Genomic DNA, 72089 nt, shown 5'->3' with positions numbered 1-72089 from the left:
ATTACGATACATAGTAATAATACGAAATGGGTATAATATGAGCTATTATAAGTTCATAAGTATGATTAAAAGTTGGGAAAATCGCCAATTTAGTTCTTAAACTTTTTTTTTCCGTCGATTTAGTCCCTATATATTATTTATAGCCAATTGGATCCCTAAACTTATATTTCGGTTCCAACCAAGGATCTTAGCGGCGGCGCCACCGCATAATTTCCATTAGGTTCCTAATCAAGCAACCCAACAGGGGTATTTTAGGGACTTCCATTCTAGCGCCTTTACCGAAAAGAGTAAATCGATGGAAAACCCCAATTACTTGACCTACGGTTCTTTGAAAAAAGAGAGATCTGGCCAATTTTTGCAGACCCGCGTAGAAAAAGCACTGCAATTCAATGCATTCGAGAAAGAATTGGGACAAAGCATGCTCCAGCTCAGCTAGCGATCGAATTGTTAACTCCATCATTGGATCAAATGGTTCAGAAACCTTGAGTATTTCAGCCTGAGTTCATTGTCAGCCTTGAGTATTTCAGAAACCATCATCCTGAGGGAGAAGCTACTTTCACTTTTCCAACTCTAATGCCTGAGTTCAGAAACCTTGAGTATTTCAGAAACCATCATCCTGAGGAGTTCATTGTCAGCCTTGAGTATTTCGACTTGTCTCTTCAAAACCTCATAGTCTTTTTCCATTTGCTTAGTCTTCCATCTAGCTCTCCTGTTCTGGAACCATATGGCGACCTGCCTCGGTTGCAACTCCAGAGCCCTGGCTAGCTGCATTTTCCTCTCTGGCTCAAGCTTGCTACCCAACTCGAAACTTTTCTCGAGCACCTTCACTTGCTCCAAGTTGAGCCGCTTCTTCTTCTCCCCAAGTGGCGCAGCGCCGTCGTCTGACATGTCATCTTCTAGACGCAGCGCTTCTTCAGACATGTCAACCCCAGAAAACAACATGGATCTCCTCATCAGGGCACTAGAAATGGCTGCACCACCACCACCACCACCACCACCACCAAAGTAATCATAAATTAAAACAAACTACTAGTAATTAGAAAGGAAAGATTGAGAAAATTTTAATGAAATACTACCAGGGAAGTCACGATGTGCCGCGCAAGGGGCAGAGGGATTATTGCTGGAAGGAAGGCGGTCATGATCTTGATGGTTTTGAAACATGGAGTTGACCGGGAAAAAGGTTTCCATATTACCATGAATCATGAGAAACAAAATCCCCAAGGTCTAATTCTTTCTGGTACGGGGAGGGTCTGGATTAGGAGTAGTTCAACACGATTTGCTTCGATTTTATTTAGCAGATCATCGACTTAAGCCCTGGATTTTGTCCAAGAAATTTTTTTGTTTTCATTTTGGGTTTTTGGTGGGTATTTCTCAGTAGACTTGTTTGGTTAATTTTTAATTGGTAAAGGCGTCATAATGGAAATTCATAAAATACCCCTTTTGGGTTGTTCAATTAGGAACCTAATGGAAATTATGCAGTGGCGCCACCGCTAAGATCCTTGATTGGAATCGAAATATAAGTTTAGGGATTCAATTGGTTATAAATAATATATAGGGACTAAATCGATGTAAAAAAAAAGTTTAGGGACTAAATTGGCGATTTTTCCTTAAAAGTTCAGTATAAAAGTATGTGCTCGGCGACATCACGTATATCAATCCATACGTGAATAGTATTGGTTAAACTTATATACGCTAATAATATATATGCTATCACTATTGGATACATATCGAATTTAACTCTTTTCTTTGTATATAAGACATTAAATGTATTGAAACTTTTTCACCTTAGTGCTTTTATTTGTATAAATCTACAAGAATTATATTATATGTTGCTATTATTTAGTTTATAATTAGGAAAATAAGTCATTTACCTTATTCGAATTTTTAAATTTTTTCAAAAATTGAAGTATAATTCATGAAGTAAATTTTATTATGTATTTTATAAAGTTTATTGAAAAGTACAACTATTTTTCAAAGCATTTTTAAAATGTATAAAAGATAAAAATTTTTTAAATTATGCATATGATTGCATATTGTACGAGTATAAAACAAGCATTTACGGACTCGGTTAGGACACAATTGGTTTGTTTAATTTTGTGTCCCCCATGGAGGAACTTTATCGAGTTCCTGTATCCTTTTCTCTCTGGGCTATTAAATCCCTCAAATCTTGGAGCTTTAGCTCAACGTGTACCGTCTTGAACTCGGCTAATCACAACCAAAATCATTTATTAATGTGTGAAGTACAAGTAATGAATTGGATGATATCTGTTCAATTTCATGCTCATTGTTTCGTACAAATCCGATCTCCATCAGCTCACCGTTGTTGAAATTTTCAACAAGTGTGTAAGTGTGTCTGCATCAAGATTGCTGGAGGAAATTGCAAGTTGCATTTTGACTTTAATTTCCTTTCAACAACACCACTTGAGGGATTGCTGTTGCGTAAATCCCTTGTTGACATGCAGGAATTTGCCAAGAAATCGTGCTACTGTTCCACCTTATCTCCTTACACTGAAGGAATAGATAAAGTTTGCGTGGAGCAATTGTCTTATTTTTGATAAAAAAAAAAAAAGAAGATAATTTCAGTCTAATATCTGTGTTAATGGCACTAAAATATATTGAATATGACACCGATACATAGATCTAATAATCAATGATATAACATATCAAAAAAATAAAATTGATCATGATATTGAAATTTCAAGTGTCTTCTATGATGAATACCACTGCAACCCGATAAATCTAAATGCATGTCCTCCACAGTGAGATCTGAAAAATAGGCACAAGAATCAATGATTAATTGCAAGTTCAGTATCGGTGGACAGTTATAATGTCAGATCCTAAACAAAGGGAAGACAAATTGGTGGATGCTTCAAGTCAAGTAGAATTAGAAAACCTCTTTCTTAATCTAGCTCACTGTGAACTTAGTAATTTACCAAGTATATTAACATTCCCCAGTTTAAGGTTGTCTGAGTCTTATTTCTCATGTTTTAGTACCCTGAAAAGCTAAGAATTTGGACTTAACATCAAATACTACCTTTTGGCAGGATTTCCAAGTTTTGATTGATGAAAATTGCATGTACCATTTAGAAAGCAGATATGGGAACCTATCATGTCTTTGCAGGTATGTGAGTCCTCTATACCAGAATACTGTTTCTTTGCAGGATTTCCACTCCCTGTTGGAACTTTATACCAAGCAATTGCTTTGTTTCATATGGTGGCTCTCGCAGGTGAAAGAGAAGGTGCAAGAACAACTGTTCATGTTAGAAAATGGGATGGTTGGTGGTATACTTGGGACAACCAAAGCAAGTTTACTATAAGAAAGGCTTTTTTTTTTTTTTCAATTGCCATCATCTACTCTATTTCTTTCTTTTACTCCTACTTTTACTCTAACTTATTTTAAGGACAGCCCAACTAGGCCAATTGGAATATCTAATAATTAGTTCAACCACTTGATAGTGAGTGTGCACGTTGCTCCTTGTGTTCTATCTTTGGTCCTTTATTTGTCAATTATCATCCTTGTTCACAATTGCAAAGGTTATTGTCATGCTTATTGGGATACTCAATTTTGAGCTTGGACAATTAATCAGGTGTTGTCCTTGTTGAAATTTTTTTTCTTTTACACTAATAGGATGAGATTATGGCACATAATATGAATTCAAATTTGAAATTCAATATATGTGGAATACATTCACAACTATTAGTGTAAAAAAATCGTTACACTGTCAATACACAAAAAGTTAATCTATTTCGTAATATGAAGTTTTCAAGAATAAATTCAACTATGCAAAGTACAAAAACCAAGTCGGCGTTTAATTCAACAAATATGGATTATCTACTGCTGCATGTGATTTGTTTTATGCAACTCTCCTGTCCCTTGGGCTCACTTTCCTATCCATTTCAAATCCGCAATAAATAAAGACAGCTACTTAACAAGGACAGCATATTTTTTGTGTATTAGAGAAACATAAAAAGGGAAAACACATTAAAAAAAAAAAAACAGTACACCAATTCAACAGATTATCAAAACTATCTTCAAACAGACAGTAAACCTGTTGAATGGAACATAGAAGACAGTAAAATAGGAGGAGAAAAATCTTGGTCAATTTTTTGGGGAAGGGGGCGGGGGGAAAAAGTATACAATTACTTGGGAACGTGGAAATAACGCGTTGCATTTGCCTTAAAGGTTAAAGAACCCCAAACCGATGTATTATGTAAAGACTTTTCCTAAGTAACAATTTGTCCTATATTTATTGAGAGAAACGTTAAATTATTTAGAATATCATATGGTCATGAATTTCACTAAAATTTTCTAACACAAGTTGCATGCTCATAATCAGATACAATACATATCCAGTCTCCATCAGCTGGCCATTGTTGACCTTGTCAACTAACAAGCCTGGCTGTCATGTAATTCAAAAAATTGGAAACTGGCAAGAAATTGTCTTGCTGAAGATTCTAATTAGTTAGAGATGAGCCAAATGGCAGCTGAAAGTTCTGCAGATGCTCTGAAGGAACCCCCTGAATTCACCACAACTTCCTTATGCACTTTGCCTATTGACAACAATAAAGAAATTAGCAAAACTGAATGTGGACTCCGAACATGACCAAACGAGACTCTATCATCTTATCTGGAAACAAAGGCATTTTTAATTTTGATCAAATTGAATATGTTCTCAAGCACGTTATCCGATTGCACTTAACTTAAACTTATTATAAATATCATAATATTTTTTTCTAATAACACAAGTATATTAAGAAGGATGTATAAACAACAATGCACATATGGATATAAATAAATAAATGTGTGCTTTAATGGTTATTTTTTGGAAGTATTTTTTTAAATATTTTTTACTGCAAATATTTATCTAAAAGCCATTTCCAAATGTTTGTTCATAGAAAAACATCAAAGCCAATAAAATTTCACAAAATTTATACTCCAAATTCAGTTTTCCTCCAATACCATAATTCCAATGTTTTGATTGGTAAAAAAAAATGCTTGAAAAATGAGAAAACAAATTGTGAACAGTGAAAACATGAAACGTGGGACCATAGGGTTAGGAAAGGGCAAACTGTGGTCGAGGCGAAATTTTAGCTATAGAATGGGAGGAATAATGTAAAATAATCGAAGAAAAGAGTGATAGAATAAGAGATGAATAAAACTATGATAATGTGTAGGAAAGGAGGCTATTAGGCTGTCAAGGATAAAAAAAGGTCAGATTTACAAGGTGGAAAGGATTGTTATAGTGAAGGTTGGGCTACTGAGTACTGGATGAAGAAATGGTGGTATAAGAGGCGATTATAAGTAGTATCATAGGATGGAGAAAATGGTAAGAATGGGGAGAAGTTAGAGAGATGAGATTATATATTTGTTTAGTATGCTTTAACCTTGGGTATTTCTTAAGGTACTTTTGTGCATTTTTGAGAATATTTCAATCTGTTTTGGATTTTTAACACAAGATATTTTGGAAGAAATTTACATTAATATGAAACTCTTTTATTCATTTTAAAATTTTCTTTTCATATAACTTTTTTAATAAAATAATATTATTATTTTACTTTCAAAATGTTAACCCATGCTATGCACGGGTCAAATGCTAGTTACACAAAAGATATATTACTAGTTTATACTGGAAGAAATTGGATGAAACCTCAAATGGAGAGGCCTTGGCTAGATGGACAAGGGGTGCAACCATTTGTACCGGTTGTATTCATTTTTCACTGTACGTAACTTCCATTGCATACGATGTAACTTACTTTGCACACGACGTAATTCTACAACACTTTTTTATGGGCCCTACACATGACATGAAAATCGAGTTACATGCTGTAATCTGAGCCGCACAAATTTTTGAGGATGTGAGCCTTCGGGACCGTTCCTGCCCCATTTCCTGGCTAGATTAGTAGACAACATATTGCAGCTCACTCTGGCCAACGAGGGAATAACGCGTGGATGCATAGATTTAATATTTCAGCCGCGCTTTCTTGTTGAAGGACGCGATATTATTCTGACCCAAAAATCCAACCAATTCCAGCAAAGCAAAGCGTTCGGTAAAACAACTCTCCAGGCTTACTACTAGTAGTAGTATCTTTTGGCAAGGAAACGGAGACTTGCCTAGTAGCACTAGCAGTTATAATTTTTCTGTAGCAATTTTAGATGTCTGGCACGGACGCTGGATATTTGATAAGTCTCTTAATAGTCTAATTCAATTCGATCAATTTGCTGGATTTTATACTCGTGAGGCGGCTGGTAGGGAGGTGCAAGGAGAAGCTCTTGCTGTTGGCCACAGCTTCTACACTCAGTCTCTGCCCTTAAAGTGCATAAAAGATTGCTCGTCAAACAGGTATGTGCTATTATCATTCTGTGTTTCTTTATCTGTTCACAATCATTCATGGTTTGTGCTATTGTGATTTGGCAAATCATTATATTTATCCAATATTGAAGGGAAAAAAAATGCTATTTATGAAAGGAGAAAGAATTTTGGTTTATAATATAGAGAAAGCTGAAAGGATTTTGGTTTATATGCATTGAATGGACTTCAGGATGTAGAATGGAAGGATTTCATCGTGTGTGGTGATCCACAGGTTGTATGAACTCTCCGAGCATTTGCTCAGCCCAAACTTTTGATGTAATTATCATTTTTATTAATACAAGTAGCCGTTTTGACAAAAGTTCATGTGAATTTCTTTAAAAATTATCCTCTGCTTTTCTTGCAGGTTATTCAGGAGTTTGGAACGAGGTTATTAATCATTTCCTCGGACTACCTATGGAATTCCGTCAATTAGTCTCAGCGCTCAGCAATGAGTGGTTCTTCGATATGGATATTGAGGAGTTGCACCGGATATTAAACAGATACGCACTGGTATTGCCACTGCCAGATATTGGAGACAACAGCACTTATTCCATCGTCAAGGGCCTGAGGGATTATGTTAAATTGAGAGCAAGACTTGATCAAGATATAAGTTACCTAACTGAAGACCTTCTACAGAAGCTAATGTTCTCAAAGAATCTACTTCACATTGCCACAATGCAAGGTGTTGACAGGATGCAACTGATAGATCTCTTGACTCATTATACATTGCTGGCCGTAAATGCAGAATGCCTGAGAAAAATTTATTGGTCTGTTTATATTGATGGAATGGTGTTCAATAACACCCAAATTAGAATTTCTAAACTGCAACGCAAGCTTGAGCTTGTTGATCCCCAATTTCATGCAACTTCTGCACGCATCATGAAAACTTTGCTGAAAGCTACAAAAGTACTATCAAGGTCACCACTCACTTATGCTATGAATGCTTTGCTGAAAGCTTCAAAAGTAATATCAAGGTCACCACCCACTTTTGTTATGAATGCTCTGCAGAAAGCTTCAAAAGTACCATCAAGGTCACCACTCAATTTTTCGCTGGAGATGAACAAGTATATAGTGGAGGAATTTGTTGATTCTCTCCTTGCTGCTCTTAGACAGATACTAGAACGTCATGCCACTTTTACGGTCCCTGTGCGGGATCATATGCTGAAACTCTACGAGGGAGTCAAGTCAATCAGTATCCTTCTCCATGTGAAGCAAGAGAATTTATATGCGCTACCTGACAAAATGAAGGATCATATTGGCGTTGTGATCATTGATTTAGGAATTGTAATTTGCTCCTTTTCAGTGAATGAAATAAAACATGGCTTGGCAGAGGGAACAAATCGTGCAATTTCTCATTTGGTGAAAGAGCTCCAAATTGTGATTCAAGAAGTTGCACAAACTCATCCACCACCATCATCATCACTAAGTTTCCCTAGGACCAACGAGCTAGGCTCGCTTGATTTCTTCTTAGAGAATCTCCGAGAACTAGCAACTTCTGAGGCTGGTTCAATTGCTTTCCCAGTGGATCAAATCCAAGGAATCCAAGAAGATATTATATTTCTAAGATCTCTCCTAAGGAAAATTGTGAAGCAGCGCAACCAGCATGGAAAAATCCAAGCTCTTTGGGACCGTGCTATGGAGGTGGCCTACAAGGCAGAGTTAATCATCGACTCTATTGCGCTTGGGGATAGACTTGAATGTTTAGATACCGTAGCTGGAGATATCAAGCATATGAAGATTGAGGCCCTTAAAATCACTGATAGCATTAAGAATGATGATGAAGTTCAGAGAATTGCCAGCAACTCTATTCACTTCAAATCACAATTCATTACCCCAACACTGAATGAAGTTCTGGTGGGTCTTGATGAAGCGGTAAAGACAATTACAGATAAACTTACTAGGGGTTCAAAGCAGCTGGATATTGTTTCAATTGTGGGTATGGCTGGACTTGGTAAGACAACATTAGCAAACGCAGTTTACCATCACAGTTCAATTTTAGGCCACTTCCATATTCGTGCTTGGTGTACTGTTTCCCAAGTATATTGCAAGCACAATTTGTTAGTTCAGATTTTGTCTAGTATTGGTGGTAGAAGTCCTGACCAATGTCTGGAGGAGGATGAAGATGATTTGGCTGAAGAGCTAAAGAAGATTTTGTTGAGAAATATATATCTCATTGTTATGGATGATGTGTGGGACATTGATGCATGGAATTTGCTGAAAACTTCACTACCAGATAATGCCAATGGAAGTAGGATTCTCTTCACCAGCAGGCTTCAGAATTTGTCTTGGCAATTTAAACCTAATAGTGAGCCATATCATCTCCGCCAACTTACCGATGTAGAGTGTTTTGAGTTGCTTCATAGGAAGATATTTGGCAAAGGAGATTGTCCTCCAGCAATAATCAAAGTTTTAATGCAAGTCGCAAATAAGTGCAAGGGTCTACCTCACACAGTTCTCATTTTTGCTGGAATTCTTTCAAGAATTGAGCCTGATTGCTGGCAAGAATTTGTGAACAGCCTCAGTTCCGGCACTTCTAATAACACTGGACCATTGGAGCTGAGTTACATCCATTTACCCGAAAATTTGAAACCATGCCTTCTTTACTTCGGCACATTCCGAGAAGACCAAGATATTCCTATCCGAAGGTTGTCATGGCTTTGGATTTCTGAAGGATTTATCCAAAAGACAGAAGGGAAGAGTTTAGAGGATGTGGCAGAAGGCTTCTTGAAGGATTTGATTGGTAGAAGTTTAGTCATGGTTACCAAACAAAGCAGTCTAGCTGGTGCCAAAACTTGCCGACTTCATGATTTGGTGCATGAGTTTTGTGTGGCAAAGGCCAAAGAAGAAAGTTTTCTACAGATTTTACCTGGAGGTAATGACTTCTCTACTTTTACTGGACCGTGCCCCCACCGACTGTGCGTATATTTGACAAAGTCACAGGAGCTTAAGAAATCAAGGGTAGTTTTTCCCGAATTGCGCAGTTTGCTCTTCTTTCGCTCTGCTTCTTGGAGTTTAAAAGAGCCGCGTGAAGGGTCCGATTTGTTTCCTAAATCAAAACTTCTTAGAGTTTTAGATTTTGGGGACATATATTTTGATGGCAATTTTCCAATGGAATTATTATTGCTTGTTCACTTAAGATACTTGGCGGTTAACTTGTTCAAGATTGTATCCATCCCATCTGCAATAGACAACCTCTCAAGGTTACAGACATTTCTGGTGAAAGGAGACTGTCATCATGTTGCGTTGCCTAATACTATCTGGAACGTTAAGACACTAAGACATCTAGAGATAACAGGGTACTTGCAGCTTGGTTTTATTTTACCCACTGTCGACGTTGAAGACTCCCCGGATCTAGATCATTTAGACACTTTCAGCCTCGCAATTGACAGTTATGGTGGACGCTTGCAGAATAAACTACAAAAATTACCAAGCATCCGCAAGCTGAAATGCGTGAACACTTTATGTCTTGGAAATCGCAGTCAGATTCTCAAGCTGGACAGTTTGAGTCGACTAGAAACACTTAAACTGCATCTCTTTGGCGGCTGCAAGTTTGAATTCCCAACGAACTTGAAAAAGCTCACTCTCTCAGGCAATGAATGTCCGTCGAGTGAAATTTCAAGAATTGGAAAGCTGCCCAATCTTGAAGTGCTTAAATTATCCTATCGATCCTTCGAGGAGGCAAAATGGGAAATGCATGACGGGGAATTCTCTAACCTGCGATTCCTGAAATTGTCAATCGCGAGTCTTCGCAGTTGGACTGCCTATAATTCTGATAATTTTTCTCGTCTTGAGAAATTGGTTTTGTTTAAGTGTTGGCGGCTAGAAGAGGTTCCTCTTTGTTTAGGGGAAAGTCCTGCCATTGAAATGATTGAGGTGCAATTTTGCCCTTTCATCATAAGTTCTGTGAGACAAATTCAGCAAGTGCAGATGGACATGGGAAACCAAGATCTAAAGATCGTTATCTGATTGACCATAAAACGAACCCGTCGGGGCTATAAATTAATATTTCCTGCAGGTAAATAAAATTTCTTGAGCATAAATTACTTGTCTTCCGGTATATATTCCTGCAAATTTTCCATTTTCTCTTTCCCTTCCTCCCTCCTTTCATTGCCTCTTCCATTTTTCCTCTCAAAACCCTGCCTCTTTCTCTTCTTACAATCGAAAGAGCTCAATCTATCTCCCAATTCAATTGTGTTTCTCCCCCGTTATCTCTGCTTTTGCGGAAAAACAAAGAAGGCTTGATTTAATCTCTATCTATGGTTTAATCTCAAATTCCTCCATCATTTATCAATTCCGATTAATAATGGCATCGATTTTGAAGATTTTAATGTCAATCTATCTTCATTTTCAGGTCTTTGTGCATAAATTGAAGGGTCCAGACATCACCGAGCTAGTTTCAATTCTCCAAGTAATTCTTAATTTCTAATCATTGCCCAGGAATCTTCATAATTCTACATGATTCTATGCAGAATTATGTATACCTTTCTAGGTTTTGAACGCAAATCTTGTGTGTTCTTCTGGCTGTTTTTTGTTTAAAGCAAAAAGGTTTTGATTTGAATAGTCGTTAGAAATTGTTGGCAGTTGTAAATAATTTTTCCCAACCTATACAGGCAGAGAAACTCTTCTAATTCATTGACATATTCATTACTAGTTCCTTTTTTTTTACCTTTGGCTGGTATCCTTTTTAGAGTTTTTTTTTTTTTTTGTGAAGAAATTTGTAGTTGAAAGTGAACCTCTTTAGATTCTTTATTTTTCTCTGCTGATTCTTGCAATTTTGGGGGGTTATGGATTGGTGGCAATTGGAAAGTTTTTGGAAATTTGAACTGTTGAAAAGGAAATCCGTGTAGGTGCTTTCCTGTAGCAATTGAGAATCTATATAGCAAGTATGGCAGGTGGTTTTTTTTTTTTTTTTTTGTTCTCCTTTTTGCGGGCATTATTGAGATAGTTTTCTTTGATGTTTACGAGTGTGACTTTGAAGCCGGAATTTTTAGACTGAAAATAAACTTCTTTGCAACTGTTAAAATGTATATGGTGCTGCTTAGCTAACACGAGTCCTATAGAATTTAACAAATTATGTTGAGAAGTAGACTTTATCTTGATAGTCAGGAAATTATGCATCTTTGTTTTTTTGGATAAAATACAGTCAACTCTCCTATGATTTATCTATTGTATATAAAATCTCTTCATTATTTAAAAACTCCCACAGCCTCCCTATACATTGGATTTCTTTGAAACTTTGATGAAAAGCATCCAAAATAACGGAGTTTGAGATACATTCGTGTTTTAAGAAAGTTTCAAGTGACATTGTTAAGACAATTCAGTATTTGGCAGTTTTTTGTCATTTCCTTTTTTATTTCCTTTCCTTTTTTTTTTTTGTTTATTTTCCTTCTCCATTTCTTCCCTGCTCACAACCAAACTGGTCAACAATACCAAAATGGTCAATGACACTGGTGAACACCAATCATAATCATTATCGCCACCGATCGCCAGTAGCTCCATCATCGCCACCAATCACCAGCAACTCTACCACCAATCATCACTGATTTCAATGCTCAATGATCCCAAATAACTCCAAAAAATTTCCAATTAGATAGAGCGCAAAATAACAACAAAAATTCTCAATCTAATAGTCTCAAAATATTAACAAAAAATTCTCAATCAATGATCCCAACCTAACACCAAAAGCCTCCAATATATCAATCCCATAGTGGCTCTATTATCAACTTCAAATTAATCCCAAATTCAATAGAAACATGAATAGCAAAATTAGATATGACGATGGCCATTTGTCGGTGGTGTTAGTTGAAGGACGGAAGGAAGGAAAGGAAAAGGGAAGCAAAAAAGGGAAAAATCAACCGGTGGGCAAGAAAGAGAAATCGAGGTCCACTGCCTTCATGTAATTGGAGCGTGAAGACCCTCTTGGCTTGCTTGGAATACTGAGAGGATAGAGCCTCCTAATCAACTGCAATTGGGCCAAGACCTTCCAACGATTGGTGATGAAAATGCAGGGGAAACAGCCCGTTTTGTTGCCTAAGAAAACTAATGATTCAGAGGAGAAAGAGACTAAGCAACCCAAGTCTCCAAAGAAAGCTGCTGCTTAGATTTGGGTTACTATCAAAACTAATGGGTTTTGATTAATTTCCTATCTCATTTATGTATCTAAACGGGGAAAAAACTCATTGCTATTGCATCACATACTATCAATCTGATAGTAAGGGGTTACTAAGTAATTAATACCGCTCTTATGCTTTATACAAGACTGTCTATTTCTTTCTCCTAGATTCTAAATCTAGCATAATTGATAGCAAGTAGTTATTCGAAATTTTCTTGGTAACCAAGTCTAATCATCTTATAACACAAATTTCGAGGTCCATAAATCTCTTGAAATCAAATGAGAAGGTTGGATTGAGTTTACAGAAAAATCATTTGTTAGTTCACGTTCTTTTCTAGAGCTGAGCCAAAATTCTTCCCACAGCATCGTCTCTGAGTTGCTATACTTTAAATTTTACTTTTGTATCAGGACACTTAAAAACGTGAAAGGCTTTCCAATATAGCTCTCGTAAATGCTATTGATTATGGGGACTATTGCTTTAAATTGACTGACCTCCTTGATCAGCATAGCATGGTTATATCATCAATGGAGGTAAAGATCACATGCATAAATCAAGTTTACTTTTACTCATCCCTGTTAATTAGCTAGTTTAAGACAAATTTCACAACATGGAGGCTGATCCTATTAATTTTTTTCTAAATAGTTATCAAGTAAGCAACTTCTTACACGCCAAACATTGTCGGAGAAAGAAGGCCTCAGGCAAATACAGTTGCATCATTCCAAGGCATCACAAAGCATTGCCTCAAGCGAAATACTTGTGGTCTGTCACTTTTTCTTAGCTGAATTTTCAGTGGTTTTATAGTTTGTTCTTTTTCTTCCTTGAATTTGTAGTGCTTTTCCAGTTTGCTTCGAATTTGTTCCAGGCATTAGCTTTTAAAAAAGACAATGGACATTTCAAGGTTAGGCAAATTCATGCTTAGTAAATGAAAGTCCATTTGAGTGATAGCTTTCATTTGCCAGCACATTGCATTGACATGGTTGGATTGTATGATTCTAGGACAAAGGCTGCAATGCAAAAATTTGAAACCATGATTGTGAATATGATGAAAGCGGAGTGGTTATATGTGTCTCAGAGTGTTAAAAATGATTCTATATTAGGTTCTCATTGACATGGGTTTAATACATGTCTAGTTTCATTTGTTTTGGTATCTGGTATCTACATGGTTTGAAAAATGAGAAAGAGAAAGAGAAATAAAAGGGGTTGGCTTTTGGCAATGATTTTGCAGTTGCTGAATGAATGTGGGGCTATAAAATGAATTAGGTGCATCTGGTTGAATTTATGTGGATTGTGTGACCACCCCACCTCTCCCTAAGGCGAATCAAAGGATTCGGCGGACCACCTGCTCAGCTCTCGTTGGGGCTCACTCACTTATCACTTCAGAGCAAGTAAAGCTATGCTAATCAAATTTAACATATATACAATCATTAATATAGATATTCAATCCTCAAGGTTAAGTACAAAAGTTCAGGATCCAACCAAACTACTAATACTATCACTATTACACAACAAAAGTTCTAGTGAAAAGTTTAGTCTTCCACTAAGCACTCGTCCTTACTCTCAAACCCTATAAAGAAAACAAATTTAACGAAATAGAAGGGTGAGCTAAAGCTCAGTGAGGTTTCTATACACATAACCAAGCAATTGAAACTAGGATATTATTTATTTAACAACAATCAATCGAGAAAACATTCACAATATAAAATAATGAAAACACACTCATTAAAAGGATACATGCTCACGTGGAGCCATTCGTTCATTCCGCAGTCATTCTCCTTCATTCAATCATTCATTTCTTTCCTTCTAACTTCAACATTTCAATTTATTCATTTCATTTCCCGCCACTAGCCAATTCACTGGCCAGTTCTCCACCAACTTTCGTAGTCATACTCGAGTATACCAAACATTGTCTCAGGGTCACCAGCTACCCGACCGAGTCCACTTCTGGCTCAAGTTGATTGGCAACGAAGGGCAAGGGCCCAGTTCAACCAAAAGGTTTACATTCATGCACAAGTAGTATTCAATCATTGAAAATTCACTTTTGCTTGGGTCGAGTGCGATAAAGTACACACTCGTCCGTCGAAAATTCATTTAACAATCATTGAAAAACATTTAACATTTAAGCAAACATTCACAAATAGTCACATAGTCATTTATTATACAAACACACAAGGAACACTCACCCTAAACAAGTCACGTTTTATCAAAATTCAGTTCAGGGCCGGCACCTTGCCACTCTCGAAATTTGCAATCAAATATTGTCCACAAAAAGGCAATCACACACAAGTGCAAGCTGCATAACTTATATTTCTATATCAAAGGAAAAAAGTATGAAAAGTATAGTAAGTTATATAGGCATGGTACACGCAATATTTGTAACAAAAAATGATAAAAAACGGTTAAGTTCAAAGCCAATATGTGCAACTAAAAACCATGTTTTGAATACTCGTTTAGAATGTTAGAAATCAGGTTTAGAACACTTGAGAAGTACATGTTAAGTCGGGCCAAGGAAACGGAAAACAAGAGAAAGGCAACGAGAAACAATGAAGATGGCAACTCTGCCATCCTTTGGTTTTTTTATCACAACTGAAGCTACACTTATCGGATTGAGATGAATCTTATGGACTTTCGAAACTAAGATATAGGCCTACATTTATTATGAAGACCTTCAAAGTCAAATCATGCATTTTCATGGTCAAAAATTGAAATCTCAGACAAAACAGAAAACTGTCGGTTAAACAGGGTATTTGGGCAATCAGGGGTGCTCTGGCCAAATCATAAGCTAAAATGATCTAATTAATCTGAAATTTTGCAGGTAGAAATTTAACTCAAACCCTTATAACTTTTATGTTTTGTCTCAAAGCTGATTCAATCCATAAGTCAGTCAAATTCGAGTCTCAAGTTGTTACTTCATCCAGTAAAAGACAGAACAAGTATGCAACTTCGGTCAACTTTGAAAAATCACAGATATTCATGGGAATTGAGAAAAGGCTGACATTTTCATAGTTGATAGTATTCTGACTCTAGTTTCAAACACAATAAACGGAAATAAATTCTGACTTTTCTACAACAAGATATAGCAGATTTCCTAAGATTGTCCAAGGGTTCCTGCAGACAAATTTTCAGCAGCATCTCCTCTTAATTTCTTTACTTTTCCATCCTACAATCAATACCAAAGTTCACCCAAAATAGCCTCAATTGCACATACAAATCATAAGCTATTAAACACACTTAATTAGGGTCACAACACCCTTTAATTTTAGCGGCTCCAAAACCAACCACAATCAATCCCAAATTGGAAACCCTAAACTAAAATTTATGCACATAAGCTGGAAATTTCTTTAGGCAAGTTAAACTAGCCTATAAAACCTCAATATTTCACATAGCAAACCTATCAAAACATGGACAACCCTCAAGCATCATATGTGGGCAGAAAATTACCATAAAAAATGAAAATTACCACAACACTACTTTAACCATGAAACTTTCTCATAAAACTACCAAAATTACAACCTTAAGCCATTAGTTTACACATATAGGAAGTAGAGGAAAGTTGCTAGCCAAAGTTACCTTGTAACCTCAAGAAAGATGGAAACTTAGGGCTTCTTCCTCCAAAATCACTCCACCAGCACCTTAAAATCTATCTTAGCACTTTTATGGAGTAGTTTGCACAAACTATGGTTGGAGTTCAAAATTCAAGCAAAAAAGTTGGGATTGAAGATGAAGTTTCTCTTCCTTGTTTTTCCTCTCAAGAAACTTTCTCATAAAACTACCAAAATTACAACCTTAAGCCATTAGTTTACACATATAGGAAGTAGAGGAAAGTTGCTAGCCAAAGTTACCTTGTAACCTCAAGAAAGATGGAAACTTAGGGCTTCTTCCTCCAAAATCACTCCACCAGCACCTTAAAATCTACCTTAGCACTTTTATGGAGTAGTTTGCACAAACTATGGTTGGAGTTCAAAATTCAAGCAAAAAAGTTGGGATTGAAGATGAAGTTTCTCTTCCTTGTTTTTCCTCTCAAGAATTTCGGCCAAGACTAAGAAAATGGGAAGAAATGAGGAAATTTTGCCAATGTTTGGTTTTAGTAAAGTTAAAAAACCTTGGTCAAAATCCAACTCTCAATAGTCTCGCGACAAAGGCACCTTAAGGTTTTGTTATAATTTTCTTGTCTTCCAAAACTAATCTATCTAGCTAACTTCTAATTATCCTTTAGCACCTTGTAAAATAATATCCCTTTATGCAAAACTTCACCTAATAGTCAAAATTTTATGGCACTAACCGTATTAGCGGGTCCCACATCCATAATGTACTTCAAACTTGACATGTACTAACTTATACCACGAAAATGATTTAAAAGCTTGACTCACTTATAAAAATGATCGAGGAAATTAAGGCAATAATTTAAAGTAAAAAAAATGCATTCAAAGAAATAAAATAAATACAACCTAATTTTTTTCGGATTCTCATAGATTGGGTCTCATGCAAGTAAGATGATCCGATCCTGTCCTGAGTGCCACTATTTTTAGCCATATGTTAATCTTCTATTACTTGTCATGCTCTTATTTCATTCTTGGTGGCTTTCATGGTATGTACTCCCCTGCTTTAGCTTTCCTATACACTAGTGTCCTGTCCATTTTCTGGCCCGGACTAGCGATTGAATTGTTGTAGCCCATAGAGATAGGTTTCTTTCTTCTCAATCCTATTGGTCAAACTTGTCTCAATAAAAATAGTCTTTGAATCCCTATTTCCTGGAAATCGAATATACTCATTTAGTAGTTTGGGTTCTTTTATTTAGTAAACTAATAGTTTTATCCTTACCGGTTACTACTGCTCTTCGCAATCTTGGTTTACTTTTTTATTAGAGTTCATGTATTTAATGTGTGTGTTATATTCGCCCTGATTATACATGCAACGGCTTCTGTTTAGACTACTACTCCCGGAAAAGGCCTATGCTTGGACTAGTTGGTAAATTATTGCATATGTTTTCCTAGATGGTTTTAAAAAATTCTTGAAAGTTTTGTAACAGGAAAATCACTCTGTTTTATCTCTTTTTTTGCAGATTTACTGAGTTGAAGGTCCAATTCCTTACTGGCTAGCTGAAGATTTACTTAGCTTTTTGTCTTGCAAAATGGTAGCAGAAGGAAGCAGGTACAAAGAGCAAGTTTACAAGGAAAGGATAGTGAGGGCATGCAAACGATTCATTTGAGGTAGTTAAAATGCTCCGCGAAATCTTTTTCAAATTCACCATCTCTGTTCTTGTTTGTTCATTGGTAGTGAAATATATTTCTGTACTGTTGCAGGAGCATGATTGAGATGTGAAGATATTCTTGAGGGATGCAAATGTAAAATATGTACTTTTGAAACCCAAGCATTTGGATAGAAGAATTTTTTGCAAAGGAAGTGAATTTTTAGTTTGATTTTAGCAGATAGTATTTCCTTTATTGGATGACAATAAGGAAGCCTATGGAGCTGATTTTGCAGAGGGGGATTCCACTCATTAGGATAGTTTTAGAGTGCTATTCGTATGTGTTCCTTGAATTGAATATTTGTAGGTTCAGAATTCTCTTGTGATTGCAGTGACAAGCATGGTCATGACATTGTCTATCACATGCTGTTTCTTCTAGTATGCTCTCCATGTTTTTTTTTCCCCTGTTTGGAGTTGATCTGGAATAATCTTGATGAGAATAATCTATATATCATCCGAATTTCTGAAATCTTCTGTGACGCTCATCAGTTCCATCTATGTATTTTAGTCAGAGCAATATAGAAAATTGAAGATAGCTGCTACTTGTACCATAGACCCTTGGAATATGTTTCTCACGTTTGGTTGCAGACTTGCAGGGGTAAAGCACCAGGGAAAAGGAATCAAGGAGTTTGGTGAGGGATTTGGAAGTGTAGTGTGAGGAAACGAAGGAATTGGTACTGTTTTTTATAGGTTGCAATTTTATCATTTATTTTATAATTAATTTTCTCTATTACCTGATCCGATGTGGATTAATTGTTGGATTCTACTCACTTTTAGTATTTTGCATTTATTTCAGAGAGTAGAACGAAAATATCATAATAAGTATCAATTTGGCAGTTATCAGGAAAGAGTTCAAGTAACAGGCATCCAGGAACATTTTTGGAATATCAAACCGTGACCCTTCTTGGTAACTGAGCCGAAGATAACATTCAAAAAAGAAGCACAAAAGGCTGGAGTCATTTCTCTCCCGGTGAGCCGCCGCACATGAGAGCCAAGCATTAAAATAGATTAGTAATTCAATAGGTACGGGGAGTAGCAGAAGACTTCTCTTGGGCTTTGGACAATTTCGTCCTTTTGTGGTTTTGAGTCCACGTATGTTACACTTAGGATAAAAATAAGGGATCATCATCTTTTTGACCAGGTAGTCTTTTTTTCCATTATTCGGTTTTCCACCGTTTCTTCCTCCCTAATTGGGAGAATGTACGTCGCAACTATTTATGCAGTTTTGTATGGGATTTTTTCATCAATAAGGAGTTAAACCCCTTTTTCTAGTCAAGGAGCAACGGATGCTTTGTTCGCCTAAAATTGTGAGATCGATTTAATTTTACATTTTTCTTTTATTTATTGGTATTCGTATATTCCCTAGTTACAGTGCTTATGATTGTTTAATTAATTGATTGTCTTGAATCCGGATAATTAGTTAATTTGATAATCTATTGTCAATTGGGACGTTAAATCCGTAATTGTTTAATTGTCTCAAAATAGTGATAACTGGCATGATTGGGTTTGGGTTAGGGGAATACGCGGGCTAACCTAAAATAACCCTGGTAGTGTATTATTTGGTTAGAATAGGGCTCCTCTAATACGCAAGGTAATTGGGGAATTAAATCTTACAGGCGTAACTAAGATTATTTCTCAATTAGAGTAGTGATTAACGAGCGTACCTTAATCACCGACACAGTAAGGAGGGGTTGACTGTCATCGCTTGTTTGGCAGTTATAACCTATTTATTAGTAAATAATTGGAATTGCCTTTGTTTCAATGATCAATTAGGTGAACCATTGCTAAAGTTATTCCTTGGCCAGATCCTTAATTATCACTCATTTGATTTTAGTAAATTGTTATTTAATTTCTAGTTGACTATTTTATTTTTATTATTTTACTTTTAGTTAAATTGCTTAAATTGTCACCCCTGATATAAAACACTCCCCTTGTCACTATGAATTTGAAAAGAAACAATTACTCCCAACCCCTGTGGATTCGACCCTGCTCACCGCTATCTACAGAAATTACTTTTAGTTTGAGCAGGTTTTATTATTGCACAGGCCGACAACCTGTCTATTTTGCAGGTCGAAGCGCGGATCTTATTTCGAATGATATAGGACTTCCACTAAGATTTGGCAGTTTGGGATTTGTTTCTGTGCAAGAAGCAACTGAGGAGGCATCCTGGATTCTTTCTTTGGTCTGAAATGTGAAGCATTCGGCATTTCCCATCATGAAAGTACAAGTGCATCTAGAGGATGTATCTGTGTATTCATAAATGACTCATAAAATCGAAGCTTGATTCGAAAAAAGTCACCGAAACATATTGTGCAGAAAAACTAAGTTGAGGAATCGAAGTTTTCATTCATTGTCCAGTTGAAAAAAATACAACTGAATTGATGAAATGGCAGCAAACCTGAATGTAATAGGAAGATGCTACATCTATATTGCATATTACCATCTAAAGCTTTTTGAGTTAAAGCTGCATGGAATGGACTAAGTCAACATGAAGCTTTTGTTCTGATCCCCCTCTTGTCAAAAGAAATTATTGATCAATGGAGAGAAAAAAAAAAAAAGGACTTTTTCTTTGAGAAGAAACATGCACGTTTAGTACTTGATATCACTGATGGCTTCTGAGAATTGGTTGTTTCTTGGACAGCCGTTCCTAGACGAAATGAAAATTGGGAGTTGCTCATGGAGTTGGGCTTTCCCCAATGGTAACTGAAGCAGGTCCAGATGTGGCAGTATGAATGGCGGGCTCTTTTGGTTTTGTTGTCTTTCTATCAATGTCTAGTAGCCTAGTTCTTTGGTGTAATACTGATCAGATGCTATAGTTTGGATAGCTGGTACTGTTGAGCTATTGTGCTCTCTGCTGGTAAATTCCCTACTTCTCAGTCACTAAAATTTTTACTTTTTGCCGGGAAAAAGTGATATTAACCTATCCCCCTTCCAGGAAAAGGAGTAGCCACATTTTGTTGTTATGAAAACATGGTTCTCAGCATGAATTATGTGATCAGATTCTTGATCATTTATTTCTTCTTGTATTGTACCATGTGTACCGATCAATCCAGGCAATGCCGAGTACTATGATTGTAATTCTTTGCAATTGCAAATCAAAATCAAAATCATGAAATTTTTTGCATAATATTTAGTTCAAATTTTTGTATTTTTATAGTTCAATTTATCACGTAGAAATTGATATTGTAACATATTAAGCGGGATAAAATTGTAATTGGACTTGATGGGTATTAATGTATTATTGATTAATATTCAAAAATAGGAATTGGGTCAAAACTCGAAGGGTGCTATAAATTGATAATTGAGTTTATAAATAAATTTAGATAAGTTTGTAAAAAATTAAAAAAAAGGGGCATAGATGCTTGGGTTACCTGGATCATTTTTGACTTATTTATTTGTATTGGTACAGATAGGTGAATCCAATTATATCAATTACTTAATTTCTACGCAAACCCGTTCTTGTCACCTAAATTGTCACCTTGCAATGTTGCAACTTGATAAGCTACGTACCTTATTGACCATTGACTATGTATAATTTTGCATTTTCTATGCTTCTTGATCTCAAGGTGAAAAGTTTTTCGAAAATTTGTGAAGTGATCAAATGGAAACAAAGAAATTTTGTTTGAAGCAATTATAAAAAGAAAAGGATAAAAAACTATGTAGCACTTGAATTACTAACCAGTATTTTCCAACTTACTTTTTCTTTACATATTTTGTTAACTTCACTCCTTTTTTTTCCCTAATTTCCTTTTTTTGGTGCATTTGGTGGTTAATCAGTCAAAAATGGTAAAATATTTGTAGTTATGACCCAATGACTCAAATTCCCAACATTCTATGAACTCTAATTATCAAATATTTTAAAAAAAATACCAAATTCTTGAACTTTCAATGTAATTGGTAATTATTTAGTCGAATTGCACTTTCTTTTTTAATTTTGTTTTCATTTCTATTTTCTTTTACAAACCCATAATCCAAATAGAGGATTTAATTTGAAGCAACTCTGCCTCATGTAAAAGCGCAAATCTAGTCAACGAGAAGCATATTCTTCACTTTAAATATTATTAATCAGTAAAACTCCCCCTAAAGTATAGCCATTCTTGCGCTTTATCTTTTTTTTTTTTTTTTTTTTGCCGTAACGGCACATCTAGTCCTTTTTTTGTGCTTTATCTCCCAACATTTTTTTTCCTCACTTTATCTCCTAACTCATTAATTAACTATAATATTGTGTAATGATAATGTCAAAAAGGCATTTATATCCCTAAGAGTTAACTACAATAAATCCCCTCATAGTGTAGCTTATTTTTCACTTTATCCACGAACATCAACTTTTCTCAATTTGTTTGTTTATTACTAAAACCCTTATTAAACTTTAATATTTGATAACATCTGGGACAAATAATGTCTAAAAATCAATATTCTTAAGATAGTAATTAAGAAAATATTTTTTTATAGATATGGTCCTAGTTAAATTTCATGTCATAGTTACACTTTTTTTTAGATCGAGGAGAATATCTTGTTAATTTGACATAATAATAGGAAATAATTGTTATTGAAAAATTAAAAGGTGAAAATATTTTTAAAAGTCTAGATATTATTAGTTTCTCTTTGCAAATGTGCATATGGCTGACCTTTTGCTTTAGTGTTTGGATGTATTCTATACATGGGAGTATACATTTTTTTCGACAATACTTAAAAAAGAGAGAAACGTTGTTGATATAGGCATTGAAGTTTCCTAGGTTGTTCTTTTAATATACTATACTTAGATGCTATTAAAAATTATTTGGATTGCTAAGTTTTTCTAAAAAAAAAAATATTTTTGTTACACCATAAATACATTTCCTAATCATCTTTTTATTTTTTTTAAACCACTTTTTCATCTCACGAACATCAAATCAGAAAAAGTGCAATTATTCTAAAAAAATTTGCCAAATAATCTTCAATCCAAAAAAAACCTAATCTATAGACCTTTAATAATAGTTTCATAGTTTAATTTTGCACTAATAATTTTTTTCCCTTATCACATGAAATGAGCGAGATATTTTCCTCTATCTAAAAAACCTATAATAATTGGGATAAAATTTAACAAGGCTTATATCCATAAATATATGGTAATTGTCGTTATTATGTTAGGGATATTGATTTCTTTAAACATTATTTCTCTTGAGTGATACAAAATATTAGAGTTAACTAATGGGTTTAGGGATAAACAGACAAATTAAGAGAAAAATTATATCAAAAGGTAAAGTGCAAATTGCAATATACCTTAAGGGGATTTACTATAATTAACCCTTCGGGGTATCAATGTTCTTTTTGACATTTTCATTATGCAATATTAGAGTTGACCAACGGTTAACGAAGCAAAGTGAAGAAAAAAAATCAGGGGATAAATAGCAAATTTGGCAAACCTTAGGAGGAGGTTTTGTAGTTAACCCTAAATATTATTCTATTTGGACAAAAGTAAAAGTTGAGGGCAAAAATGCATTGAGGACCAAAATCTCTTTACTACGGGGTTGATCACAAAGCATTGGCCCTCGATGCTTACCGGTTAGTGCATTATGATTATGCTTAATTTAATATTGGCAAATATTATCAGATTCCATTCAACTGTGCTATCGTTCCATCGGAAGAAAGCAAAGTGTCTGGTCATTGATTACCTGTATATGAACTTTTTGGTCTTTCTTATTACAAACAAAATTAATTTTTAACATTTCCCAGTAGTTAAACTAGAACTCTAGAAATTTGAGATCCTAAACGCAAATCCCATCCTCTTCCGCTTCGTAAGTCCCATCCTCCGCGTGGGAAAAAAAAAAAAAAAAAAAGAGCACAATGGAAAGGGCATAAACTTTGATTAAGGATGCCTTTGATAAAAAGAAGTTTGAAAACTAAAATTTAAAATCTAAAATCCGAAATTTGAATACATTACGTTATTGAATTATTAAATACTAAATCTGATATATCTAAACGTATATCATATTCAATGATGAGTGAGTAGTTTATCACTTAATTTTGGAGACAAGTTTTACCCAAAAAATTCAAAACCACTTAATTAATTTAGATATTTTATAATTTGTTATCAAACGCATCTGAACATATAAAGACTTGAATCCATTAAATTTAAGTACTAAATTGACTTATCAAATAGGGCCTAACTTAAATTTTAATTTGTCAAACGTAATACACATATGACCTTCAACCACTCAATTCAAATGTAATGCTGTTTTCTTATATCTGCAACATTGGGAAAATTGCACTTTTGATCCCTATTATTTGGGATGTTGGACAATTTCATCTCTAAAGTTTTAGTCAAAACATATTTCATCCTCATAATTTGATAATTTTGACCAATTTTGTCTCTATAATTTAATGCAAACATATTTTACCATCATAGTTTCAAAAATTTGACTAACTAAAGACAATTGATAGATTGTCAAGCAATTTGGACGGAATATCATCACTTGATAATAGCATGCGTGTTAGTAAAATATAAAAAACATTGGATCAACAAAAACCTTAAAAATCATTTTTTTAATTCACTTTCTTTTATAAAAAAACAACTAAGAAATTTTCAGCCACCACACTTTGGTCTTAATCACAAATTGAATAAAAAGATTGAGAGGAAATGAAGTTGTGAAAAAGAAACAACCAATTGGAGAAATTATTCGAACAATCCCATTACAACCAATTGGAGAAAAATATTAAAGTGAAAAAAAGAATTGTTTAGATTGTCATTTATTTTCAAAATTTTGTTTTGTTGCATCATATGCATGTTTTTCAAATTGTCTATCTATCATCCAATCTATATTTTTTATCTCACATAATCATATCACAATTTTTTTTAAAACAAATCTCTTATCTGAACACACTCATTATTATTTATATAATTTAATCAATGACCAAATTCATTATTAACAATACAATTATTAACAAAACATGCTTGTCATGTGATGATATTCAATCCAACTTGATTAACAATCATTCAATAGCTCATAATTGTTCAAATTTATGAAACTATGAGGATGAAATGTGTTTGCATAAGACTTTACAAATGAAATTAGTCGAAATTGCAAAACTATGATGATGAAATATATTTTAACTAAAACTTTAGGGACGAAATTGTCCAACACTCTAAATATTGGAGATGAAATTAAGGGATGAAATTGTCAAAATTACAAAACTACAAGGATGAAATATATTTTGACTGAAACTTTAGGGATGAAATTATTCAACACTCAAAACATTGGAGATGAAAAGTGCATTTTCTCCCCTGCAGCATTGGTATATGTTGGATAGTTTACAATCCCATGCAATAGAAAGTAACACTTTGAATTGACTTTGATGCTTATAGCTTCCAAAATCATAACATTTTTGATACGATGATCCTATCAGCATTCTAATGAATAATTATACAAATGTTGCACATGACCATTGATGTTTAAATCACAGTTCCTCAAACACTTGCCAGATGCATTCAATAATATATATATATATATATATATATATTCGAAGCAGAAAAAATTTTGAATAGGTTCAACTCTAGTTACTACCACGGATCAGAATATGCTTCTAAATTCGTAGGTTACTTATAAAGACTCTTACAAATTACCTACTAACATAGTTCTCAATTGACAGTGAGATTCAAATGCACGATCTTTTGTGAGAAAGTAACCCACCCTTACTAACTAAATTAATTTGTGTTGGCATTTGATTTCGAACGTAAGTACTAATATTTTTCTTCAACTTTGATCGGACCGCTAAATTTTTCTTCAATGGACCAGAAAACCAAGTAAAAACTAACATAAACTTGCTTCCACCCTAGCTATTGTATTCCATGTATGATTTCCTTTATGACGATTGATGAGATCAAAAAGTTAGGGAGAAACATTTCGAGAGAGCCTACCAAAGAACCTAATATATAAGTTAAGAATTCAATTCTGACTCAAAAGTTTAAACTATTAGGTTTCGGACTCTTACTTACGTATTAATCGCTCTTTTTTCATCTATCGAACTAATGTGGGATATAATTCTTTACTCATAAACTTAACAAATCTCCCCCTTTATGAGTAACCTTTCACATTAAACCCAAATTTACAAGCCCTTTTTCAAACCCACTTTAATACTCAATGCAACCCCACGTTATTACTTAAGATCACCTCTTCTTCCAAATATAGATCCACTCTTTTTCAACATCCAAATTGCATTCTAGACCCCTGCCAACCATTGGCTCATTGGTCTAACACCAACTGGATCCCCTGCCAAGCCCATGGTACACCTGATCCAATACCAACCAAACTCCTTGGCATTTTAGTCTACCATCAAGAAGAGAATTTTCATCGATCCAATTTCTAGAAGAATCCACTTGCATATGAGTAACCCAATCTCGTAACCTAAAGTTCTGATACCATTTGTTAGGGAAAAACATTTCGAGAAAGTCTACAAAAAAGCCAAATATATAAGTCAGGAATCCAACTCTGACCCAAAAGTAAATAAAGAAAATCTCCAAAAAAAAAACTTCTCGTTGTTTATGTAGCATAAATCAAATGAATTCGTGTTAAAAATTTATGATATTGATGTGAAAAAAATTAATGCTAATTCAAGTGCAAATGAACAAAAAGATAATCAAGGAGTGCATATATTTTCATTCGGATATACACATTTAAGACACAGATACTATTCGTATTATTAAAGACCAATCACCAATATTATAACAAGCATAATATTTTGCTTCAACCTCTAATATGATACTGATCATTCAGGAAACAAAAGGTGCATGATAGAAAATCACTATTTTAAAAGGAGGTCAAGTAATTTTATGTACTTAGCCAAGTTTCAAGTATATCCTACTAACATCTGTAATTTTATGTACCTAGCCAAGTTTCAAGTATATCATGCTAACATCTTCTGCTTATACGTATGCAGGAAAGGATCCTATTTTTAAAAAGAAAAATATTATGGGTTAATTTGATAAACTGTGAAGACTCGTAAAAATTATTTTTTTTTTACTCCTATTTTTGCTTATTTAATTATTTATCTGAATATTTGCTCCGATTATTATTTTCTAACCTTATTAGACTTAAATACATGGAATTATGACTTTATTATATTTTTAAAGTGACTCGTTTCAAAAAATTAATTTTTGGAAGCTCGATTAATGAAAATAGTGAAAACGTGTTTGAAAAGTTTAGCTAATTGGGAGTACAATAAACTCGAAAAATTGGAGACATGTATAATGGTCCTAAAATAGGTAATTTAAGGTTTAAGTATTCAAGTGATAGTTAGTGGTACGATCGTTATAAGAATTTCTCGAAAGTTTCACTCTATCGCGCCTAAATTGGAAATACGCATTTTCACGCGCGCGATTAATTGAGGGACTTTAGACCATTATTTTGAAACAATTAAGAGTGAATAATATTTATATAAATATAAGTGCATTAGAGGTTTAGTGCACTAGTGAAATAAACTCGAAAGGAATCGAGCCCAAAATGCGCTCGTACACACGCGAGAGAGAGTTGACTTTCGGGTGAATTGTGGCCACAAATTTAAGCTTACTTTAGAAGCTTTATTTGAGCACTACACTCTCTCTCTTTCCCTCTCACTTTGGCCGAACCATCAGCTGGAAAAACAACTCAAAGTTTCTCAAATTTTCATCTCCAAATCTTGCACAAACCTTCACCAAATTCAACCAAAATTGAACTACACTTAACTCAATACTTGGAGATCACATTAAGCTACAAAGGAGAGCTGCAAACCATGGTTTACTTGGCCAAGGGAAGGACCGAAATTTCTGCTTAACTCATCAACAAACGTAAGTGACGATCAACCCTTGAAATCTTGGTTTATGGAAGTTGATTTACACTTATGAGCTTAGTTATTCATGTGGGTGGCTTGTTATTGTTGGAAAATTTTGAAGGTGGGCTCTATGAACTCCCACTCTTGGATTGATGGCTGATGTGATGCTTGATGATGGATTTAATGTTGGTTTAGTGCTCAAATTGGTAGATTAATGGTGTATAACTAGTATAAACTTCAAGGATTGCATGGCTAAAAAGTTTCCAACTCTGCCCTTGTTTTGATCGAGCCCCTTTTTGCGAAATTCTGAGGTTTTGATGGCTTGTATATGATGTTTATATATTGTATAGATGGTGTATAAAGTTTCATCGAAAAATATTGAGGTTTGGTTGGTCAAATGGATTAATCTTGAAAAGCTAGTAAACCTGGAAAATTTTCCCGTAATGCTCAGACAGCCTTCTTGTTTCATCCATAACTTTGTACTCCGACGTCAAAATCAAGTTCCGCCGGTGGCATTTTAAACTAGACATCCCCAACTTTCCAATGGTATGAAATGCAACCCCTAATTCCACCCGAGTATTCTGTACCAACTGTTTAAAGATGGCTGTCCTGTTTCTCAGTTTTCCTGGAACGAAGTTCAGAAGCTACAACTTGAGACTCGAATTTGAGCTAGTTGTGTGCTGAATTTCAAAATGATTTCTTCTGTGAAATTTTAGTTTTATGAATGTATTTTGCAATTCTACCAACCATGCTTAGTTCTGAGTTGAATTGAGTGATTTGTGATCAAAATACGAAACCTGCTCTGTTCTTGAAAACCCTAAATTTTGGGCAAAGTAGATGTTAGACTTGGTGTGGACTTGCCAATTGAATTTTTTGGAGTTAAACACTTGCCAAATATACCATGAATGTTTCTTAGGTTTTTCCTACACAAATGAACCATGTTTGAGGAATTTTCCTTGACCAAATGTTTGGAATGGAAAACAAAAGGCTCAAAGCAGTTCTACCCTAGGATTTTTTCGAAACTTTGATTGTTTGGTTGACTACCTTCCTGAAGGTATTTTTCCATGAAATTTGATAGAGGGATACCCTTTATATAGGAGTATTATTCTGCCAAATTTGGTACCAATCCGAGTCCATTTTGCTGCTTGACTAAATTACCAAAGTTCAAGACTTGATATTGGAAAACCCTTGTTCAACAAGGAAATTTGGGTAACTTTGAACTACCATATCTTGGTACTCACAACTCCGTTTCTCATTCCACTTATTTTGTTGTAAACTTGGATTACAACCCTAATAGATTTGTAAATTTCAAAGTCTAGTTTCAATCAAGTGAATTTTACCGAATTTTCAAATTTGGCCAAAAACCAACTTAAATCTGCCTTATGAACCAAAATAGCGACTTTGAGCTCATTTTTGAATGTTTTCCATTCGGAATCTTAAAGAAGTGTATTCGAGGAACTTTTAGTACTTTGGAAGAGGTTTCCAGCGGTATCAAGTTTTCCAATTTTGGACTTGTAAAGAATAAGATACGATTTTTCAAAGATTTCGTACCAAAACTGAAATTTCCAAATCTTAAGGAAATGGAGATTTTTGAATTCTCCTTATTCCTTTGATGTTACTTGAACGTATTAAACTTGATTTCCAAGATGAAACCTCGATTGCTTTTGTGCTTTAAAGTCCCATCTTTGAACCCCAATTTATGAGTGATTGAGATTCGTTTTCATGGAATTTTCTGAGATTGTGCACTATGTACAATCTTTATAATAATTGAGGGTTTTAAGTGATAAATCCTTACTAATTGCTCAGGCACACAAGGGGAACTTCAAGAGGATCCCACGGTGGACGCTTGAATTTCGAGTGTCGTTTCTTCTTGTTTACTTCGTGAGTGTCAAGTGTGTGTTACTTGAACTATTGTGAACCAGATACATGTTTACTTGTTATTGATACTTGAGATTTTAAAATTCGAGATGGGGGTGTACTTTATCGTACCCGTTCTTGCATGAAATAAATGACTCGCACTTGAAATACTCGAATGTCTTAATTACTTGCACATGTTACTTGCTTGCTTGACTTGAAATAGTATGCTATGGTTACATACGTCGTTGGAGTGAATCTCCTCGACACTCGAACATTCTTGGGGGACGCCCACATCTCATTGGCGAACCTTGGACTCGAGCTGGCATGGGTTTGGTCGGGCTCCTTGGTAAACCATGGGAAAAATTGAAAAGCTTGATCTAGTAAGAGATCTCGCTTGGCATACTCGAGTAGTATTGCCTTAAACAAATGATAGGCGGACCCGAAACAGGGGTATATAAGGTGAAAGGGGACAGGTTAAGCGGAGTTCTACGGATTAAACCTACCCGATTGACGGAGTGTCAACTCGTGGAGGTTATTGATCGTGCAAGTGGAATATAACTCTTGAGAGCTCCAGTATCCTTAAATTATTTATGATTACTTTCCTCATAAATTGTTAATCATGTATATATTATTGCTCGACTTGTCAATTTGATATTGGTACTTGAACAATGTGCTTGCATGTGTGTTCTTGGCCTCACGAGTGTTTTGCTCACCCTATAGATTTGTTTTCCTTAACAGGTTTGGGATTGAAATGAGATTCGGAGGAAATTTCTATTTTTGAGTACTTTTGTGGACGTTTGTAATAGGGTTCCAATTCTATTGACTAGACATTTTGGCTATTGTATATTTTGGGATGTATTTGGAAACCCGTTATATGGATTTAGTAATTGTTAAATATCATTAAAATTGAACGCTTCCGCACTAATTGCAGTTATATTATCTGAATGTGATGTCTATTACCGTTATAAGCTTGAATGTATCTCTTGAGTCCTGGCGAGAGTTGGGCAGGCATCCCGCGGATACCCTTTGGTTCGCCTTAGGGAGAAGTGGGGGCGTCACAGTTGGTATCAGAGCGCTAGGTTAGCGCTAGATTAGAGATCTATGTGGGAGACATATTAGATACTCTACCCTTAAGATCTGAGATCGGATAATTAAGTTGCACCTTAAGGGGTATTTGGAGCATACTGGTGATTGGATTAGGCATGCAGAAACGACATTCGAACTAGATAGTGATTTAATTTCTAACCCGAAAAGTGCTATTATTTTGTAGGGATGGAAAACGGAAATAGAGTTCCGGCAGCTAACAGGAATGGCTATGCAAATGGTCATGCAATGCCTCCTAGGCCTATCTTCTACCGAGTGCTAGATAGGGAAGCTCGAGTACGCTATTCCCCATCTGACAGATATTCTCGATATTCGTGTAAGGTTACCTTTGCCTACCCGAACCACCTCGTGCTTGCTCTGGACGACGAGCGTCGTCAGCTAGTAGATCTTAACAGGGATCTTCAGGCAGAGGTAGACGAGTTTAGACAGATGGTTAGCGCTCAGGGCGAGAGGATCGCCGAGCTTGAGGAGGTGATAGAGGGCGAGGTAGCTACATCTGCTGTTGTTAATGAGGAGTTCCGAAGCACTAGGACTCAGCTTACTAGGTTGAGGGAGGAGATTCATGATAGGGCTTCCGGGATCCTAACTGGTGCCACTACGCTAGTGGATGAGGCGATGGGTATAGCTCAGAGCTCTGAGGAGGAGGAGGATCCGGAGGACGAGGTTCCTCCTGATAGTCCTACTGCGGATTAGGTCTAGCCAAATTGACCTCTTTTTTTTTTACCCTTTTGACTAGTATAACTAGAATTAGTTGGGGTGACACTAAGTGCTGAAACCATTGTATTTTGCATGACTGTGTGGTCTATTTTTGAGACACTTGTTTTACTTTAGTTTTTTGTGACTAAAAGTATTTTGTGGCACATGTGTGCTATATTTTTGTGATTTCCCCCATGACTTGCTAATTATATGAACTTGACATGTTAATGAATGTAAATTATTGTTATTTCCAATATTTTCTTGATTTGTTCCTGCTTTATACCTTGCACTGCATAATTGATTTATTTTTTGTACTAGGCATGCCTAGATTATGGAAGGGTTAAGAAGGGGTCGAAACCGTGGTCGAGGCCGTGGGCGAGGGACTAGACAGGCCCAATCTCAGGGGAATGACTAGGGATCGGCAACTGGACCGACCCAGGGTCAGAAAAATATTGTGGGTAATCAAGTGGCTACTGCCATTAACAGGATGACTGATATCCTAGAACGTTTAGCTGATAGACAAAGTTCTGGACCGCTTAACCAAACTGGGGGACAGGATAGGGGTGAGGATAGAGCCTTAGAGAGGTTCTTGAAATTTAACCCGCCTAAGTTCCTTGACGAACCTGATCCTAAGGTAGCGGAAAATTGGTTAGAAAGGATGACCAACATATTCGCTACTTTAGACTACACTGAAGATAGGCGAGTGAATTTTGCAGCCTTCCAGTTTGAGGGAGTAGGCCGTGCTTGGTGGGACCTGGTGAAAGGAAAATGGGAAAGAGTTCAAACCCCTTGGATTTGGTAGAATTTTACGAGGGAATTTAATGAAAAGTTTCTTCCACCCTTAATCTAGGAGAAGAGGGAGGATGAATTTATCAAATTGAAACAAGGAACTCTTAGTATAGCGGAGTACGAAGAGAAATTCACTAAACTTTCTAAGTATGCCCCTGAATTGGTAACTAATGAACGGAAGAGGATAAGGCGATTTGTACAATGGCTCAATGTGAAAATTCAGGAGGGCTTGGCCACAGCCCAAATCTCTACATTTACTGAAACTTTAGAGAAGACACAAAGGGTTGAGAGTGCAAGATTGCAGGTGAGAGACTTTCACAATAGAAAGAGACATTTTTCTGGCTCTACATCAGGGCAGGTTGGTAAGAGTGCACAACCTTCCAAAATGGAAAGAAGAGCGGGAGGAACAAGGACTGCTGGAGCTTCTAGGGGAACTCTGTCTAGAGGAAGTCGTGGTGGCCCAACTCAAGTTAGGGGAGCGCCTTCTACTGGTTCGGCAGTGACCCCTCAGGTTACTTGTGGATACTGTGGGAAATCCAATCACTTCTAGAATGATTGTTGGAGAAAGTCGGGGAAGTGTTTGTTTTGTGGTAGTGCCGAACATCAAGTCGCGAATTGTCCGAAAGCACCGAATATGGGAAGTAACACTCAGAGGCCGGAAAAGTCAATCTCTAAGCAGACCAGTGTTGGAGGAAGTCGACCAAAAGTGCCAACTAGAGTTTATGCACTGGACTATCAGCAGATTCCTGAGGCGACTGAAGTAGTTGAATGTACAATTCCAATCTTTCATCATTTAGTTAGGGTTTTAATTGATCCGGGTGCAACATATTCTTTTGTAAACCCTAACTTTATGAGTGGGATAGACTTGAATCCAATTAACTTATCGTATGATTTGGAAGTTAAAACACCTACCGGAGATCAAAGTTTAATTGCTAACCTGGTATATAGAGATTGTGAAGTCTGTGTCGGGGAACGAAAACTATTGGCCGACCTGGTAGATTTAGCAATTAAGGGATATGATGTGATTTTAGCAATGGATTGGCTAGCCCGTTATAATGCCCAGTTGAATTGTAGGACAAAAATTGTAGAATTGTGTATTTCGGGAGAGGCAACCCTGAAGTTGGATGTAAGGGGTAAATTGGTTTCATCTGCACTTATTTTAGGAATTCGGGTTAGAAAATTATTAAGTAAAGGAGTTTAAGGGTATTTGGCTTTTCTTATTAACACCCCTAGTAATAAGGTGAATTTGGAGAACATGCTTGTAGTGAAAGACTTTCCAAATATTTTTTCCGAAGCGTTAGAGTCTCTACCTCCAGAATGGGAAATAACTTTTAAGATTGATGTAACTCCGGGAGTGACACCTATCTCTAAGACGCCATATCGGATGGCTCCAACGAAATTGAAGGAGTTGAAATTGTAACTTCAAGACTTGTTAGAAAGGGATTTTATGAAAGAGAGTAATTCTCCGTGGGGATCCCCAGTTTTGTTCGTTAAGAAAAAAGACGGGAGTTTGAGACTATGTATAAACTATAGAGACTTGAATGAGGTCACTATTAAGAATAAGTACTCATTGCCCCACATTGATGAATTATTTGACCAATTGCAATGGGCTATAGTAGTCTCAAATTTGGATTTGAGACAGGGTTATTATCAGTTGAGGATTTTGGAGAATGACATACCCAAAACTGCTTTTAACTCGAGATATGGGCATTTTGAATTTGCTGTGATGCCGTTTGGATTAACAAATGCACCTGCTGCTTTCATGGATTTAATGCATATGGTCTTTAAACCTTATCTAGGTCAATTTGTGGTGGTCTTTATTGATGACATATTGGTGTATTCTAAGAATGTGAAGGATCATGAGAAGCATTTGAGAATTATTTTGCAAACTTTGAGGGAACATCAATTATATGCTAAGTTTAGCAAGTGTGAGTTTTGGTTAAAAAAAGTGACTTTCTTAGGACACATAATTTCTAAGGATGAAATTAAAGTGGATTCAGCTAAAATTGAAGCTGTTTCGAAATGGAAACGACCGGAAAACCCTACCGAGGTTCGGAGTTTTATTGGATTAGTAGGGTATTACTGGAGATTTATCAAAAATTTTTCTAGAATTGCTGGACCAATGACCGAGCTGACTAAGAAAAGTGGGAGGTTTATTTGGAGTCCTAAGTGCGAAGAGAGTTTCCAGAAATTAAAAAAACGCTTAACCAAAGCCCTAGTATTAGCTCTACCCAATGGGAAGGATAGTTTGTGGTTTACACAGATGCATCTAAAGAAGGTTTGGGGTGTGTTTTAATACAAAATGATAAATTGATAGCATATGCCTCTAGGAAATTGAAACCGCATGAAGGGAATTACCCGACTCATGATTTGGAGTTAGCGGCTGTGGTCTTTAATTTGAAGAAACGGAGACATTACTTGTATGGAGTAACGTTTGAAGTCTTTACTGATCACAAAAGCCTTAACTACTTATTTTCACAGAAGGAACTGAATTAGAGGCAACGTAGATGGATGAAATTTCTGGAAGACTATGACTGTACGATTAAGTACCATCCAGGGAAAACTAATGTAGTAGCTGATGCTTTGAGTCGTCAAGTACAAATGGCGATGATTAAGGAATTTCAATTGTTGGAAAAAGTTAGTTGTTGGAATTCTCGACTGGAACCGAGAAAAGTAATTTTGGGAAATATTATATTAAATTCCACTTTGATAGAACGTATCAAAGAATCTCAAGAAAAGGACACTGAAGTGCAGAAGTAGTTGGAAAAAGTTAAAAAGGGGGACAAGTCGGACTTTACCTTGGAATCAAATGGTGTATTGAGATTTCGAAATCGGGTAGTTGTGTCAAAAGATGAAGGGCTTAAAAAGGAAATTTTAGAAGAGGTACACCGATCAAAGTTTACGGTACACCCTGGAGAGAATAAAATGTACCAAAATTTAAAGAGTTTGTATTGGTAGGAGAACATGAAGAAGGAGATTGCTCTATTTGTCCAAACATGCTTAATTTGTCAATAGGTTAAAGCCGAACATCAGAAATCATCGGGACTTTTGCAACCTCTAAAAATACCTGAGTGGAAATGGGAGAATATCACCATGAATTTTGTATCGGGATTACCAAGAACACAGAGAGGCCATGATGCGATTTGGGTGATAGTAGATAGATTGACTAAATCGGCTCATTTTCTGCCGATTAACATGAAGTACCTACTGGAGAAGTTGGTCAAGTTGTATTTGGATGAGATCATTAGATTACATGGAATCCCTGTCAGTATCTTGTCGGATAGAGATCCAAGATTTGTTTCGAGATTCTGGTAAAAGATGCAAGAAGTGTTAGGGACTAATTTGAACTTTAGTACTACTTATTATCTCCAAACCGATGGACAGTTTGAAAGTACAATTCAGACCCTTGAAAATATGCTGAGAACTTGTGTTCTGGATTTTGGGGAGAGTTGGAGTAAGTTTTTGACTTTAGTGGAATTTGCCTATAAGAACAGTTTCCACTCTTCTATTCAAATGGCTCCGTATGAAGCGCTTTATAGTCGAAAGTGTAGATTTCGAATTTGTTGGGAGGAAATAGGTGAACGGAAGATCTTAGATCCGACTAGTGTCATGGATTGAGGAAGTTAATGAGAAGGTAAAGTTGGTACGCCAGAGAATCCAGACTGTCCAGAGCCATCAACAGAATTTTGCCGATAATCGGATAAAGGATTTAGAATTCACGGTTGAAGATCTAATGTTTCTCAAGATCACACCATTGAAAGCAAGTTTGCTATCTGGAAAGGGAAAGAAGTTACAACCAAGGTTTGTAGAACCTTATAAGGTTATTCAGCGTGTGGGGAATGTAGCATACAAATTGGAATTGTCGCCGAGTTTATCTCGAATTCATAATGTATTCCATGTGTCTATACTTAAGAAGTACCATCCAAACCCTTCACATGTCTTACAACCAGAGAGTATTGAGATTGATGAGACTTTAACTTATGAGGAGAAACCGGTTAAGCTTCTGGATAGGAAGGTGAAGGAACTGAGAAATAAACAGATACCATTAGTAAAAGTCCTTTGGAAGAACCATGGGTTAGAGGAAGCAACTTGGGAGGTCGAAGAAGCAATTCGAGAAAAGTATCCAGACCTGTTCACCAATCAAGGTAAATTTCGAAGACAAAATTTTTTTTAAGAGGGAGAGAATGTGAGGACTCGTAAAAATTATTGAGAGTGTTTGGATACCCCAATTATCTCAAATAATATTTCGCTTGTATCATAAACACATTTCTCAACCTGCCTTTTTATATTTCTAATCACCTTTTTATCTCACATACATCACATCACAAAAAGTGCTACAGTAATTATTCCAAATTATATTTCAAATAATACACTATCCAAACAAACCCATTATTTTTCGACTCCTATTTTTGTTTATTTAATTATTTATCTGAATATTTGCTCCGATTATTATTTTCTAACCTTATTAGACTTAAATATATGGAATTATGACTTTATTATATTTTTAAAGTGACTCGTTTCAAAAAATTAATTTTTGGAAGTTCGATTAATGAAAATAGTGAAAACGTGTTTGAAAATTTTAGCCAATTGGGAGTACAATAAACTCGAAAAATTGGAGACATGTACAATGGTCTTAAAATAGGTAATTTTAGGTTTAAGTACTCAAGTGATAGTTAGTGGTGCGATCGTTAAAAGAATTTCTCGAAAGTTTCACTCTATCGCGCCTAAATTGAAAATACGGGTTTTCAGGCGCGCGGTTAATTGAGAGACTTTAAACCATTATTTTGGGACAATTAAGAGTGAATAATATTCATATGAATATAAGTGCATTAGAGGTTTAGTGCACTAGTGAAATAAACTCGAAAGGAATCGAGTCCAAAATGAGCGCTTACACGCGCGAGAAAGAGTTGACTTTCGGGTGAATTGTGGCCACACATTTAAGCTTACTTTAGAAGTTTTATTTGAGCACTACACTCTCTCTCTTTCCCTCTCACTTTGGCCGAACCATCAGCTGCAAAAACAACTCAAAGTTTCTCAAATTTTCATCTCCAAATCTTGCACAAACCTTCACCAAATTCAACCAAAATTGAACTACACTTAGCTCAATACTTGGAGATCACATTAAGCTACAAAGGAGAGCTGCAAACCACGATTTTCTTGGCCAAGGGAAGGATCGAAATTTCTGCTTAGCTCATCAACAAACGTAAGTGACGATCAACCCTTGAAATCTTGGTTTATGGAAGTTGATTTACACTTATGAGCTTAGTTATTCATGTGGGTGGCTTGTTATTGTTAGAAAATTTTGAAGGTGGGCTCTATGAACTCCCACTCTTGGATTGATGGCTGATGTGATGCTTGATGATGGATTTAGTGTTGGTTTAGTGCTCAAATTGGTAGATTAATGGTGTATAGCTAGTATAAACTTCAAGGATTGCATGGCTAAAAAGTTTCCAATTCTGCCCCTGTTTTGATCGAGCTCCTTTTTGCAAAATTCTGAGGTTTTGATGGCTTGTATATGATGTTTATATGTTGTATAGATGGTGTATAAAGTTTCATCGAAAAATATTGAGGTTTGGTTGGTCAAATGAATTAATCTTGCAAAGCTAGTAAACCTGAAAAATTTTCCCGTAATGCTCAGACAGCCTTCTTGTTTCATCCATAACTACATCGAAATCAAGTGCTGTTGGAGGAATTTGAAACTAGGCATTCCCAGCTTTCCAACGGTATGAAATGCAACCCCTAATTCCACCCGAATATTCCGTACCAATCGTTTAAAGATGGCCGTCCTGTTTCTCAGTTTTCCTGAAATGAAATTCAGAAGCTACAACTTGAGGCTCGAATTTGAGCTAGTTGTGTACTGAATTTCAAAATGATTTCTTCTGTGAAATTTTAGTTTTATGAATTTATTTTCCAACACCACCAACCATACTTAATTCCGAGTTGAATTGAGTGATTTGTGATGAAAATACAAAACCTGCTCTGTTCTTAAAAACCCTAAATTTTGGGCAAAGTAGATATTAGACTTGGTGTGGACTTGCCAATTGAATTTTTTGGAGTTAAACACTTACCAAATGTACCATGAATGTTCCTCAGGTTTTTCCTACACAAATGAACCATGTTTGAGGAATTTTCCTTGACCAAATGTTTGGAATGGAAAACAAATGGCTCATGGCAGTTCTGCCCTAGGATTTTTTCAAAACTTTGGTTGTTTGGTTGACTACCTTCCCGAAGGTATTTTTTTATGAAATTTGATAGAGGGATAACCTTTATATAGGAGTATTATTCTACCAAATTTGGTACCAATCCGAGTCTATTTCACTGCTCGACTAAATTACCAAAGTTCAAGACTTGATATTAGAAAACCCTTGTTTAATAAAGAAATTTGGGTAACTTTGAGCTACCATATCTTGGTACTCACAACTCCGTTTCTCATTCTGCTTGTTTTGTTATAAACTTGGATTACAACACTAATAGATTTGCAAATTTCAAAGTCTAGTTTCAATCAAGTGAATTTTACCGAATTTTCTAAGTTGGCCAAAAACCAACTTAAATCTGCCTTATGAACCAAAACAGCGACTTTGAGCTCATTTTTTTAAATATTTTCCATTCAGAATTTTAGAGAAGTGTATTCTAAGAACTTTTAGTACTTTGGAAGTCATTTCCAACGGTACCAAGTTTTCCAATTTTGGACTTGTAAAGAATGAGATACGATTTTTCAAAGATCTCGTACCAAAACTGAAATTTTCGAATCTTAAGGAAATGGAGATTTTTTAATTCTCCTTATTCCTTTGATGTTACTTGAACGTATTAAACTTGATTTTCAAGATGAAACCTCAATTTCTTTTGTGCTTTAGAGGCCATCTTTGAACCCCGATTTACGAGTGATTGGGATTCGTTTTCATGGGATTTTCTTAGATTGTGCACTAAGTACAATCTTTGTAATAATTGAGGGTTTTGAGTGACAAATCCTTACTAATTGCTCAGGCACACAAGGGAAACTTCAAGAGGATCCCACGGTGGACGCTTGAACTTCGAGTGCCGTTTATTCTTGTTTACTTGGTGAGTGTCAAGTGTGTGTTACTTGAACTACTGTGAATCAGATACATGTTTACTTGTTATTGATACTTGAGATTTTAAAATTCGAGACGGGGGTGTACTTTATCGCACTTGTTTTCGCTTGAAATAAATGACTCGTACTTGAAATACTCGAATGTCTCAATTGCTGGCACATGTTACTTGCTTGCTTAACTTGAAATAGTATGCTATGGCTGCATACGTCATTGGAGTGAATCTCTTCGACACTCGAACATTATTGGGGGATGCCCACATCTCATTGGCAAACTTTGGACTTGAGCCGACATGGGCTTGGTCGGGTTCCTTAGTAAACCATGGGAAAAATTGAAAAGCTTGATCTAGTGAGAGATCTCGCTTGGCATACTCGAATAGTATTGCCTTAAACAAATGACAGGCGGGCCCGAAACAGGAGTATGTAAGGTGAAAGGGGACAGATTAAGTGGAGTTCTACGGACTAAACCTTCCCGATTGATGGAGTGTCAACTTGTGGAGGTTATTGATCGTGCAAGTGGAACATAGCTCCTGAGAGCTTCAGTATCCTTGAATTGTTTATGGTTACTTTCCTCGTAAATTGTTAATCATGTATATATTATTGCTCGACTTGTCAATTTGAGATTGTTACTTGAACAATGTGCTTGCATGTGTGTTCTTGGCCTCACGAGTGTTTTGCTCACCCTGTAAATTTGTTTTCCTTAACAGGTTTGGGTTTGGAATGAGACTCGGAGGAAATTTCTATTTTTGAGTACTTTTGTGGACTTTTGTAATTGGGTTCCAATTCTATTGACTAGACATTTTGGCTATTGTATATTTTGGGATGTATTTGGAAACCCGTTATATGGATTTGGTAATTGTTAAATATCGTTAAGATTGAACGCTTCCGCACTAATTGCAGTTATATTATCTGAATGTAATGTCTAGTACCGTTATAAGCTTGAATGTATCATTTGAATCCTGGCGAGAGTTGGGCAAGCGTCCCACGAAAACCCTTTGTTCGCCTTAGGGAGAAGTGGGGGCATCAGATAAAGGCCAAAGCTACTTGACATCATCTAAGAAAACCCAATGATAGCAGTAACAATGTAATTCAACAAAAAAAAAAAAAGGCAAGGTGTGACTACCCACCTTCCCCCTAAGACGAACCAAAGGGTTTGGGAAACCGTCTGCCCACTCTCACCAGGACTCACTCGTAAATCTTAGAAAACTATAACAATTCCCAACTTTAATAACATGAACCCCAAAATAAACATCAAAACTCCATGGTTAAATATTGCACACCATCCAGAAATCCAATTCATCCAGACATATATATACAACCAAACGGATAACCATCTAACTCGTTTAATCAAATAACTAAGTATAATTAAGATGGTGAGTTATTTAAAACAAGACGTCAACTCTTGAGCTGTCGATTTTCCCTGATTCCACGTTGCCAACCCCTGTTAAGAAAAAAAAACTAAAGGAATGAGATTTCGCCAAGTGAGGTTTCCAAGACAATATGCAAACAAAGTAACAAGTTGGCAGTTACATAAATCACAATTTCAAAGCAAGCTCAAATCAAGGCAAGTTGACATTCACATGACAAGTCATTCACATGTCAAGTAAACAACTCAGATAAGCAATTAACACACTCACGCATAAGGATACAGTCTGCTCTCGGGAGCAAGTTCTACAGTAGTTTGTTCGGGATCCGTTGACACTCCGTCAACTCTAATGTACAGTAAGAATATCCAGTAGAACAATGCTTGACTCCAGTCTCCATCTATCGTTCATCCCCCTACTCGGCCTGCGCTCCAAACACAATAAATAGTAGAGGTAATACTCGAGTATACCAAATCCAAAGGACGCATCCAGTGGATAAAACAATAAGCACTCTCTATGACTCATCAATCTTCTCGACCAAGCCCTTGCTGGTTCGATTCAACTAACTAACCAATGGGGTTTGAGATCCTAGGCAATTCACTTGCATTTCAAGTCAATCGTTTAGTGGAGTCATTATAAACACTTGAGTGTTGCATTTCAAGTCCCTCAGTATAGTTGATAGGATAACATACCCAAATGACTTCAAGTCAAGCACACACACACACACACACATATATATATCATTTCATATGTAAACAGTAGAATGGTGATCCAGTCAAATTAGGTCGAGTGTGATAAAGTACATACTCACCTAGCTCATATCAATTCAAGAGATCTAGCATTCCAATTGATTGATAATTTCATCAAAACAACATTTAAATCAAGTACAAGTTAGGCCAGGCTATTGAAACACTCACCAAATCAAGTGAACAATCACGTCTTGGTTTCGGGGTTTCCTTCTACCTCACCACCAACTCCTGAGACATGCCTCAACTATAATTACACTTATCACCTTGATTAAAACAAGTGAAAGACACATAAAACTCTAGTTTTAAAAGTTATCAAACACGTAGGTTAAAAGGTATAGAGTCTTGCAACCAAATGCATGAAATAAGGTTGGAACCCTTGTCCTTACTCTCGGCTTCTTTCATACAATTCTCTCACTATGATTACTTCAAGTTTCTCTAAAAACCAGTGAATCGACTCATGCATGCCATGTTTAAAGCATTAAAAGTTTAACAAGCCAAAATGTATAAGTTTGCAACTAATATTTTAGAGTTAAAGCTCAAAGAAAATGGTAGCTACATATTCTTGATTTAAGCAGGAAATTTTTTTTTCTGTAAAATAGCATCCATTTGTCGAAAGTAAGGTCAAAATTTAATGATGGTTCATGGTTGGAAGTTTTCCTCCATAACAAGTTACATGTAAGTGGATTACTAACTAGAACTCTACTTTTTTTCATGGTTGAAGTATAAATCATGCAATGCCTCATAATGTGACTATAAGGCATGAATCTCTTTGAAAACTTCAACAAAAATGGAAGTTATAAGCTGGAAAACACAGCTTCTACCCTACGGTTCAGGCAAGAAAATTCCAGCAAGTGTTTGCTCACTTTCAACCATAAATCACACACAAACAAGCTCATAATACACATACAAGTGTGAATCCAGCATTTCCAACCAAGTTTACACGAAAATATCCACTCAAAGTCCAAGAAATTTCCATCGGTTAAGCTTGCAAATGGTATAATAGTCAGGGTAAGCGTAAAATACAGGGCAAAATCAAAGATTATAGAGTATTCTTGATCAATACTTGCACAATTTTCAGTTCACAAAACAAAATACTCATGTCTTTCTTCTAATCAGTTACAAGCTGGAAACTTTCCCGCAGAGCACCCCTAAGTTCTCATTTTAATCTCAAACCTTCGCTTACTTCAGAACATAACACATGAAACAACGTATAAACATCTAGCAAGGTATATAACATGGGTCTTAGTAAGGAGTTCATCAACAAGTCAAGATGAAAGTCAAAAATTTCAGCTTTTATACAATCAGTCAAGAACTTGGAAAAATTCTAGCAAAGCAATGAGCATGGACCAACATTTTAGCCATAAAATCCACCTTGTTAAATAAATCAATGAAGTAAATAATGTTTAAAGGGAGTTCCTAACTTAAACCAACAAACATTTGAGTTTAAAGTTGAAACTTTGGGCTTAAAGTTGAAACTTTCAATTCTACTCTAATCAATCCACATTCATTAACCTTAACAGAATTTCCAGCAAAGTTTCTTCAAAAATCAAGTCTTATTCCTTATGAAGCTAAGCAATACAGTACGTGCAGGTCATAGGAAGGGAAATGGGAGATTTATACGTTACGTTTAGACAAATTTCATCAAGATTTCTTGGGAGAAAAGAACCAAACTTGCAGCTTCACTCCATAAGTTTCATAGAAACCATTGCAGCTATGTTGCTGCCAATTTTCTCAATCTAAGCTAACAACTTGCTACTAAAATCAAAGACAACATGCTATATATCATACTAAACAAGAAATATAACATTTATAGCAGGACTTCCTAGTGGAAACTCCTCAAAATTTCATACTAAAAGGCTATAAATTGAGCTCATGTTTCCCCCTTGGTCAAATCTAGAAATTTTTTAGCAGCCACCAACTCACATGGATGCTATATTTACACCAAGCTTCATCTATCAAAAAGGATTCAAGGATTCCCTAACAACTTGCAACGAAACAAGAGCCAAAATCTAGAAAACAAAAGGTCATCTCTAGTTCGATCTAAGCTGGGAAATTTCTAGCAATAAAGCAAGTCTCTACAACCAATTTCTACTTCAACCCAACCTCAACCAAACATACATCAAAAGCCCTCTAACGTATGTGAAAGAAATTGAAGTTCCAAGTCATGTTACCTTTAAAACAAGCTGGAAGTTAACTCACCTATTTTGGTCCTTCTCCTCGGTTAAACAGGCTGGAAATGGAAGCAAGACTCAAGCTTCCTTTCAGTTTTCTCTCTCTGGTTCCTCTTGGCTGAAGTGGAAGCAAAACAAGAGAAATTTCTTTGTTTTCTCTCAATCTTCTCTCAGCGGGAAGGTTGGAGCAGGACAAAACCTATTCCTCTCAACTCCCTCTAATCTCTCTCAGTTGAAACACTTGAAGCCAAGACAAGAATTTCTTAGCTCTCTATTCGCTGCAATCTTACTCTTTCTTTCTGGTTTTCTCTCAGTTGAAAGATGGAGCAAGACAAGGAAAAACCCTGCAGCTTTATCCTCTCGGTCTTCAGGCAGCAATTTGTCTAGAAATTTTTTGCTTGTGGAATTTTTCTCCAACTAAATCTCTCTTTTCTTGGTTCTAATTCATTCTAAGACATTATTAACCAAAGGTAGAAGGAAAATAAAGAAGAACTTAGCAATTTACCTCTTGTTTCTCACGGCTTTGGGCTGGAAATTTTCTGCCTTCTCCCTCTTAGTTTTCTTAGCTAAAAGAGTTGAAGTTTTCCTTGTTTCTTGGCTGATGTAAATTGTTGAAGAATGAAGAAAGTCCCTGGTTTACTCTTGTGGCTTTCTCTCAGTTTTTTCTCGATTTTTAGCAAGTAAAGGAGGAGAAAGAATTGGTTTCTTCCTAACTCTCTCTCTCTCTGCTGTTTGGAGGGGAAGAAAGAATGAAGTTGGTTTTTCTCAATTCTCTCTCTCCTTTTTCAGGCATAAGGCAAGAGGAAGACAAGAAAGTGTTGGTTTGAAAACTTTTGTCTTGGTCAAATTTGTCATGCAATTTTGGATAAGTATCATGCCATTTGGGAAAGCTTTTATCTTGGTCAAATTTGTCATGTCATTTGGGAAATACAAGTGTTAATGTGTGTGACAACTGTTGTCTTGCATGCACAAGGCAATGTTTTATTATACATATGGGCCATATATTTTTATACTATTGCATGAATACCTCACAAATTTCTTGTCTAATTTGTACTAAATTTCTATGTATATTAATCATACTTAAATTTTGAATTAATCTAATGTACTTAAGTTAAGGCTATCAATTAAACATTCCAAGTGATCAATAATTCAACAAGGTTGCACGTTCAAGCTTTCTAGTAGAAGTGTATGCAAATAAGTATAAATTTTCAAGTTCTCACACTACAAACTTCTATTATTCACTTCTTAAGTGGTAAAAACAATTAAACACTTTAGTTCATCAATAATAAGGTATATAAAATTAAAATAAAAGCATGAAATTTACATAAAATTTTCGAGTCCTCACACAAGGTATAATGCACTAATGTACATTTTGAAACTTAAAGTTATGGTTTATATCTTCTTATAGGACAATTGTATCATGCAAATGAATTGCAATTAGGTGCCACATATCCAAAATGTGGAAAAGTTGAATAATAGAAAGAAAATTTTTTTAATGACATTTTGCCTCTGCAATACTTAAAACTTTCCTTTTATTTGTTAACCCTTTTTGATAATTACCTAAAAACACTCTTACATGTTAAAAAAATTTGAAGCTACAAAAATACCGAGAGGAGGAATGGATTTTGTGGCTTGAAGGAGAGAGTGTAAATGAGAAATTTCGGATTTGAACCCCTACTTATATATAAAAAAAAAAGTGAAAAAAAAATGAAGTTACGAAAATACCAAAACTTTAATGGTTCAAGAAAATCCCAAGAGACACAATAAATAACAAATTGGGTTTGCTTGGATGATGTTTGTTCTAGGAATTTATATAAAAAATTTACTACAATTTAATGTAAAATTTGTATAAAAACTTTTTTGTATTTTGGGTGTTTAGCGAATATGTGAAAAACTTTCATGTCTTTATGTTGGAAATAGTTAGTGATGAATCTCACATCGAAAAGACATGAAGAATAGAAAAGATTTATAATCAAGTGCACACCTTTTCAAATCAATTTGGATAATAGGAAATTTTGGAGGGAAACTTCAAAATTTCACATGCATTTGTATGTTGACTGTTAAATTAAAATATAAATTTAATGGTCAAAAGATTGGCACTTGGCACTTGGGGCACTTGGATCTTAAGAACCGAAATTAATTTTAATTAATTTCATTTTAATATTTCTTCCTAACTAAATGGTTTCCTTTTAAGGGTTGCATCTGATGATACAACACATACAACCGTTAAGTGTTCATTCATAAGGTACCTGTTCATGAAGAAATATGTTTCCAAAAGACATGACATTTTTTTTGGGGTATCTGAACGTTATAAATAATAGTGTCCAGATCACAGAGACCTCACTTTTTTACTTTCTTACTATTCTGCTATTTTCGTTCAAAACAATATTCTTTAAATCGTCTTTGGAGAGTTTTTGCATAGTACTGTGTGGAAATTCTGGTTGGCTTTGTTATTTCTAGAGGGAATTGCTGCAAACCCGGTAGTAGAATAGTGGGGCAAATTTCCTTAAGGAAAGTGAATTTTCACGTCAAAACCATATTTTATTGTTGCAGTTATTACTGTTTTCCTAACAATCTTAAGGAAATTTCGTCAATATGGAGGGCGCCAGTTCGGATAATCTTCTGAACAAATTTTTCAAGTCTGATATGATCAAGTTGGATCGGTTTGATGGCACCAATTTCACCCGCTGGAAAGACAAATTGCTGTTTCTTCTCATGGAATTGGGCGTTGCATATCTGTTGGTTGATAATCTACCAAAGATCCCTGAACCATCTGATGGCGAGTCTGATGAGATCAAGGCAAGTCGTAAGAAACGTGAGGAAAACGAAGTTCGCTATAGTAGATTCATTTTAAATGCCTTGCCAGACCGCTTATATGATCTGCTTCGTTCACTTAAATCACCGCAGGAAATTTGGAAGGCTTTGGAGAACAAATACATGTCTGAAAAACAAGGTACGGACAGATTTTTGACTATGAAATTCTTTGAGTTTCAAATGATAGATAACAAGTCTGTGATGAATCAAATGGATAAATTACTTCTGTTAGTGTCTAGACTAAAGGATTTAGGTATTGAAGTGTCGGATCAACTTCAAGTAGGTGTTGTGATTGCTGTGATTGCAAAATTACCATCCACTTGGAATGATTATAGGAAGAAACTACTGCACACTTCTGAAACTTTCACCATAGACCAACTTACAAAGCATATCCGAATTGAAGAGGAAACTCGTATTCGAGAGAATAAATTTGCTTTGGAATTTGGTACTAAGGTGAATAATATTGAGTCTAGCGGTACTAAAAAATCTGGAAAAGGCGGAAACAAGTCCGGTAATAAGAGAAAACATGGAGAAATGTCTTCTAGAAATTCTGTGAATAATAAGAAAGACAAGTCATGTTTTTCCTGTGGAAAGAAAGGGCATGTTAAGAAAGAATGCAAGTTCTATAGGAAATTGAAGACAGAGGCAAATGTTGGACAAAAGAAGGCAAATGTTGTTGAAGATTCTCTTCCCAACAATGCTGAAATTGTTGCTATGATGGTGGACTTTCCATCAATGTGGTAACTGAATGCAACTTGACAAATTGCCAATCTAATGATTGGTGGTATGATTCAGGTTCTACTGTTCATGTATGCAATGACAAGAATCTATTCAAAGATTATCAAGTTGCTGCCCCAAATGAAATTGTGTTAATGGGAAATCATAACACATCTGATGTGCTTGGAAAGGGGACGGTTGAATTGGAGTTTACCTCTAGCAAAACGTTGGTTCTGACCAATGTTTATCATGTTCCCGACATAATGAAGAATCTAGTTTCTGCAAGTGCACTATGCAACAAGGGATTGAAGGCTGTCATAGAGGCAGGAAAAGTAATTTTATCTAAAAATAATGTATTTGTTGGCCAAGGATATTCATGTAATGGCATGTTCAAACTAAATATCAATAAAGTTAATATTTATGCTTGTTTGGTTGAGTCTTCTATTAATTTATGGCATGCTCGTTTGTCACATGTTAATTTTAGATCAATCAAGTTCATGTCAAAACATGGATTAATATCTTGCACAAATGATAATTTTGGAAAATGACTAAGAAACCTTTTCCAAAAAATGAAAGAACTTCTAAATTGCTTGAAATTATACATTATGATATATGTGAATTGAATGGTCATTTAACAAGGGGTGGAAATAGATATTTCATCACTTTTATAGATGATCATTCTAGATTTACATATGTTTATTTACTGAGATCAAAAGGTCAGGCATTTGATATGTTTAAATTGTTTAAGACTTTGGTTGAAAATCAATTGGAAAGCAAAATTAAAATCCTATGAAGTGATCGAGGAGGCGAATATTTTCCAAATGAATTTTATGTTTTTTGTGAAGAAAATGGCTTGATCCATCAAACAAGTGCGCCATACACCCCTCAACAAAACGGTTTAGCCGAAAAGAAAAATAGAACATTGGTTGATATGGTAAATGCTATCCTTATGCATGCTAGATTACCAGTTAACCTTTGGGGAGAGGCTTTATTAACTGCTTGTCATATACATAATCGAATACCTTCAAAGAAGACAAAAATTTAGCCATATGAACTATGGAAAGGAAGAAAGCCTAATTTAAATTATTTGCAGGTATGGGGTTGTATAGCCTATTATAAGGTTCTTGATCCTAAAAGAACAAAATTAGGACCAAGAGGCCTAAAGAGTATTTTTGTGGGATATGCTGAAAATTCTAAAGCATATAGATTATTAGATTTAGACTCAAATACAATAGTGGAGTCTAGAGATGTTGATTTTTTAGAAACAAGCTTTCTAAGTGATTCAACTGCTAAACCACATTCTATATTACCACAAAATACGACTATGGATCCTAATACTTCTACGAGTGATAATAAAAGGAAAATAGTTGAAACTCCTAGTGAACCTAGGAGGAGTAAGAGAGCATGAAAAGAGAAGAATTTGGATCCAAATTTTATTTATTCACAATCATTAGTCTTCTTAGTTGAAGGTAGTGGAATGGTGTATTCAATTAAATACATATACTTTTACATTTGGAAGAGGATCCTAAAACTTATAACGAAGCATTAGCTTCAAAGGACTCAGCTTTTTGGAAAGAAGCAATTAATGATGAGATGGATTCTCTTATATCATATGGTACATGGGTGTTATGCGATTTACCTCCTGGTTGTAAATCTATAGGATGTAAATGGATATTTAAAAGAAAGCGTAACACTGATGGTTCGATACTAACCTTCAAAGCAAGACTTGTTGCAAAAGGTTTTAAACAAAAGGAAGGAATCGATTACTTGGACACTTATGCTCCTGTTGCTAGAATTACTTCTATAAGAGTGTTGTTTGCTTTAGCATCCATACATGATTTATACATTCATCAAATGGATGTTAAAATAGTATTCTTAAATGGAGATCTTGACGAGGAAGTGTATATGAAGCAACTCGAAGGGTTTGTACTTCCTGGAAATAGAAAGAAAGTTTGTAGATTAGTTAAATTCTTGTATGGTTTAAAGCAAGCCCCAAAACAGTGGCATGGGAAATTTGATAAAATAATTTTATCAAGTGGCTTTAAACACAATGAAGCAGATAAATGTATTTATTCTAAATTTACCAAAGACTATGGAGTAATAATATGTCTCTATATGGATGATATGTTAATCATGGGGACTAACATGAAAGGAGTAAATGAAACTAAGAAATACTTAACCTCTCAATTTAAAATGAAAGATATGGGAGATGTTGATACCATCTTCGGAATCAAAATTAAGAAACATAGTGAGGGTTATACTCTATATCAATCTCATTACATTGACAAGATTCTATCCAAATTTAATCATTTGGGAATAAAGGAAGCAAATATCCCATTTGATGTTTCTAATAAGCTGATAGAAAATTTGGGAAGATCTATTAGTCAATTAGACTATGCTAGTGCAGTTGGTAGTTTGATGTATGCTATACATTGTACTAGACCTGATATTGTATTCACTATTTGCAAACTTTCTAGATTTACTCATAATCCTAGTACTGACCATTGGAGAGCAATTGGACGAGTACTAGGTTACCATAAAAAGACAAAGTCTTTTAGATTATATTATAACAAGTTTCCTTCGGTACTTGAAGGTTACTATGATGCTAGTTGGATAACTAGTATAAATGATAATAAATCAACGTCTAGTGGATCTTTAAAATAGGTGGAGGAGCTATCTCATGGGCTTCTAAGAAACAGATGTGTATTACTCATTTGACTATGGAGTCTGAGTTTGTTGCATTAGCAGCAGCAGGTAAAGAGGCAGAATCGCTGAGGAATTTATTGTTAGATATAGAGTTGTGGCCACAACCGATGTCAGCCATCTCTTTGCACTGCGATAGTGAAGCAACTATGTTTAGGGCATTTAGCAAGATTATAATGGTAAATCTAGATATATTGCTTTGAGACATGAATATGTAAGGCAATTAATTTTTGATGGAATTATAACAGTTGTCTATGTCAAGTCTGGTAATAATCTTGCTGATCCTTTAACTAAAGGACTCTCAAAAGATATGATCAAAAGCACTACCAGTGCTAAGGGTCTTAGACCATTCTAAAATTGTTAGCAATGATAGTAACCTAACCTTTTCTATTGCTAAGCAATCCTAAAGGTTTAATAGGTAACAACAAATTATTGTTTGACAGTTAGCAAGTACCGGTAACTAGGTAAGTACTTAAGAGAATGGGAGGTTGAATAATAATTATTATTCTTAATGAAGTACATGTGTTCGGTAGAAGAACAAGGAAGTCTAATCAAAGACTCTAAAGTAGACTTCACCTATATGAACTCAAGAGGTGGTGCCGCTTCTATCAAAAGTTTGGTCTAAAACTTTTGTAAGAGTTCATGAATCAGGAAGTTGCACAAGGCCATAATACGGTGCTAAAGCTTACGGTGAACGTTTTACGAGAAATAAGTAAGATTTATGTGCATAGTTATTTCTGATCTTGTTATATAGGAATTGTGGTTTAAAATTTATAATTACCATGAATTTCAACAAGGTTTTGAAATAATTATACTAATAATAGGTTTAAGTCGAAAGACACCTATTCTATGCATAAGTCTTAAAATGTTTTGACTTTAATCCATCACTAACTAAGTGGGAGATTGTTGGAAATAGTTAGTGATGAATTCCACATCGAAAAGACATGAAGAATAGAAGAGGTTTATAATCAAGTGCACACCTTTTCAAATCAATTTGGATAATAGGAAATTTTGGAGGGTAACTTTAAAATTTCACATGCATTTGTCATGTTGACTATTAAATTAAAATATAAATTTAATGGTCAAAAAATTGGCACTTGGTACTTGGAGCCCTTGGATCTTAAGAACCGAAATTAATTTTAATTAATTTCGTTTTAATATTTCTTCCTAACTAAACGGTTTCCTTTTAGGGGTTGCATCTGATGATACAACACACACAACCGTTAAGTGTCCATTCATTTTAAAAGGTATCTATTCATGAAGAAATACGTTTCCAAAAAACATGATATTTCTTTTGGGGTATCTAAAAGCTATAAAAAATAGTGTCCAGATAACAGAGGCCTTACTTTTTTACTTTCTTACTATTCTGGTATTTTCGTTTAAAACAATATTCTCTAAATCGTCTTGGAAGAGTTTCTGCATACTACTGTGTGAAAATTTTGGTTGGCTTTGTTATTCCTAGAGGGAATTGTTACAAACCTGGTAGTAGAATGGTGGGGGCAAATTTCCTTAAGGAAAGTAAATTTTCACGTCAAAGCCATATTTTATTGTTGTAGTTATTACTGTTTTCCTAACACTTTATTTTTTTCTTTTGCTTTCTTTTTTTCCCTTTTTCCTCTCTTCTTTTTTTTTCCTCCCTCCTTACTCCTTCCCCACTGATGGCACCCCCTCCTTCTTGCAACTACTGCCAGCACCAACGTTAGCACCTCCCCCTCCCTCCCTTTCTTTTTGATTTTCCTCTTTCTCTCTCTCTCTCTCTGCCTTTCATCCCCCCTCTTTCCTCTTCTCCTCCCTCCCTCCCTCTCTCATCTCCTCTCCCCCCTTCTCCTCATTCCCCCTTCCCCCACCACCCCCCTCCCTACACCCTGTCCTCTTTCCCTCCCTCTCCCCCTCTCCCGTGGCCAGAAAAAAAACCATTAAATCATTTTACCAAGAAAAAATACAGAAAAAAAAACAAAAAAGATTACTACTCCACATAAACAAATAATAATAATAATAATAAACCTTTTCATGACTACATGAAAAAAAATTAGCCTTGAAAAGACAAAAAGAAAAGAACCAAAATGGATTACTACTCCACGTAAGCAAGAGCTAATCACTACTAATCTAGCAAAATCAAACAAGCCAAAAAAAAAGGTTATTAAAGTTAAAGAGCCCAATAGTCCAAACTAAAAGAATTGTCATGCACAATGTCAAAGAACATAAGAATGTTACAAATGCTGTGATGCCACTAAAATTTGTAAGCCTTTCGCTAACATTTATCTCTTATCTCGACACTTTGGTAAGTATTTAATATACTTGCCAGCAATGCCTGACTGCTGTAACTTTCAGCATGTATGATGCTATTATAATCCATTAGTTAAAAAAAATCATGGTGAAGATCTTCTCAATTGAAATCTATTAATTAAAAAAATATCATGTTGAAGATCTTCTCAATTGAAATATGTGCTAAATACTTACAAGTGACGATTCACGTCAGTGACTTTCAGAGTATGTGATGCTATTATAATCCATTGGTTAAAAAAAATGGTGGAGATCATCTCAATTGAAATCTGTGTTTTTTAATAAGAAATTGAAAAAAAAGCTTTAAAATTAGCACTAACTATTATTGAGGCCCACAAAACGAATCATGTTTCTGCCCTGATGGACGCAACGAAGCTTTGTTGAAAGGATTAAGCACCACAACGTGGCGTGAAACACGGCTTTCTGACTTGCGTTGAAAGGATAAAGCTTTCTTACTCCTTTTTTTTCAAAATGGTAGAGAATTTCTAACAGGATAGGATATTTTTTTAAATAATTATTTCTAACAGGATAGGATATTATTTAAATATTTTTTAAAATAATTATTATAATATTTTTTATAATATAATATATGTGAGATAATTATTATAAAATAAAAAATAATTAAAATTATAAAAATATTATTTTTGTAATACAAATAAATAATTTTTTGTCATTATTTGACTATCCAAACACAAAACAAAAGGCAAGGAAAGTGAAAAGCATTACCGCGGGGGGGGGGGAAGGAAAGTGAAATGCATAAATCCTTCCACAAAAAAAATAATATCCTTCCACAAAACATGGCAAGAAAGTGAATGCCTGCTACTGTGAACCATCTCCTCTCAGACATTCAGTAGTGACTCTCCCAAATCTGCTTGTATTGTAGCATACTTTTCAATGAAATCCCATGAAAAATTTGCATTTATTCTCATAAATTTGCTGAGATTTTAACCACAGGAGTGAAGTAAGAGGCGGTTGTTAGGGAGGTGGTGAAGCTGGCGCCTGCTGCTTGCCAGAGCTTCTGCAGTTAATATCTTCAATTAGTGCTGATTACGGTGCTTATCAACAACAGGTACTTTAAATTCAAGGAAACTGAAAACGAAAAAGAAAAACAAAGAATAAATTGATTAATGACTCCATTTCCTCTGCTGTTTTTGTATGCTGTATGTTGAAGGAAAAGTATAAACAAGAGAATGAAAGAGGTGAAGAATAAAATCAGTTTCTTAGTTGTTTGATACCTCATGCTTGGGTTTTTACCTTTTTACTTTTTCTCGGTTGGAGGCTAAATACTTGTATAAGCATACTTATGGGTGCTAATTAATCGTTCAGGATGGAAAATTTTTTCTCCAAATAAATTTACTACCTTTTAGTTATGAACTGGTATTCATTAAAAGCAGAAATCCTACTGTTGAAACTCCTTTGAATTTTCATCTAGAATAAGTCAAATTAAATGAGCATCCTACAATGCAGCAACTTTGGTAATCAAAGCATAGATTGTCTAATTGAAGTGTCTAATAAGAAATCAGAGAAGGGAAAACTTGAACTGAAGTGCCTCATATTTTTGTTTAACTTTCTTTTGGTGAACAGATCTTGAAATTTATCGTTCGAGATGCAAGAAGTTGCACAAACGCATCCACCAACATCTTCATCACTCAGATTCCCTAGGACCAGCGAGCTGGGCTCTATTGATTTCTTCTTAGAGAATCTCCAGGAACTAGCAACTTCTGAGGCCGCTTCAGTTGCTTTTCCAAAGGATCAAATCCAAATAATCCAAGAAGATCTTATATTCTTAAGATCTCTTCTAGGGAAAATTGTGAAGCAGCGCAACCAAAATGGAAAAATCCAAGCTCTTTGGGATCGTATTATGGAGGTGGCCTACAAGGCAGAGTTAGTCATCGACTCTGTTGCACTTGGGGATAGACTTGAATGTTTGGATACTATTGCTGGAGATATCAAGCATATGAAGACTGAGGCCCTTAAAGTCTCTGACAGCATCAGGAATGACGATGAAGCTCAGAGAGTTGCCAACAACTCTATTCACTTCAAATCACAACTCAGTAGCCCAGCACTGAATGAAGTTCTGGTGGGTCTTGATGAAGAAGTAAAGACAATTGCAGATAGACTTACTAGGGGTTCAAACCAGCTAGATATTGTTTCAATTGTGGGTATGGCTGGACTTGGTAAGACAACATTAGCCAACACAATTTACCATCACCCTTTAATTTTAGGCCACTTCCATTTCCGTGCTTGGTGTACTATTTCCCAAGTATACAGCAAGCAGAATTTGTTAGTTCAAATTTTGTCCAGTATTGGTAGTGGAAGTCATGATCAATATATTAAGATGCATGAAGATGATTTGGTTGTGATGCTCTTCCAGCTTTTGAAGAGAAATAGGTATCTTATCATTTTGGATGACGTGTGGGACATTGAGGCATGGAATTTGTTGGAAAGATCGTTGCCAAACGATGCAAATGGAAGCAGGATTCTGTTCACCAGCAGGATTGAGAATTTGCCTTTGCAATTTAAATCTGATAGTCAGCCTCACCATCTCTGCCATCTTAGTGATAAAGAGTGTCTTGAATTGCTTCTGAGGAAGATATTTGGCAAAGAAGATTGTCCTCCAACACTAATCAAAGTTTTAATGCAAGTAGCAAATAAGTGCAAGGGGCTACCTCACACAGTTGTCATTTTTGCTGGAATTCTTTCAAGAATTGAGCCAGACTGCTGGCAAGAATTTGCAGACAGCCTCAATTCCAACACTTCTAATAGCACTGAACCATTGGAGCTGAGTTACATTCATTTACCTGAATATTTGAAGCCATGCCTTCTTTACGTAGGTGCATTTCGAGAAGACCAAGACATTCCTGTCCGAAAGTTGTCATGGCTTTGGATCTCTGAAGGATTTGTCCAAAAGATAGAAGGGAAGAGTCTAGATGATGTGGCAGAAGACTACTTGAAAGATTTGATTGGTAGAAGTTTGGTAATGGTAACCGAACAAAGAACTCTTGCTGGTGCCAAAATTTGCCGACTTCATGATTTAGTACATGAGTTTGTTGTGGCAAAGGCCAAAAAAGAAAGTTTTCTACAGATTTCATATGGGAGTAATGACCTTCTACAGATTTCAAATTGGGGTGATGACCTTTCTACTTCTACTGGACCCAGCCCCCACCGACTGTGTATGTATTCCATGAGCGGAAAGGAGCTTGCTATGTCAAGGCCATTTTTTCCTAGACTACGTTGTTTGCTCTACTTTGGTTATGCTTGTATGGGTTCAGAAAAGCTGCATGATGGCCCCATTTGGTTTCTAAAATCAAAACTTCTTAGAGTTTTAGATTTTAGGGACATGCGTGTTTCTGGCAATTTTCCAGGCAAATTATTATTGCTTGTGCACCTAAGATACTTGGCAATTAGCTTGTGGTATTCAGCATCCATTCCATCTGCCATAGACAACCTCTCAAGGTTACATACATTTCTGGTAGGAGGCAATGCTGTTGCTCAGTTGCCTAATACTATCTGGAACATTAAGACACTGAGACATCTAAGGAGAACAGAGTCTCCACAGTTTAGTGGTTCAACACTTGGACATCAAAGGAATAAAACATTCCCGCCGAGTGGTTTTACGTTACCCACTCGCGACATTGAAGACTCCCCAGATCTAGATCATTTAGACTCTTTTAGCCTTGCAATTAACTGCTTTGGTGAACAGTTGCAGAAGATACTGAAGAAGTTACCAAGCATTCGTAGGCTAAAATGCGTGCATGCAGATGCTGGAAATCAGACTGGGATTGTCAAGCTAGACAGTTTGAGTCGACTAGAATCACTTCAGCTGCATCGCTTTTACGGCTGCAAGTTGGAAGTCCCAATGAATTTGAAAAAGCTCACTCTCTCACGCAATAAATGGCCGTGGAGTGAAATTTCAACAATTGGAAAATTGCCCAATCTTGAAGTGCTTAAATTAGAAAAGAAGTCCTTCTTGGGGGAAAAATGGGAAATGCAAGAAGGGGAATTCTCTAAGCTCCGATTCTTGGAATTGTCAAGATTGAATCTTTGCAACTGGACTGCCTATAATTCTGATAATTTTTCTCATCTTGAGAAATTGGTTTTATATAGCTGTCTACGGCTGGAAGAGGTCCCTCTTTGTTTAGGGGAAAGTTCTACCATTGAAATGATTGAGGTGGAATTTTGTCACAAGTCTCTCGTAAGTTATGTAGAACAAATTCAGCAAGAACAGATGGAGATGGGAAACCAGGATTTGATAGGCGGCACAATTCTATTTATGCTGCAAAATTGACAACCCTTTTAGGCTTTTGTGGCATTAGTGCGGCAGAAAAGGAAAAAGCCGTTATTAAGAACACTCTAAATGACTGGGCTGTAAATTAGTTTATATTTCCTGGGGCTAAATAAATTTTCCTGAGTAGAAATTACTTGTCTTTCGGGAATCTATTTCCCGAGCAAATATTCCATTTTCTCTCTCCCTTCTTCCCTTCTTTCACTGCCTCTTCCATTTTCTCTCTTTACAGCCAGAAGAGCTCAATCTGTATCCCTACTCAATTGTGTTTCTCCTCCATTATCTCTAGGAGTTCTCTGTTTCATGAAAAGAAAGAAGGCTAGATTTAATCCCTATTTGTGTTTTAATCTCAATTTTCTTCATCATTCATAAATTCCGGTCAATAGCAGCATCATTTTTGAGGATTTTACTGTCAATCTCTCTTCATTTCCAAGTCTTTGTGCATAAATTGAAGGATCCAAACATCACAGAGCTGGTTTCACTTCTCCAACACTGAATTCCTAATTATCGCTGAGGAATCTCTCTTAGGTGTTGCCATTTAAATGCGAGGTAACTAGACTTTAGATATAACTATTTTAGTATGTGCAAATTTTTTGTTCAGATACTTTTATTTCATACAAATGAAGAATTCTTACACGTTAATCCCATAATTGAAGCTTTTACAGATTAAAACATGGAATTTTATCGTGTTTTTGTATTTTCTGGTTGAATTCAATATGATTTAAGGTGGAATTATGAGCCTTATTTTCAAAACTTGAATGGCTTTGTTTGTCTATGCAGAATTGTGTACCTTTCTAGGTTCTGAATGCAAATCTTGTGTGTTCTTCTGGCTGTCTTTTCTTTAAAGAAAAAAGGTTTTTGATTTTAATAGTTGGTAGAAATTGTTGGCAGTTGTAAATAATTTTTGCTAGCCTATAGACGCACAGAAACTCTTCTAATTCATTGACATATTCATTACTAGTTCCTTTTTTTCTTTTGGCTCGTGTCCTTTTCAGAGTTTTTTTTGTGAAGAAATTTGTAGTTTAAAGTGAACCTCTTTAGATTCTTTATTTTTTTGTGCTTTTTCTGCAGATTCTTGCAATTTTGGGAGGTTATGGATTGGCGGCAATTGGAAAGTTTTTGGAAATTTGAACTGTTGAAAAGGAAATCCATGTAGGTGCTTTCCTGGGGCAATTGAGAATTTATATAGCAAGTATGGCAGGTGATTATTTCTTTTTGTGGGCATTTTTGAGATAGTTTTCTTGGATGTTACCAGTGTGACTTTGACGCCTGAATTGTTAGACAAAAAATAAACTTCTTTGCAACTGTTAATATGTATATGGTGCTGTTTAGCTAACACAAGTTCTATAGAATTTAACAAATTATGTTGAGAAGTATACTTCATCTTGATACTGAGGAAATTATGAATCTTTGCTTTTTGGGAAACTAATGGGTCATTTCTTGATGTCTTAGTTGAATCATCTGTTGATACGTGAATCTGTGGGACCTACTTGATTGCTATTGTTTTCAGCTTGTTAGTGTTGGATATAGTTTTCTTGATAACTTTTACCAATGCGTGTTAGTCTATGGTAACTGGCTTTATTCAATTCATTTTTTATTGTTCTGCTAAACAAGATAATGATCAACCTGTTGCGTTAAAACTATGAGGTACAGTCATATTAGGCCCTAGGAGGTATGTGGGCTTTATCTGGTTTTAAAGTTAATGACGTTCAATCCAAATATCCTTGTTAGCTATCAAATATATATGACCAACTGAATGCCATATGTTGAAAAATTAGACAATTCTTCTTCTACTGAATTAATTTCTGTTTTATAAACCATCCAGGAATTTCTATGGAATATGAGAACTCCTTATATCTTCTGTTGACGGCAGTAAGTAGAGGAGTAGATCCTCATATATGGTCTGATTTTTGCTGAGCAGGTAATCCCTATTTCTTACAGATCAAGTACCAGAAAATTGGTTCCTTCCTAGCTTGCTGCATATTCTCATTATAGAGAACAAGACCATTGTCTAGAGTTGATATAATTTCCTATCTCATTTATGTATCTAAACGGGGAAAAAACTCATTGCTATTGCGTCACATAACATCAATATGATGGTAAGGGGTTACGAAGTAATTAATAGCACTGTTATGCTTTATACAAGACTATTTCTTTCTCCTAGATTCTAAATCTGGCATAATTGATAGCATGTAGTTCTTCGAAATTTTCTTGGTAACCAAGTCTAATCATCTTATAACACATATTGCAAGGTCTGTAAATCTCTTGAAATCTAATGAGAAAGTTGGATTGAGTTTATAGAAAAATCAATTGTTAGTTTACGTTCTTTTCTGCAGTTGAGCCAAAATTCTTCCTACAGCATCATCTCCGAGTTGCTATACCCAAAATTTTACTCTGTATTAGGACACTTAATAACGTGAAAGGCTATGCTATATAGCTCTTGTAAATGCTGTTGGTTTTGGGGGCTGTTGCTTTTAATTGACTGACCTCCTTGATCAGCATTACATGGTTATATCATCAATGGAGCTAAAGATTACATGCATAAATCAGGTTTACTTTTACTCATCCTTGTTAATTAGCTAGTTTAAGAGAAATTTGATATCATAGAGTTTGATCCTAGTGACTTTTTTTTTTCAAAATAATTATCATGTAAGCAACTTCTTACGCGCCAAACATTGCTGGAGAAAGAAGGCCTCAGGCAAGTACAGTTGCATCATTCCAAGGCATCACAAAGCATTGCCTCAAGTGAAATACTTGTGGTCTGTCACTTTTTCTTAGGAATTTTCAGTGGTTTTATAGTTCATTCTTTTTCTTCTTTGAATTTTCAATGCTTTTCCAGTTTTCTTCAAATTTGTTCCAGGCATTAGCATTTAAAATAGACTATGGACGTTTCAAGGTTAGGCAAATTCATTCTTAGTATATGAAAGTCCATTTGAGTGATAGCTTTCATTTGCTAGCACATTGCATTGACATGGTTGCATTGTTGTAACTAGTTTTGGTGTCTATGATTCTGGGACAAAGGCTGCAATGCAAAAATTTGAAACCATGATTGTGAATAAGATGACAGCGGAGTGATTATATGTGTCTCAGAATGTTAAAAAAGATTCTGTATTAGGTTCTCATTGACACCTCTGTTTTCAAACTCGGACCGGACCAGGGCGGTCCGACCGGTCGAACCGCCAACCTGCCAGTTGTCCGGTCCAAGTTAATCTTAAAAACTGGGAAATCAAAAACTCAGTCAAACCAGGTCAAAAACTGGGTTTGACCGGAAAATGAACCCGGTCTCTTTTTTTTTTTCTTTTTTCTTTTTTTGAAAGGTCAAATATGATATTTTGACCCTTAAGTTGTTAAAAATTATTAATATATCTCAAATATTTCATACCTTATAAATGTTGCCTTAAAGTTTGGTGTAATTTTTCAATTAAGTCTATAATTTTAATTCTAAACTTGTTAATGCTTATTAAATAATATAAATTGCTACTTGATTGTTCTAATTTATTTGTATTTTCTTTTTAAATATATTTGAAACATCAACTATATATGAATATACCTTTATTAATATTAACATGTTATTAAGTATTTTACATATAATATTTTAATTTTTAAATAATTTTTATTTATGACGTTATCCGGTTCAACCCCTATCGAACCCGGTTAAACCCATTGACCCCTGATCCCTGAGCTCGACCGAGTCGATATCCGGTCCGGTTCTGAAAACATAGATTGACACGGGTTCAATTCATGTCTAGTTTCATTTATTTTGGTATCTGGTATCTATATGGTTTGGAAAATGAGAAAGAGAAATAAAATGGGTTGGCATTTTGGCAATGATTTTGCAGATGCTGAATATGTGGGGCTATAAAATGAATTAGGTGCATCTGGTTGAGTTTATGTGGATTGGACGGTTAAAATGAATTAAATGCATCTTGGCACTGGTGTCACATGCAAGTAAGATGATCCGATCCTGTCCTGAGTGCCACTATTTTTAGCCATATGCTATCTTCTATTACTTGTCATGCTCTTATTTTCATTCTTGGTGGCTTTCATGTTATGTATTCCCATGCTTTAGCTTTCCTATACGCTAGTGTCCTGTCCATTTTGTGGTCTGGAATACAGATTGAATTGTTGTAGCCCTTAGAGATAGGTTTCTTTCTTCTCAATCCTATTGATCAAACTTGTCTCAATAAATTATAGTCTTTGAATCCCTATTTCCTCGAAATCAAATATACTCATTTAGTAGTTTGGGTTCTTTTATTTTGAAAACTATAATTTTATCCTTACCGCTTACTTCTACTCGTTGCAATATTGGTTTACATTTTTATAAGAATTTAAGTATTGAATGTGTGTGTTATATTCGCCCTGACTATACATGCAATGGCTTCCATTTGACTGCTACTCCCGAAAAAGGCCTAAGCTTGGACTAGTTGGTAAATTATTGCCTATTTTTTCCTAGATGGTTTAAAAAATTCTTAAAAGTTTTGTAACAGGAAAATCACTCTGTTTTATCTCTTTTTTGCAGATTTACTGGAGTTGAAGGTCCAATTCCTTCCTAGCTAGCTGAAGATCTACTTAGCATTTTTTTTTCTTGCAAAATGGTAGGAGAAGGAAGCAGGGTACAAAGAGCAAGTTTACAAGGAAAGGATTGTGAGGGCATGCAAACAATTCATTTGAGGTAGTTAAAATGCTCCACGAAATCTTTTTCAAGTTGACCATCTTTGTTCTTTTTTGTTCATTGGCAGCGAAATATATTTCTGTACTGTTGCAGGTGCATGGTTGATTTGTGAAGATATTCTTGAGGGATGCAAATGTAGAAAATTTACTTTTGAAACCCAGGCATTTGGATAGATGAATTTTTTGCAATGGAACTGAATTTTTAATTTGATTTTGGCAGATAGTATTTCCTTTATTGGATGACAGCAATGAAGCCTATGGCGCTGATTCCACTCATTAGGATAGTTTTACTTCTGTAGAGTGCTATTCATATGTGTTGAATCAGTTCAGTTGCATTAGTATTCATGGTTCCTTGAATTGAATTTTTGTAGGTTCAGAATTCTCGTGATTGCAGTGACAACCATGGTCATGGCATTGTCTGTCACACTAATATTCTCTCCATGCTCTTCTTTTCCTCTTTATCGAGTTGATCTGGAATAATCTTAAGGGAATAATCTATATATCATCCGAATTTCTGAAATCTTCTGTTGCACTTATCAGTTCCTTCTATGTATTGTAGTCAGAGTAATATAGAAAATTGTAGATGGCTTCTACTTGTCCCATAGACACTAAATGGCTCATGGAAGGTAGTGAGGAAAAGGAAAGACTTTCCCTTGGAATTTGTTTCTCACGTTTGGTTGCAGAGGTAAAGCAGCAGGGAAAAGGAATCAAAGAATTTGGTGAGGAGTTTGGAAGTATAATTTGCCTACAATCCCTTTGCTCACTAAAATGTGCGGAAACGAAGGAATTGATCATCTGTTGCAGGTCGAAGCGCCCATTTTATTTCGAATTATATAGGACTTCCACTGAGATTTGGCAGTTTGGGATTTGTGTCTGTGCAGGAAGCAACTGAAGGAGGCATTCTGGATCTTTTCTTTGGTCTGAAATGTGAAGTATTCGACATGACTAGGAAGCATAAAACAACTCTAATGTTTCGAACTCAGCACAGTTCATGGGCTGTGCTCTAGAGAGGCTTCATTACTATTGGTAATTGTTCTTTTTTGGTTCAAAGTATGTTGATTTAGTCAGAATCTTTCCTGCGATGCTTTTGAGTATATTATGCTCTTTCATTTGAGTTCATGTTTATGATCAGTTTGTGGTTGGATTGAACACGGTTGATATATTCTGTACATGTACCATGATACTGACTGACATAAGTGGTCTTGCAAACTTCAATGATAATTTGCAAATCATATGTAATGAAAACTAAGAGGTAATAGCCATGATCACATAAACGAGTAAGAAAATTCAGGCTCTTTTTTCGAGCAACAGGCCATGTCACTTCTGCAAACTGAAAATGCAGAATTTCTTCCAATCATCAACTTGCTCTGTTGTATCATTACACCAATGAAAAAGGGTGGCAGCTCTGCTGTATACAGAGTAGATGCACGATTCAACACTAACTACACATTTCTCATCCAGAAAGTACAAGTGCATCTAGAGGATGTATCTTTGTATTCATAAATGGCTTGTACAGAAAAACTAAAAGTTGAGGAATCGAAGTTTTCATTCATTATCCAGTTGAAAAAATACAATTGAACTGATGGAATGGCAGCAAAACTGAATGTAACAGGAAGATGCTACATCCATATTGCATGTTATCATCTAAAGCTTTCTGAGTTAAAGCGGATACAACTCTTGTCAAAACAAATTATTGATCAATGGAAAAAAAGAAGATGACTTTTTCTTTGAGAAGCTTACATGCAGAAAAATTAATCCTTGAAGGACATTGAGTCGATATCACTGATGGCTTCCAAGAATTGGTTGTTTCTTGGACAGCTTGATGAGGAGGTCGAGGGAGCTATCCAAGTGGAGCAAGTGAAGGTGCCATTGGGGCCTATGACACGAGCTCGCGCGAAAAGGTTGAATGAGACACTACAAACATTGGTTCGTGCAGCCCATGAGTCAAGTGGAGAGCCAAGGGTCATTGAGGGCCTCAATGAAGCTAGAGATGTTGTCCTACTATCGGCCATCCATGAGGATTAGCTGCCCAAGGTTCGCGGGGGCCATGGCCATTAGTAGTTTAGTAGAATGTAATAAAGAGGTTCAACTAGCTTGTGGTTTGGATCTTAGTCGTTATTAGTTCTTGGGTCAAGGGGCTAGGCCATGTGGGCCTTAGGACCAATAGCGCTTTAGTGGGCCACGTAGTTAGTCCCTACGCTGAGTCGGTACGGGGGTCTCGCTGACCGGTCAGCGAGTTGGGGGTCCAGGGGGCGACGCGCCCCTGGTGGGGGCTCAGGGGCAACGCCCCCGGAGCTTACGGGCCATATGTTGTTGGGCCTTAGTCACGGCTACAAATAGCCTTAGGTCATTGTTTTACAGGCAGTTTTCGACGATTAATAAAATTACATTGAGAGTTCTCTCAAAAGCTTCATTGAAGCACCTTGAATATCTTAGATCTATATCTTAGGTATTCAATTGACTTATTAATCTAGGACAGCGCTAGATTGTGGCGTCCTCTACAAATACCGAGGTTCGTTGACCACGTGATCAACGGGTTTAGGTGATCCGCTGCGTTCGTCGTCTTCAACGTGAGTCTCTACCTTCTAGATCCAAGCCTTTCTGTACGGGTCGCATCACAAGGTTGGTGCCGTTCGTATCGCAGCTGTTCCTAGGCGAAAAGAAAATTGGAAGCTGGCCATGGAGTGAGGATTTCCCCATAGCATTTTCGAGTGAAATGGTAATTGAAGCAGGTGAAGATGTGGCAGTATGAATGGCGGGCTCTTTTAGTTTTGTTTTCTTTCTATCAATGTCTAGCAGCCCAGTTCTTAGGTGTAATACTGAGATGCCATAGTTTGTATAGCTGGTACTATTGAGCTATTTTGCTCTCTGCTGGTAAATTCCCTACTTATCAGGTGAATAAAATTTTTACATTTTGCCTGAAATAAAAAGATATTAACCTATTCCCCTTCCAGGAAAAGGAATAGCCAAATTTTTTGTTAAGAAAACATGGTCAATAGTATGAATTCAGATTCACGATCATTTATTTTTGCTTGTATTGTATATAGGGGTGGCTAACCTTAAAAATCCCTCTTCCCTGCATATCTAAATATTTTACCAAATTCTATTGGATAAACCTACTAGTTTTAATTCCCATTACCAAATCCTCTCACTCATGATTTCAGATTGTCCATCGGCTATCCTCGACCCACTAAAGCATCGAGTATTGGATTTTTATGATCCTCTTATCATATCGTATTGGATTATTCATCGGTAACTTCTCATAAATATCAAATCCTAACAGATAACCCATCCGTTATTTAATCGAATTAACCATCGAATTGAATACTCGTAGGTATCATATCAGACAATGTCAAGTGCATGTGTATGGATCAAATAGCCTACCCATTACCATCCCTAATTGTATGTCTATGGATCAATCCAGGCAATGTCAAGTACCATGATTATCATCCTTTGCAATTGCAAATCAAATTCAAAATTATAAAAAAATTTTACATAATATTTAGTTCAAATTTATGTATTTTTATTGTTCTATTTATCAAATAAAAAGTGATTTTGCAACATACTAAACAGGGATAAAATTGTAATTGGGCTTGATGGGTATTATAAATAAATATTCAAAAATAGGAATTGGGTCTAAACTCGAAGGGTGCTATAAATTGATAATTGAGTTTATAAATAAATTTAAATAAGTTTGTAAAAAGTTAAAATAAATGAGCATAGAAATTTACATGGATCATTTTTGACTTATTCATTTGTACTTGCATAAATAGGCTGATATTCAACTTGGTATGAATGAATTGATCCAATTATACCAATTACTCAGTATACCAAACCCGTCCTTGTTGCTCGAATTGCCACCTTGCAATGTTCTATTTACTTGCAACTTAATGAACTACCTTATTAACCATTGACTATGCGCAAAGGTGAAAATGATTTTCGAAGATATGTAAGGTGACCAAATGGAAACGAAGAAATTTTGTTTGAAGCAATTATGAAAAGAAAAGGATAAAAATTTATGTAGCACTTTAATTACTAACTGGTATTTTCTAACTTACTTTTTCTTTGCATATTTATTATCTTAGCTCCTTTTTTTCCCTAATTTTCTGTTCTTGGTGCATTTGTTGGTTAATCAGTCAAAAATGGTAAATTTTTTTAAGTTAATGACTCAAATTCCCAACATTCTATGAACTCAAATTATCAAATAATTTTAAAAAAATAACGAAATTCTTGAACTTTTAGTGCAATTGGTAATTGTATAGTTGAATTTCATTTTTTTAAAATTTTGTTTCCATTTGTATTTCCTTTTACAAAACCCATAATCCAAACAAAGGATTTACTTTCTTCGGAATTATTTTTCATTTTCTTAATACTTTCCTTTGTCAACCAAACGCAAGAAAAGATTAGGGTTTTCCAGGAATTTACTTTCCATTCTCTTACTTTCCTTAGTGGTTTCCTAGAACCAAAAAGGGCAGTAAAGATATGGATTTTTTTTTTTCTTTGGTAACATGCGACAACTTTCTGTCCTTTATAAATCATTATGTGGAAACTTTTATTTGTTCACGTCTTTACTAAATTAGTATCTACACTACATATAAAGCATGATGAAGGGGTTTGATGTTAACATTGGAATTTAAGATTTATTGTCATTTTATGAATTTACCCTTATAAAAACTATTTTTATTTTGATTACCTATAAAACCCATCTATTTTTACTAAGGAAGGGGTTGGGGTTAATGTTGGAATTAACACTTTATGGATTTCCTTTTTTGCCCTTATAAAAACTACTTTTACTTTAGGGAAAATTTCAAAAACCTCCCCTGAGGTTTCTGACAATATCACTAGCCTTCCTTGAAGTTTACAAAATTAAACAAACCTCCCCTGAAGTTATGGTTTGGATAACAAAATTAGTCAAATTAGAAAGGTAACATTAAAAAAGTATTAAAGAGAGAAATGAAACTTTGACTCCATAAATACCCCTTATGCATGTATATAAGTTGTATTAGTAAAAGAATAAAAATAATTAAAAGTTACAAATAATTAATACATACATTTCACCATTCAAAAAGTTCATATTTAATAAATTAGACAATACAAATAAGCAACAAAATTACATTAACGATTACAAGATTCAGCAAAACAGACTAGTCATCTCTTTTAACATGATATATATTGCTATGATTCTTGTGATTTTGAACAAAAATTTTTTCAAAATTTGCCTTTCTTTTCCCTCCTTCCTTCATTAGGTATATCAATTGATATTATTTTGTAAATATAAGTTATCTTTCATCATTAAAGAAATTTTTAACAGTTATTTTTGTTAATTAGTTACTAATATTTAATTAGTGCTCTAATTACTTAATCGTTAGATATTAGTAAAAGAGAATGGAGGAAAAAGAAAGGAAAATTTGAAATTTTTTCTGTTCAAAATCACAAAAATCATAGCAAACATCATGTCAAAAGAGATGATTAATCTATTTTGTTGAATCCTGTGATCATTAGTGTAGTTTTGTTGCTTATTTGTATTGTCTCATTTATTAAATGTGAACTTTTTGAGTAATAAAATGTGTGTATTAATTGTTTCTAATTTTTAATTATTTTTATTTTTTTACTAATACAATTTATATACATGCATAAGGGGTATTTATGGAATCAAAGTTTCATCTCTCTCTTTAAATTACTCTTTAAATGTTATTTTTCTAATTGGACAATTTTGTTATCAAAACCTTAATCGCAAGGGATATTTGTGTAATTTTACAAACTTCAAGGGAGGCTAGTGATATTGTCAGAAACCTTGGGGGAGGTTTCTAAAATTATCCCTTTACTTTAATTACCTATAACCACCCATGATTATTTTTACTTTTGACTATTTAACAATATGTTTTCAACTTAACTATCCCTAAATATTATAACCACCAATATAAAATTATTTCATGGAAAATATTTAAAAGATTAAAGTATGGTTCGGTAATAAAAATTTTATTTAAAATATATGACCATAGATATTATATATTTTTTGATTGCACACTCATTGGGTGCATTGAGCACTAGTTAACAATAATATGCAAGCCAGAAAGCTAGCTGGCATTTTATGGACATTATTCATCTAATTACTCGACATTTAACTAGAACAATGGAGAAAAGGAAAATAATAGTGTAATGCAAATTTCCAATTTGATTACTAAAACAAGTTTCCTTCGACATAACCTTCCATAAAGGATAAGTGCATTAGTTCTAAGGTAATACATAACTTAAACCATAATTTCTCAGGTTAGAACCGATCCTATCACAGGAAAGGTCTTATCCTTTCTGTGGTGTAGTTCACATAAATGTTTTAGCACATGTTTTAGGCCTTGTGACCTTTACACGACAAAGTACAAGATTAAAGCCAAATTTTTGCTAGGAATGGCACCACTTAAGAATGCAGTACCTGCCACTTGGGAATAGCACACACTAATTATTATGACTTACAAGGCATTTGATAATTCCATTATGCATTTACAGTTGGCTCTATTTTTTTTTTTTTTTCAAATAAAGCCTGCTTCATGACATTGAACGCCTCTTAATTTGTATGTCAATTACTTACTCTGTTAAACTTGTAAACAAATTAGTACTTCTTGCATGACATAACTTTTAAACATGTACTAGCAATTCTAAAAAGAGGGAGGATTTGAATTCCATTCCTATTGAAATTTTCAATTTATCTTTTGCAAGAGTTTTAGTAGAAGTGGATTTGCTATGTTGCACGAGTCATAACGTACACAACGGTGACAATTCTATCACGAGTCTCTCACCAACTCTCATTTTTAACCACTCAGCCATCGACGAGTGTCAACAATAATATCAGTATTGCTTTAATACCACATCCCCAAAAAGAAGAAAAAAAACAAATTGGTTAGCCACCATTGTACAAGTGTGGATTGCAAATGCCGCAACTTAGGAAAACCAGGCGTAGGCCATCTCTGGTTATATGGCCATATATATGCAAGAGCAAGGCTTTCGGTTTTTTTTTTTTTCTAGGGATAATTTCAAAAACCTCCCTTGCGTTTTCAAACAATTTCACTCAATTCGCCTTAGGTTTAAGAAATTACACTTACTTCCCTTGACATAGTAAAGTACCTAAAATGCCCTTCACTTGATAGACAATTCTCAATTTAAAGCAATAGATTTATAAAATACAGAAAAAAAATCTATTTTTCTATCTCTTATCTATTTTTGCTCCTTTTTTCTAATTAATATACTATACCCTTTTTTATTATCTTTTATTTTATGAATATTAACAAATTAAAATTGCAAAATTGACAGAGGGAGCAAATTATATATCAAACTAGAAGGAAATGAAGGGACTCGCATTAATAGAGAAATAAATAATAAAATTGATTATTGAAATAGAAAAAAGAGCCAAAGATGTGAAATTAATCACATTTTGCTTATTGTCAAGAAAAATCTTTGTAAAATGCCAATAATTACATGAGAATTTCTTTCATTGAATGAGAAATTTTTTATTATAATTTTATTATCGAGGTAAAATTTATTCTCTACTTTTGAGGTATTAATACTTTTAAAGTCATAAAAGAGTTGTAATGGTGATTTTAGACTAGATGAATTTGTATTGAAAAGTCATTTGGACATTGAAATTAATTTTGGTATATAATTGGTTGTCAATGGTATGTGTGTGTATTTTTGTATTTTAATTTTAATTTTTATTTTCTATATGACAAGCATTGATGATATATATACATTTTGAGATCTTTTGGACAACTATTTAGATTTGGAACTTATGATTAAATGATTGATGGGGATTACGTTTGTGGATTTGTACAAAGTGCAAGAAAAATAATTGAATATATCATGTTTTTCTTTCGTACTTTTGTAGAAAAGGGCAATTTAGGATTTTTGAGAGAAAATCTAATTTGTTGGACCAATATTGTTATATAAATAGTAAAATAGGAGAGGTATATGTAATTTTTAAAACCTGAGGGGAGCTCTCTACGATTATTAAAAACCTTAGGGGAGGTCTGCAAAATTATCCCTTTTTTCTACCCTGAATAGATAATTCCTCCAACAAATCTACCATGAAAAAATCATTAACTGAAAAGAAAGTGAATGTGTTTATGCTAGTAGTGAGGACCAGATTAGGGAAAAGCAGTGGAAGGTTATAGAGGGTAGGAAAAGTTTATGGGGCCAGAATTGGGTACTGGCAGGGGATATGAATGACATTTTATCTAATGATGAGAAATGGGGGGGCTGTAGAAGGCCAGAAAGGAGTTTTCATACGTTCAGGGATTTTGTAAACAAAAATCAGCTTATTGACATTGGCTTTGAAGGAATTCCATGGACTTGGTCAAACAATTGGGAAGAGGGAAAGGAAATAAAGGAAAGATTGGACAGAGTACTATGTAGTAGACAATGGAGAAAGGAATTTGCGAAGGCTAAATGCTTACATATCCAGAATGAGGCCTCTGATCATGCTATGATGCTTTTAGATACTGATTCATGTGGGAGGAAGTGGAAAAGAAGGTTCTTTTTTGATAGGAACTGGTTAAAACATAAAGAGGTAGGTGAACTCATTAGTAGAGAATGGGGAAGGCAACAAGATGGTTCTAGATGTTTCAAGTTACACCAAAAGATAAAGAGCTGTAGGCTTGCTCTTTTGAACTGGAACAGGCAGAGGAACAATAATGCTAAGAATGAAATAAGGGAGTTGAGGCAGCATCTTGCAGAGGTTCAGAGTGAAGGGCATGCAAATAGGATTGGAAAGGTCAGGGAGCTCAAGAAGAGATTGGAAGAGGCTTATAAGAGAGAGGAGGTGTTTTGGGGGCAGAAAGCAAGAATTAAATGGTTGCAGGAGGGGGATAAAAATATGAAATTTTTTCATGCAAGTGTTGCAGAAAGAAGGAGAAGGAACAATATTTCATGCTTAAAAAAGGGTGATGGTACTTGGTGTGATTCAGAGCAAGAAGTTGCAAATGAGATTCAGGGGTATTTTCAGGAGTTGTTCACTTCCAGTGATCCTCAGCAGATTGATTCAACACTGAGGGATATTCCTCTAGTTATCACAGACCAAATGAATGAAATGCTGGTTAGACCTGTGTCAGAATTGGAAGTCAGAAATGCTGTTTTTTCCCTACAACCAAACAAAGCTCCAGGGCCTAATGGTATGACTTCTGCTTTCTTTCAACATTATTGGAATATGATTAAAGCTGACTTGATCAATGCTATTTCTAGCTTTTTTCACTCTGGCCAGTTATTAAAGGCTATTAATGAAACTATCATCACTCTTATTCCTAAGGTCGATTCCCCAGTTCTGGTGTCTCAGTTTAGACCAATCAGTCTGTGTAATGTTGTCTATAGGATTATATCTAAAATTCTGGTCCTCAGATTAAAACCTGTTCTCAATTGTTGTATCAGCCAAAACCAATCTGCTTTTGTCCCAGGAAGACAAATCATTGATAATGTTGTTATTGCTCATGAATTTATTCATTGCTTAAATAACAGAAGGGTTGGAACAAATGCTTTTATGGCTTTGAAGCTTGATATGTCCAAAGCTTATGATAGAGTTGAGTGGCTTTTTGTGCTTAAAATAATGGAAAAGATGGGTTTCTGTCAAAAGTGGAGGGACTGGATTTTTAAGTGTATGTCATCTGTAGTATACTCTTTTAACTTGAATGGGGAAAAAAGGGGGATAGTAATACCTACAAGGGGGATTAGGCAGGGAGATCCTCTATCTCCATATATTTTCTTGCTTGTCTCTGAGGGATTATCCAGGTTACTCAGTAGTGCTATGGTCAGGCAGGAAATTTCTGGCCTTAAGATTGCCAAGCATAGCCCAGCACTGTCTCATCTTTTTTTTGCAGATGATACATTGATTTTCTGTAAAGCTAATAAAGAGGAAGCTGCAAAGGTGATGAAGCTGTTGGAGCTGTATGGGAAGGCTTCTGGACAAATTATAAATGCTGAAAAGTCTTCTGTCTTTTTTAGTAAGAACACAAAGGAAGGGGAAAAGGCAGAAATTTTGGATACTTTGGGAGGCATGATGGAAGCTAAGCAGAGCAAATATCTGGGCCTACCACTGGTTATAGGAAGACCAAAAAAACAAGTGTTCAGCTACATTAAGGAAAGGGTCATTAGAAGATTGGGGGGATGGAAGGAAAGGTTGTTGAGCAATGCAGGTAAGGAAGTTCTTTTAAAATCTGTGATTTTAGCTTTACCAGCTTATGCCATGAATTGTTGCAAATTGCCAAAAGGCTTATGTGTGGACATTTGTAAAGAAATGGCAAAATTTTGGTGGGGGAATAGGGATGATATTAGGAAAATTCATTGGATGGAGTGGGGGAAGTTATCTGAGGTTAAAGGTAGGGGGGTTTGGGTTTTAGAGATTTGCAGCAATTCAATATAGCAATGCTTGCAAAGCAATTATGGAGGATTTTGACAAGGCCAAATCTGTTAGTCAGTAGGATTGTTAGGGGGAAGTATGTTAGAGGATCCTCCTTTTGGGAAGTGAATATCAATGCTGGGGATTCTTGGGTTTGGAAAAGTTTTCTCAGTGCTAGGGAGTTGCTGGAAGAAGGGGTGAGGTTGAGAGTTGGGGATGGCAAGCAGATTGATATATGGGAGGATAAGTGGCTGTTAGATCAGGAGTATGGGAAAATCAGATCATGTAAACCTCAACAGTGTCATATACAAAGAGTGCATGATTTGATCTCTGATGGGAATTGGAATGTGGATATGATTAGAGAAGTTTTTGAGGAGGAGGATTGTCAAAGAATACTTGATATTCCAATTAGTAAGTGTGGTGGTAAGGACAAGCTAGTATGGAGTTTTTCTAATTCAGGGGAGTACACTGTGAAGACTGGCTATGCGGTGGCTAAAGACTTGCAGAGGAAAAAAAAGGGGGTGTGCCAGCAACAGGGGAGTAGCAGTAGAAATGAATTTAAGTCAGGGGTGTGGAAATTGCTATGGGGGTTGAACGTTAAACATAAGCTGAAACACTTTGTGTGGAAATGCCTGCAGCGAATTTTGCTAGTAAATGAAACAGTTAGGAGAAGGACTGGACAAGGAGATGATAAGTGTTGTTGCTGTGGAGAAAGGACAGAAACTCTTGAGCATATGTTCTTTTTCTGTAAGCATGCGGAACTGATTTGGAAGGTTGCTCCAATTAATTGGGAGGGGTTGAATGAATACAGATATAGTTTTTGGCATTGGTGGGGCAGTCTGATGGAAGCACAGGTTAGAAAGGAGGGAAGGGAACACATTGAGCTGACCATTAATGTGCTTTGGCAGATTTGGAAGTCCAGGAATTTGATTCAATTTAATAGGGAAGGGA

At 35.4% G+C, this 72089-nt stretch overlaps 4 protein-coding genes and 1 long non-coding RNA gene across 30 annotated transcripts; 3 read left to right on the top strand and 2 right to left on the bottom strand.

The window, feature by feature from the left end:
• Positions 1–309: 309 nt before the first annotated feature.
• LOC113700228 (homeobox-leucine zipper protein HOX21-like) lies at positions 310–1393 on the bottom strand. Its single transcript, XM_027220749.2, has 2 exons — positions 1077–1393; positions 310–971 (listed from the first exon to the last, which is right to left on the bottom strand). Exons 1-2 carry the CDS (start codon positions 1201–1203, stop codon positions 571–573), a joined length of 528 nt encoding a protein of 175 aa, XP_027076550.1. The 5' UTR covers positions 1204–1393; the 3' UTR covers positions 310–570.
• Positions 1394–6018: 4625 nt separating this feature from the next.
• On the top strand, positions 6019–11015 carry LOC113698273 (putative late blight resistance protein homolog R1A-3). 3 transcript variants are annotated; one of them, XM_027218037.2, is made up of 4 exons: positions 6019–6341; positions 6541–6582; positions 6715–10365; positions 10702–11015. In XM_027218037.2, the coding sequence occupies exon 3, from the start codon at positions 6765–6767 to the stop codon at positions 10314–10316; it is 3552 nt and encodes a 1183-aa protein (XP_027073838.1). In that variant the 5' UTR covers positions 6019–6341; positions 6541–6582; positions 6715–6764; the 3' UTR covers positions 10317–10365; positions 10702–11015. The 3 variants fall into 3 exon arrangements, with proteins under 3 accessions (XP_027073838.1, XP_027073837.1, XP_071912753.1); XM_027218036.2 differs by lacking the exon at positions 6541–6582; XM_072056652.1 differs by lacking the exon at positions 6019–6341 and having other exon boundaries at positions 6361–6582.
• Positions 11016–40251: 29236 nt separating this feature from the next.
• LOC140010253 (uncharacterized) lies at positions 40252–44120 on the bottom strand. 2 transcript variants are annotated; one of them, XR_011817554.1, is made up of 4 exons: positions 43319–44120; positions 41288–41347; positions 40644–40794; positions 40252–40447 (listed from the first exon to the last, which is right to left on the bottom strand). It is a non-coding gene; the product is annotated as an uncharacterized lncRNA (long non-coding RNA). The 2 variants fall into 2 exon arrangements; XR_011817553.1 differs by lacking the exon at positions 40644–40794.
• A 1765-nt stretch (positions 44121–45885) lies between these two features.
• Positions 45886–46848, top strand: LOC140010621 (uncharacterized). Its single transcript, XM_072057926.1, has one exon. The coding sequence runs from the start codon at positions 45886–45888 to the stop codon at positions 46846–46848; it is 963 nt and encodes a 320-aa protein (XP_071914027.1).
• Positions 46849–52560: 5712 nt separating this feature from the next.
• On the top strand, positions 52561–63170 carry LOC113698951 (putative late blight resistance protein homolog R1A-10). Of its 23 annotated transcripts, XM_072056646.1 has the most exons (9): positions 52561–52876; positions 53392–56641; positions 57164–57293; positions 57918–58013; positions 58592–58642; positions 58747–58851; positions 59932–60040; positions 60612–61789; positions 62528–63170. In XM_072056646.1, exon 2 carries the CDS (start codon positions 53414–53416, stop codon positions 56093–56095), a length of 2682 nt encoding a protein of 893 aa, XP_071912747.1. In that variant the 5' UTR covers positions 52561–52876; positions 53392–53413; the 3' UTR covers positions 56096–56641; positions 57164–57293; positions 57918–58013; positions 58592–58642; positions 58747–58851; positions 59932–60040; positions 60612–61789; positions 62528–63170. The 23 variants fall into 23 exon arrangements, with proteins under 23 accessions (XP_071912747.1, XP_027074731.1, XP_071912744.1 ...); XM_027218930.2 differs by lacking the exons at positions 58592–58642; positions 58747–58851; positions 62528–63170 and having other exon boundaries at positions 60612–60764; positions 61135–61912; XM_072056643.1 differs by lacking the exon at positions 62528–63170 and having other exon boundaries at positions 59932–61912.
• Positions 63171–72089: the final 8919 nt, after the last annotated feature.

The sequence above is a fragment of the Coffea arabica genome, chromosome 7c (assembly GCF_036785885.1).
Source record: "Coffea arabica cultivar ET-39 chromosome 7c, Coffea Arabica ET-39 HiFi, whole genome shotgun sequence".
In the NCBI taxonomy this organism is placed as follows: domain Eukaryota; kingdom Viridiplantae; phylum Streptophyta; class Magnoliopsida; order Gentianales; family Rubiaceae; genus Coffea; species Coffea arabica.
The sequence above is the reverse complement of the archived record's forward strand: the minus strand, read 5'-3'. Positions and strand labels throughout refer to the sequence as shown.

What these genes read in the sequence shown, in the direction of transcription:
- LOC113700228 (XM_027220749.2), bottom strand. Translation starts at nt 1,203, where the DNA reads ATGATTCATGGTAATATGGAAACCTTTTTCCCGGTCAACTCCATGTTT. An exon ending in GGCACATCGTGACTTCCCTG is followed by an intron (nt 972 to 1,076) that starts GTAGTATTTCAT and finishes GTGGTGGTGCAG; the next exon opens with CCATTTCTAGTGCCCTGATG.
- LOC113698273 (XM_027218036.2), top strand. Translation starts at nt 6,765, where the DNA reads ATGGAATTCCGTCAATTAGTCTCAGCGCTCAGCAATGAGTGGTTCTTC.
- LOC140010621 (XM_072057926.1), top strand. Translation starts at nt 45,886, where the DNA reads ATGGAGGGCGCCAGTTCGGATAATCTTCTGAACAAATTTTTCAAGTCT.
- LOC113698951 (XM_072056646.1), top strand. Translation starts at nt 53,414, where the DNA reads ATGCAAGAAGTTGCACAAACGCATCCACCAACATCTTCATCACTCAGA.